We start from the raw sequence: 72,089 nt of genomic DNA, 5'->3' as shown, positions 1-72,089 counted from the left end.
ACACTTTCGCCGGGGCTTCTATGACGGAGCACTGGCGTCAAGAGACCTTGCGGTGCTCAGCGAAGGTTGTCTACGCCCACCGGCTGCCACCACTTGACACCTGTCAGGGGTATCCAAGGAGCTCATCCCCAGAGTACCCAATTACCCAGTCTGCAGCAGGCACCTCCATGTTTCCCTGGAACATTAGGCCCGAAAACAAATTGGTATCATCGCTAGCACTATGGGACGTGCATGTGCTTACTGCACCCTTTTATAGGGTTTGCAGCAGAGACATAGTAAGGTGCACAAAGATGACATCACACAAGGGGGAGGATTAATAATCAAGCACTGTATAAAAGGGACAAACAGGACTTTACTCTGTTGTATCTGTGATCCAGATCCCTACCTTCCTAATCAAGACTATTTCAGTGCCAAGTAATAGTGGACTTTAGGCTTGCTCTTTAACCTCATCACTGCTTAAAGTATTTTTGGTCTTAGTTTTTCCTCATTAACCCCTGCGTAGACTACTTTCCTGAACTCTTGTCTACTTGCTTTTGCCGATAAAGTAACTTATTCATATTGCTGGTGATTTCCTGCATCTTGATATCCTCACCTTTGATCCTAACACCAGGGAGTCTGGAGCATGGGGGACAAGTCTAGGGATACATTGGTAAGTCAGGGGGCATATGGATATCAGGGGGGCAGAGTGGCTATAGGGGGGTATAAGGCATATTAGGGGGGGCAGAGTGGCATATAGGGGTATAGGGCGTATCTGGGTGGCAGAGTAGTAAGTCGTGGGGCAGATGTGCATAACTGGGAGGGGGGAGGTTGGCAAATAAAAGAAAATAAAAACAAAAAATGCATTTTTCTCATTCATAGTTTTTATTAAATATGAAAAAATATATATTAAAATTTTAGGGGGGTCGTCTTATAAATCGAGCACATACAGTAAATTCAGGTTGTGTTTTTGTTTTGATGTACAAGTTTATTAACACAACATATTTGTTAAAAAACTTACCACACGTTGGGAAGCAAACTTTCACGCAGCACACCACACTCAGTAATGTAATTGTTGATAAACTGCAAATCCCAAACAACACCCCACAGAATGCATAAAATAAACAGACGTGCCATCCATATATCCACCTGCAATGTAGCACAATAATGTACAATGAGCATACATGTACGCTGTAGTATAAAGATATACTAACATAACGTTAGACAAATATCATGGGAGTGCTATAAGTAGCCCCATCGCTAGAAATACATACAATGTATGCGTCAGGAAGCTCTTCACACAAGTTACATAAGTTTTTACTTCACAATATTATATGAAACACATAAAAGGTGTTGCCCTTTAGTGCCTTCTCAGTAGACCTTGATTAACCAAATAGTCCTCCTGAAAAATTAAGACTTTGGTATTTTACAATTTGCTGCAAAGCATGTGGGGTGTAGAGGACTGCATTGGGAGGCGGGACCCGCCAAAAAACTTGCGCGGGCGGTCAGGCACTATACCTGCGGGTCCTGGTAATCCCACGCAGTCCCGCAAGGCTGCCTTCGCGCTGCTCCCTTACAGTGTCTCTTCTCTTGCTCCGGCCAGGAACAAAGCGTAGTCACGTGAAGAGACGCTGTGAGGGGGCAACTCGAGGGCAGCCTTGCATGACTGCGCGGGAAATCTGCAGTTCAGGTGGGGAGGTGGGCGAGACTGACCCCAAATGTGGCGGGAGCGGGCGCGAGTTGAACACCCACATTGCGGGAGCGGGCGGGATTGGCCAATGTAGTCACTCTAACATAAGAACAACACTAGAATAAATCTAAGGAATAAAGGTGTATTTACCTTGAGTGCTGCCCTTGGCCAAATCTGGGGCAGGACCCCAACCACCCCTCCCACAACCATTTTCTTGACTGTGGAGTGACTAACTGTCATACTAACCTGTGTGAAAAGCTGGATGTTATTGCAAGAGGATACAAGATCAAAGTCATTCCAAGATCACTAAAGGCCAGGTTAACTATGAAATATTCTGCTGGTTTCAATAGTTGCCTCTTCTTGTAGGATATGTATAATAAGATGCTATTCCCAAACAGAGAGCATGTGCCTGCACACAGAAAGAATATGTTTCACAATGTATTATTATAATTGTTGTATATACCGTATTGGCTCGAATATAGGCCGCACTTTTTCCCCCCACTTTAAGTCTTTAAAGTGGGGGTGCGGCCTATATTCAGGGTCTAGCGCCCGACAGGCAGCGGGGTTAGGATACAGATCCCCCGCAGCGGTGCAGGGGACCTGCATCCTACTCTCTGATACGCTCAGACAGCCTCCCCTGCCAGCACTTTCCACGGGGGGTTGCCGGCACGGGAGGTTGTCTAAGCACATCGTGCTGACGGTCACCGGCTGCGGAGGTTGTTTACCCGCATCGCCGCAGCCGGTGACCGTCCGCACGATGCGTTTTACCTCTGCCCCCAAGACTTACCAGAGCAGACTCCCGGGTGTCTTGCGGTGCCGGCGGGGGACATCTACGCAATACGCGTATACAACTTCCGGTGCCGGCACATCCGCTGAGTGCCAGCACCGGAAGTTGTATACGCGTATTGCGTAGATGTCCCCCGCCGGCCCCGCAAGACACCCGGGAGTCTGCTCTGGTATGTCGGGGGGGGGCAGAGTGGCAGCATATCTCGGGGGGGGGGGGAGGACAGTGGCAGCATATCTCGGGGGGGGGCGTCAGGAGGACAGTGGCAGCATATCTCGGGGGGGGAGGAGGAGGACAGTGGCAGCATATCTCGGGGGGGGACAGTGGCAGTATATCTCGGGGGGGAGGACAGTGGCAGCATGTTTTTTTGGTGCTTTTTTAAAGAAAAAAACTTTTTCTTTAAAAAAGCACCAAACTTTTAGGGTGCGGCCTATATACGGGGGCGGCCTATATCCGAGCCAATACGGTATATAATGGGTAAACAGGGCACGACAAGAAGTATATAACATAACAATTTGACTTACAGAAAATACAGGTTTGAAGGGCCCTGTTCATAAGAGCTTACAATCTAGAAGGTAAGGCCAACTGTTATGTCCATGTTTCATATAATATTCCAGGGATATGAAATGGGTCACCTTTACATTTAGTGTATAAACTTCACTTAGACTTAAAGACAAAGCCGGTGAGTAAAAGCATGGACACAGATACACACAGACTTTAGTTGAAGATGCATATAAACCACAGGTCACAATCTAAATAAATGGGGGTGTTTGCTCCCTGGCAATAGAGTGCCTCTAGTGAACTAACAATTCAGTACACAAAGTAATATATAATAGGCAATAAATAAATACTTATAACTAAGGGCTATCAGCTGAGTAAACTTGCCATTTAAGGAAACTGTGAGCTTGCTTGGAGTTAAGGATAAACATTTTCATTTTATTGAAGATGTTGTAGCCCCTTTATGAGACTTGTTTATATAAAACTCTACAGCTAGCTGATAGAGTGGTCCATGTGAGGTAAGATTTTTTTATATAATAATAAGCTTTTTCTGGGTTCTGCTTTAATACAATATCATTATCATTATTAGCAGACTTGTGCAAATGGACCAAAAATGTTTAGTTTTTGGTCCATTTGTTTTCGGACAACGAATTTTGTTTTCTGTCCTTTGGACAAAATTCTGAGAGCTTTTATTATTATTATTATTGTTTTTATCTGCTTTTACAAACTTTAATAAAATTCATGTGAATCTGTATACACAAGTCTAATGGTTATCATTAGTAGTAAAGAATTAAATTCTAATGCCCAAGAAATAAACATTATAAAAACACTAGTACTCACCAAATAGCACATAGATAACTCCAACAACATTATCAGCTGCCTTGGGTATGTTTGAAAGGGATGATTCATTTACCATAATTCCCATCTAGAAAATAGTAAATTAACAGCATCATCTCATCTTAACACATCTCCTGCATGGCATATAGCAGGGGGAGGGGAAAAGGTCAAATATATATGGAGGAGATTCTGCACAACCCTTCATGGATTTGCATAGGGGAGCGCATATACATTTAAAGTAACCTCTCAGCCATCATATGCATTAACTTGAATATGATGGCTGGAGTGTACCTTTAATTGTGTTTACATAAATCTCAAAAACATGCATTGATCAGCAAACCAAGCCATAGGTAGTTTAACCCCTTAAGGACAATGGGCGGTCCCTAAACCTATTGAAAACAATGCATTTTGAGCCCGTACATGTACTTTGTCATTAAGGCGTTAAACTAATGCAGCAGCAACAGTTGCCAAAATTGGGGTTATTCACTAAACACACATTTCAGGGAATAAACACAATGTTTGTTGTTGCCAGTGCACAAGAGATCAAGATTATATATATTTATTTTTTCTTCAAACAGCTCCCTTTGGTGGTAAAGACCATTCAATGAAAACTCTGTCAGTGGCTGAAAATCATAATTTCACATTCAAGTTCTGGTTTATATAGATTTTTATTTTTAAACACACTTGTTTGTCAACAATACATGATTTTCAGATGATCATAGATGGAACAGCTTTTAAAGCTAAATATATTAAAATATAAAGTAGGAATAATTTAATTCTGCAATTTCTGTTTTATGAATACATATACATCCTGTGTGAATTATAATACATCTTGAAAAACATTTTTTGACAGATGCAAAACACAATATAGGAAGGTTTTATCCCCGATACCCTCATCAAAGAAGAATGCACATGAAAGTACTTTAATAAAACATAAACTGATCTTAGGGAGAAGCTGCAGCACCATAGCTTCCCACCTTCTTTGTGACGATTCTCGCCACTGATCAGGAAAACAACAGGAGCATTTTCCGCGCATGTTTAACGGTCCTGGCTGGAACTGACGTATTTATTGGTAAGTATACAACGTGTCAGGAGATTCAAACAAATAGCTGGGGTGGGGAATGAGGGTGAAGACTAATACCTGCAGGTGGATGTATTAATAGACAACTATAAAAAGATTTACTTCCACTCTTCTGCCTCGTTAGGCATTGTTTGCAAGGCCCAAGGTCAGAAGCTGAAGGGTATTTTGTCTATTTTCTTCAGAATTTATGTTCAATATTAGTTATGAAACAACAACAAAAATACTTCCCAACGATCCTCTCCTACATGTTGTGGACATGTCAGTATTTCTAATTACTCATCCTTATTTGTAGTAAAATAGCACTCTTTTCAAATAGAAGTGACACAGTCCAGGTGAACATTTACGAAAAATAATTTATACATTGATGGGGATCTCCTCCTAAGATTCCCTTATATGTTTACCACCAGCTTTGGTATATGTAAGATATATATATATATATATATATATATTACAAACTAGCATGTAACTGTCTTACAAATATTTATTTATTTCTTTCTGGACTACTAACATTGGGAATCTTAAGTAAAAATGTAAAACAAGCAATACTAGACATGTATATAACAATGCAAGAATGTGAATTCCTCACGATCTCCCAAAACATTTTACTACATTTGTCTTCGTAAATATTGAGTGCGTTTTACATTTTAGATATTACATTAAATTGCCCCCCCCAAGGTATTTTGTGATAGCAGTCATTTCATTTGTTTGTTGCCAACTTGTGAAAAAATTGAGCCCATAATTATGTGTCCTTGTACCAATGGTAGTCCATGATGCAAGCACTTAACAGTTAAGTGTCCATGCTGTGATTTGCTAAAAGCTGGTAAACGTATTAGCGTAATAGTTATTACCGGCTTACAGAAATACAATGATCAGGTGTTTATTTGGTGTTCCCCGTCACTTTGAATAAATGTATAAAAGGTTAATGCATACCTATGCCAGCGTCCCCCTTGGTGTTTGCAGATCCCAGCTGTTTACCTGTAATTCAATTCCAGAATGAGTCTAATTGCCACCAGAGAGCTGCTAGCAGTAAATGCTCATAGAGCAGAGCTATCCACATCAGGCAGGATTAAGCGATGCTTTTCAATAATGGGAAGTTTCAGATATTACGTTTATAGAGTCACCTTGAGAATATGGACAGGTATCCAGAAGTCCAGCACCACAGGTTTTTTGCCGAGTTGAAAGAGGATGAATCCACAGACTTATATTGCTTGAAAGATGCAGCTCCTGTTCTCCTGCAAATGGACAATGACTGTTAACAGACAATGCAGGGAGTGATCATTGATATTCTACTTCAGTCGTTTGTATAAATGTAAAGAATTCACTTGCTAGCAGGAGGGTCTTCACTCTGTCCACTCCTTCCTCTCTATTTACTACCAGGCTCCTACTATATTCTATATGGTTCAAAATAAAGACACTCCACAGTCTTTAAAATGTTTTTTTGGTTCTTAACATTGCGTTCTTATATAAAATGGTCCATGATAGTGATTCATTTTACATCATCTGTATACAATGCTTCATCCAATAAGGTCTATTCACTAAAAGTCCAGAGATTGGAAATAAAGGGTTAACTTGACATTCAATTTGGAAAGTAACTAAAAAATTAATTGGTATTTGCCTTTTGTGCAAGGAGATGTGCGTTAAGAGTTAATATATAAAAAGTTTTTTTGAAAAAACAAATCAACACATTTTTACAAATTTGAGGGTCCTCTGTACCCTTTATTAATCAAGTTGGAGCTCACACACCTCTACGCTCACACACCCCTATGCTCACACCCCAATGAAATAGAAATAGATTGAAAAGCAGCTGCTGGTTACGCAGATATATACATATATATATATATATATATATACACATATATATATATATGTGTGTGTGTATATACAGTGGATATAAAAAGTCTACACACCTCTAAAATACCAGGTTCTTGTGATGTTAAAGAATGAGACAAAGATAAATCATGTCAGAACTTTTTCCACCTTTAATGTGACCTATAATGTGAACAATTCAATTGCAAAACAAAATGAAATCTTTAAGGGAGAAAAAAAACCTCACAATAACCTAGTTGCATAAGTGTGTACACCCTTTTATCACTGGGGCTGTGTTCAGAATGAACCAATCACATTGAAACTCACGTTAAATAGAAGTCAGTACACACCTGCCATCAGTTAAAGTGACTCTGATTAATCACAAATAAAGTTCAGCTCTTCTAGTAGGAGTTACCTGACACTGGCTTAGTTGCATCTCAGCACAGAAGCATCAGAGGGATCTCATTGTTGAAAGATCTCAGTCAGGAGAAGGGTACAAAAGAATTTCCAAAGCATTAGATATACCATGGAACACGGTGAAGACAGTCATCATCAAGCGGAGACAATATGACACAATAGAGACATTACCAAGAACTGGACGTCCCTCCAAAATTGATAAAAAGACGAGAAGAAAACTGGTCAGGGAGGCTTACAAGAGCGATTCCGACATATTTGGAGTGCTTTTGCAAAGAAGAGTGGGCATATATTGCCGCATATATTCACCAGGCCCGGACTGGCCATCGGTGGGCCGGGCCGGGCCGGGCCGGGGCAGGGCCGGATTGACTTAGGGGCTGATGGAGCTGCAGCTCCAGGCCCCTACCTTAAAATAGGCCCAGTCAGGACCGGACTGACTGGGCCTCTACGGCCGCATTAACGCAGGGCATAAGGGACACCTGCCCCTTAAGCCCGCCGGAACTGCGACCAGGTCCGCCACTCTAAGGAGCCAGGAAGCCCCCACCAGGGCCGGCCTTACGGGTGTGCGGCCGCACAGGATTTAAATTAAAACATCGGTGGGTTTTTTTGTTGTTTTTTGTTTTTTTTTACTTAACATCCTCCATGTTAAATAAAGTTTTTGTTAACTTCATTTAACATGGAGGATGTTAAATAAAGTAAAAAAAAAAAAAAAAAGCCCCGATGTGTTAATTTAAGCCCTGTGCGGCTGCAGACCCCTAAGGCCGGCCCTGGTGGGCGCTTCCCGGCCCCTTAGAGTGGCGGACCCGGTCTCAGTTGTGGCGGGCTTAAGGGGCCCTGCGTTAATGCGGCCGTAGAGGCCGCATAGGCCCAGTCAGTCCGGTCCTGACTGGGCCTTTTTTAAGGTAGGGGCCTGGAGCTGCAGCTCCCTCAGCCCTTAAGTCAATCCGGCCCTGCCGCGGGCCCGGTCTCAGTTGCTGCTCGCTCCGGCAACAAGGTAAGTAGGGTGAGGGAGGGGGGGTGCAGTGAGAAGGGGCAGAGGGGGGTTAGATATTGAGAAATGGGGAGAGGGGATAGATAGTGAGAGGGGGTATATAGTGAAAAGGAGGAACATAGTGATAAGGGGCAGATAAGATGGGGAGAACCTGGCATTAGAACAGGGGTGTCTAGACTTATTATGGTGTGTGTGTGTGTATATATATATATATATATATATATATATATATATATATATATATATATATATATATATATATATATATATATATATATAAATCCTGGATAACAAGCAACATTAAGGCGTTGATGTGAAAACATCCTTCACACTGTCACACTAGGAGAGGCTGGTATGTAGCATTTCCGAAAACAAACGCATCAAAAAGGGCAATCTGGTAATCAGTCTGTCAAAGGCCTATTTATTCAACCCAGAAAGATTATCAGAATTGGGGTTATTTAGTTTGGAAAAAAGACGGCTTAGGGGGGACTTAATAACTATGTATAAATATATAAGGGGACAGTACAGAGATCACTCCCAGGACCTATTTATACCCAGGACTGTATCTATAACAAGGGGACATCCTCTACGGCTGGAGGAAAGAAGGTTTCTACACCAGCACAGACGGGGGTTCTTTACAGTAAGAGCGGTGAGATTATGGAACTCTCTGCCAGAGGAAGTGGTGATGGTAAACTCAATAAAAGAGTTCAAAAGGAGCCTGGACGTGTTTCTTGAAAGCAATAATATTACAAGTTATGGATATTAGATTAATAGGGACAGAACGTTGATCCAGGGATTTATTCTGATTGCCATATTTGGAGTCGGGAAGGAATTTTCCCCCTGGTATGGGGCAATTGGCATCTGCTTCATAAGGGTTTTTTGCCTTCCTCTGGATCAACACAGTAGGGACACAATATGTATATAGGTTGAACTTGATGGACTTTGGTCTTTTTTCAACCTTATGAACTATGTTACTATGTTACTAAAGAAGCTGGATGACAGGGTCACAAAGCACACAGCTAAGCAGACAGATCTGTCCATAGATATTATGCGTGTTGGTGTGGTGATGGTTTATATTTGCGTGATCGCAGTTGCATGCTAGTTTAATCGGGTGCATATTGTCAGACACCAGTTCTGGATGCATGGTCACGTATTTAAGACTAACCCATAGAAAGCAACCCAAACAGCAGCTAAGTGGACTGTAATTGTAACACGTGTTCTGGATTTGTGGATGATATATGGACCATGAGTGTTGTGATATAACATGTTGCATCTGTTCTAATGCCAACTGTTGCTTGATATCTGTCCCTGCTCATGCTAATTGTGGATATCCAACAGGGTGGGTACCGACTGGCCTTCTGGCAAACTAGGTAAATGCTTGGTGGGCAGGTGGTATCACAGTTACCTTTACTGCCACTCGAGCGGCACTGTGTGGCTAATGCTTGATGGGAAAAAGCCTCATGTCATTTGCACAAATCAGTTAAACCCAATCCATCTTGGTTAAGACCTCTCAAGTGTGCTTTTAGCCAACTTTGATCTCTTTAAATCCTGAACATAAGAGCTAAGTATTTTGTCAGATCTTCTTGTGTCTTCACAGAAACACAAAGAAATGACCCAAAAGTGGCAGGTATCTTTACGGTTAAAGTTGCTGTAAGAAACCCCTAATAAGAGCATTCAACGTAATTCTATCTTCAAGGTTATATAGTGAACTGTAGTGCTCCCTGAAAGCTTTGTCAATTTGCGACGGCGACAGGAAAATGTTATTAACTAAAATCTTTTTAATTCTATTTATTTCAGTTCTGAGTATCAACAACCTGATTATTACTATAGTACCACTTTTGTTTGAGCAGAAAAATGCCTTAATTGTTTTATCATTAAGCTGTTTTTTCTGACTGGGTATTTTTTATATTTTTAGAGTGTTTTAATTTATTTAAGGATTCTCATTTTGCCAATGAAATATATAAATCATTTAGAGAGCTTCCTCACATTTAATTAATTAACACCTTACTTGCACCACAAGGTAGAGTCAAAGAGTCAAAGTATTATAATCACTTAGTTGTAGAAAAGTCTGGACTTAATTAATTCTGTCAGATGTCAATTAATTTTCAGTCAGCCTCATAGAATATTGAGAGGTATTCTTAAAGAAGATGCAGACAGGGACATGATCTGACCAGGGTGTTTGAGGATACACACAATTTTAGAAATATATCTTTCGTAAAAAAAAATATCAATCCAGGAATATGAATGGTACATATTAGAATAAAAAGAAAAGTCCTTTTCAGAGGGGTCCTTGGCCGAGTCCTTCAAATATCATATAGATTGGTTGTAAATATAAGCTTAGAAAGGTTTAAAGGTAATGATTTCAACTTGGGGTAAATCCTCCTTCCTTTTGAGAGGCTTGTACCCATCTCTACATCTGCTATGCAGTTCATATCTCCTCCGATAATGAGCATTAAGAACATAGAGGTTGACCAATGTATATGTAGTATACTCCTTTATTTTGTTCCGGTTAGACTTGAGCTATAAACAAGCGGATGGTTTCTATATTTCCAATACTGTGGTCCGCTACTGTGCCAACGGGTCTTCTGTACAAAGAACATTCTACTCCATCATGTATCAGTATATGATACATATAAGCTCTTTTCATTTCGGAATTTAGACCCTGAGATCTATTTCATTCTAATTTTATATTCATGGATATTTAAGATTATTCCCATACGGCCCGCATACTGCCTGATCCAAATAGGATACCAAAAGCTGGTGACCCATAACAGTACACAATACTGAAAACAAAAACATCCATAATCTATCTAACCGTGATTAATTCACATAGATGTGCTTTGAGTACAACCAGACCAGAGTTCAAACAATCGTCAGTGTTACTATGGGAGAGGCAATCTATATTATAATTTTAGTGTGCATTTACCAATCTATTAATGTAAAAGAGAGAAAACAAATAAGTGGTTCCCAAATTGTTGAGGGATACATATGCTAATACGAAAAAAACTCGTATTCAAATGAGTTTAACACCTACACACTACACCCAAGCACGCACTATATTTTTAGGCACCAGTAAATTATTCATTATCCCATGTGGCCACAACAGGCTTTCACACCAAGAAAAATATATTTGATTATTCACTTGTCAATGTTTCATTATTTGTGTTCCCAGAGTAACGTGTTTTGCTACCACCACAACCATGTTCTATTTTAAATTACAACAAAAAAAACCCCTTTGATATGCAAATAAAATGGCTTTGTATTGAGGAACATCAAAGGGTGACTTCATCCAAATGGTGGGTGGTGGGGGGGGATATATAGTGGGTAAGGGGGGAAGAGGGTATATAGTGGGTAAGGGGTGGAGGATATATAGTGGGTAGGGGTAGGGGGAGGGAGAGGGGGTAGATATAAGTAGAGTGTGCATTAATGTGTTTAATAGAGAGAGCATGAGTTAATATGTGAATGTATTGTCTGAATGAGGGAGAGCATGAGTTAATGTGTGGATGAGTTGTCTGAATGAGGGAGAGCATGAATTAATGTGTGGATGCATTGAGAGCATGAGTTAATGTGTGGATGAATTGTCTGAATGAGGGAGAGCATGAGTTAATGTGTGGATGAGTTGTCTGAATGAGGGAGAGCATGAATTAATGTGTGGATGCATTGAGAGCATGAGTTAATGTGTGGATGAATTGTCTGAATGAGGGAGAGCATGAGTTAATGTGTGGATGCATTGAGTGAATGAGGGAGAGCATGAGTTAATATATGGATGAGTTGTCTGAATGAGTTGTGTGAATTAGTGAGTGACTGTAAAAGTGTTTGTGTATCATAGATGTATAATTGTGGAAGGGCAAAGATGGCACTAGCAGGAGGTTTGAGCCTTGGGGACCAAGATGGCACAGGCAGGGTGTATATGGGACAAAGATGGCACTGGCCGGACTGTTTTGTGACAAAGTTGACTTGTGCTGGGCTATTTGGGGACAAAGATTGCAAATCTTATGTGTGTAATCTGGGTGCTGGTTTAGGGGGTTTTAAATATACCTTTAATGCCGTGTTTTTATGTGAATTCTAATTGATCTTTACCTGCAAAGCTGGGTTTTTGTGTTATTCTGTAGATCCATATCTGCTATGCTATGTTTCCATACATTATTTATGTGCACCTGCAAATACAGGGTTAAAATGTCTTATTCAGTTGATCTATACCTGCGATGCTACGTTTCTTATATTTATTGTATACCTGCAAATACAGGACTTGTATGTCTGATTCTGTTTATTTGATATATACCTTCAGTGCTGAGATCACAAGTGAATTTCAATTGATCTGGGTTTGTGTGTTGATCTATACCCGCTATCGGCAGCAGGGACTAATATTTATATATATATATATATATATATATATATATATATATATATATATATGGGCAGCAGGGGCTAGTAAATGGGTTTTAGATATTTGGACAGGGGCGCAATTTCAGTGCTTGCCATAGGCGCTATTTTCAGTAGATACGCCTCTGCTTGGGGACATTAAACTGTCCCTTTAAGGCAAATAAACCTCAATGACATATAAACTACACTATGGTATTGTAAAACTGTTACATCCATGCTTTATGTGCTGTTTAGGGTTTTCTCAAAAGCAAATTTAGTAACCACAATATTCATAAGAGTATAGTATGTTCAAGGTCAATAATAATTTGATTTATACAGCGTTTCGTAGGACGCTGCTCAAACTGGCTCACAATCTAGTTTTTCCTGACATTTTTTTTAACCCTTATTCCTTCTAACTCATATATAAAGTTGAAAACATGGTTTAATACCAGTACTATAGCTTTATGTCATTTCAACACTTCAGTCCAGATTTCCTTGCAAGTGGTTTATTGGTTACTGACACATCGCCCTAATGCTGTGTCTATGCCAAAGAGTACATATTGGAGTTGAAGGGTACCGAGTCCCACTGGGAGAAAGACACTATATAAATACTAGTTATTATTTACATTAAAAAAATTAATAGATGAAATTATCATATGGGATTTCTGTCATCCTTGATAGGTAGAACATTTACCAAAAAAAGAAGATTTGCCAAATGTAGACAATACAAAATAAGAGGAATTTAAGTATTTTTTTATTTTCAGATTTTTATTTTCCAGTTCTTATATACACCAAAGGAGTAGTCAGGCCATTCCATGCTAATTTCCCTGCCACAAGCTTTGAACATGTAACACATTTCCATGAAAATGTTCGCATGCTACATTTGAGCCTCTAATGGCGGAGATTGTTTAATACTTAGTGCCGGTATGCACATAATAGACCTTGCAGTCCTTCCTGAGGTAGTTTATCAGGAGAAGTTCCCAGCTTGATAATGTACATTATACACATTTATAGAAAACACCTAACAAAAAAAAAAAATCACACTACACTTTTAACCCTAAAAAAACAAGGGAACAAACAAGGCCCTTGGAACTATAACACTGTTGGTACTGGGATGTTACCATGGTAACCACAGTGCATAAATGTACATAGAAACAGAGCTACTACTGAAGGAAAAACAATATCAATAAATATATAGAGAACACAAAATAGTGAAGGTGACAGTACACAATATACTGCAGAGTAAGAGACAGGTAGGTATTAAATCCCTTTATCCTGCTAACAAAACAAAATATAGGTGGAAAATGCACATCTTCAGTTATGGCACCCCATCTTACAACCCTGGTGCACCCAGTTTTAGGGCTATATCTCTCATCATCCCTGTCATCATTGTGGCTGAAGGTGATGGGAGAAGTCCACAAAAGCAGCCCCATTTTCTTTTTAATTGAGGTTTTATTTCATCTCTACAGAACACACCAGTGGTGTCACATTTACGGATTCTTGCATGTTCTCACATTTTAGGGATGTGCCATGGTGGTAGGCGGCCATATTATGCTACTTGCTCCATGCACTGATCCCTGCACAAGGAGACAGATCCGCTGATCAGCCACATTCTGCTTCTTCAACCTAGCCTCAGTGTTTAAATGTAAACGAGAGGCATACCTGGGGAAGGTAAAAGAAGCAGCTACCTCTACACTACAGAAATATGTCTTAGGAGTTATCAATATCACATATCTCAAGACCGTCATTTAAATTGTGCTGCAATAGTAAATGCGTGATACGTTGTATTAATTAAGCTCAGGATGATGTAGAATGTGAGCATCCTTTAAATTTGCTGTACTCCCTTATTTATTTATTTTTTTTTTTTAAAGTTGCATCTTCTGTAGAAAGTCCTGTGTAATTCACCTTCTGTCCATGGTCTAGGCACCTGTAACCTTTGTGCCTAGACACATGAATTAGGATGTATGAGAAAGTAATCCCAATAAGTTCAACATAATGCTATGTTAGAGATTGAAAGGAATATAACAGAACCAAGCAAGCTTATATACCAAACCTGCTTTATAATTCCATATAAAAAAAATAAAAATACCTATTATCTCGTTTATCATATTAATGCGTCAATGTCAGCATCATGTCTGCTATACAAATAAAAGGTATTAATAAATGATGCGTTGATATGTAGCCCTTAGCTTGCTGTATTTTCTTTTTTGCATACAAGCAAATCTGCCTAGAAGAAACTTCACATATGGCACCATTAACATGGTAAGTTATTCCAACCTTAACACAAAGCATTGCTTTGCTACAAGGGAAATAACGTTTGGTATTACAGAAAGTAAGCCTCGAGGATAACATGATTTATATATGCGCTTCACTTACCTGATTTCCTCAGTACAAAAGGTACTCTCTCTAAAGTCTTGTTTCAGCAATGTGTTTCAAACTGCAAGTACATCCAGTTAGCAATCAATGGTCATCCGTTATTGCCGTACTCAAGGACACAGGAAAGTGAACGTTCATCACTTTTGCCAAATTTCTCAGAAGATTGGAGAGAATTTCAGTTGTACTGGTGTATGGGAGGCTATTAAAAAATAAGAAAGCTTAAATACATGGAGGAAAAAAAATCCATTATAGCTTTAGCTTTTATAGTCCCAAGTACCCTGAAAATAAAATACCATGATTAAAATGCATAAGAAATACCACCTATAAACATGTGCGTTAGTGACAATTCTTTATTAGGGGCAAAGGCATTGTATTTCTGTACATAGATATGCTTTATAATACAGAATTAATGGTAAGCACCTCTTTGTGGCCACGTTAGCCGGTTGAGTCAAACCTCTATTGTCTGTAATAGTTAGCTAAGCCAGAAGAGTTAGGCTTTAGGTAGGATCTATATCTTGGCACAAATTGTATTTTTTGGTGGCATCGTTTCCCACACTTTTGCTCTCCTGGCTTTTTAACCTGAAAATCCAAATTAACTTCAACAACAAACATCCTACACGCAGAAGAGAGGATAGTTACAACGCATTGTTTACTGCAAGATATTACAGGCAAGAACCCATAGGTATCGATGCAAATTAAAGTCATGGCATTTACCTAAAACGTATCGTGATGTAGACACACACATATACAAGGTGCAAATGAACATGTTGTTTTCAATGGAAAGTTACCAGATTTGGTAGACTTTTACATAAATCATTTTCTAGCCCGTTTAATTAAAACGCAGCGACAACAGCTGAAGAATGAAGAAACACTATAGTTCTACGCGTATTTAAATAAAATATTACATTCTGCGATGTTCATGCGAACGCCAGCACACACTAATTCACGGACTGCTGATAACTTTGCTTGAAGAAAACGTGTAGCTAACCCCTAATAACTAACTTTGACAGGGGGACTAGATCTATCTGAACTGTTGTCATCAATTAATTACATTGATTACCTTTTTACTCTATTCTTCTATTGTACCTATTTATCTACATATTAACAAAATGCATATTCAAAGCAGAGTTGGGCTTAATCTGTAAATTTGCAGGAGAGTTTAGAAAGAAAAAAACATTTCAACTAGCAAGAGAAAAAGAAAATACCTTTATTTCGTAACATCTTAACATCCCCCTACTAAACTGTGAACACTCAGTACCTGACCAGGCAATATATAAATTGAACTGCATACCAACATATCAAATCCAAATTAAACAATATGTACACCGATTCATTATTCTAGAATGAATAGTGACTGATTATAATTCAATATTCGGTTTAACATGCCACTGTCGACCGTGCCTATCAATCAGAACACAGCCACATACACCCCAGGTATTTGATCTTAGTTGCTCATTACTGTACCTTGACTAGGCAATGTAGGCTATCTGCCCCCCAGGCTGCCAGTAGCGGGTCTCTAATGTGTGGCGATGTCAGTGGCTTCAAAATTGCAGATAGTTTTTTCTTTGCCACTCATTGTTAGAGCTACTGTATACATATTATCCAATATAGCTCTATATATCTATAATATACATATTAATGTTACTGTTCTCTTTCGTCTCATGTCTTCTGTACCACAACTAATGGATTACAGAAGCCACGTTGCTGCTGCCGTTTTTTTTCTCTTCCTTTGTGAGATGGAATTCAAAGTGCCTGCTCATTCTAGGTTGAGTGTGAACTTACTTTGCAGTCTCTTGCGGTAAGAAGATTGGGATGCGTGGCCGCAGAACAGCCTGCACGTGGCAAAAAGAGGTTATCATGCCTGCTTCTCCACACAGGGCCAAACTTCATTCCCAGAAAAAGAAAAAATTCCTGGAGAATTTCCTACATAAAAGGGTTTCCTGGTGTATTTAACATTCCAACAAAGCCTCACAAAGGGCCAATCTCTGCATATGTATCCCGTGTGAAGCGATGAGTCGGCCCTGTTTAATTCCTACTTAAATTAAAAGATGGCATTCAACAAATTTCACAGATCTAGCATTTTTTACACAATCATTTTCAAACAGACTTGTATTCTGTGACCGAAATAAGTTAATGCAGACGTAAGAAATGAGGTACGCAATAATAGTAAAAAATATTACATTTGTTTACTCACAGACTTGTTAAAACTTTTAATGTCTTATGTACATTATATATTGTTAACATAATTATGCAACAAGTAGTATATATATTACGGCCATTGGATACAGCCCATTATATGCAAGAAAAGTCTTTGAACAGCAAATATGATGTATGTTTTATTCTATTTACAATGCATTTGTTATAAATATAGTACATCATTTATTGAAAAGCATACTTTATTATACCGAGGCGATCAACTCAATAGTTAAATGTAATAAAGTGAATAACGCTATTTAGATAACAATGTAATGGTTGTGAAATAGTGCATTCAGTACTGAGATGAATCAAAATGTTAAAGCAGGAAGCAAAACTATTGGATTTTAAGTTTCTATATGGACACAACTGTGTGTTTTAAATATTTCGACACCCTCAAACAAATGTGTAGCTAGGTCTGAAACAAATATGAAATCTAATTAGTGCAAATGACAGTAACACCTTTCAAAACGGGGAGTCCAGGATAACAAAATTCCTTTAAACACGTTCAATTGTTCAAACCACGTTCAATATACCTGAAAGGTAAGTGCCCAACAAGGACATTTAATATCTGCATTACATGTGCAGGAAATATAGATTTCCTTAGAGAGAGAAAAAAAAAACAGATTTGCTTGATGACGACGAATAAAGGTCAAACAATTGTAATGTTTACCACTGGTTGCTAAAGGATTTCTTGCACATAAGACACCAAGAAGAAACATGTATTTTTCTTCTCCATTATCTGAAAGTAACAATGTATTATTAAAACACACAACTCAGATCCATTCCTTTAAGTTGAACTTTAAGAGAAAAAGCATTCAAGCATTATTAATAACAATCAGTGCTGGCATGGAGCTCTGCTGATTGGTTTCAAACAGGGTGACTTGGTTCGCAAGCTTGGCAAACACCCTAGGAGTCCCGAGGTTGTAGATTCCTGTATGAATGAAACAAGCCTTAAGCTGCAGACTGAAGGCTTGATGGCTTTTCAGCTGACTTTTATACTGGGTTTGCCCAAGCCAAGTGAAGGAACCATGGATTTCTAGGGATTCAGGGCTGCAGGAGAAAAGGAAGCCAAGTTTATGATGAGGTCGGTGGCAAAAATGATGTCTCGCTGTCTACAACTAAGTAAATAAGATGCATAAAAATGGTTATTGTGGAAATGCTAGACATAATGATGCTATCTCTGGGAGCGGTTACGAGATCAGACAAACATTTAAGAATAAAGGGGGTTATGTATACAAAGTGCATCTGGTATAAAGCCTTAAAATGTGTTTTGCTATTGTATTGGTCCTCATGGTGATAGCGCCACCTTTCAAACTTTGCACATGAAACACTTTCTTATGCATAATTCCATTAAGTAAGAAGTTATGCCTTGCAGGGAAAATGATGTGAAGGACCCAATTTACACTTACCTTGTTGTCTTATGCCTGAGATCAACTATTACATCAACATCTGCCTGAGAACAATTGGAGAGCACAAGAGTAACTGGAACTATACAAAGGCTGTACATACAAAGAAAAAATAAAACACCATTACTTAAAAGGTCTACAGTAAAAGCACAGAGAAGGCGCAAATAAAACACTGGAAATACATTTAAGGTGTTGCAAATTATTTTTACCACCTGTTACTGTACAGCCTTAAGTCCTGGTTATTTCCACATACCTTTTCTGATGGAATGGATGACTAAAAGATTCTGGGTAGTGAAGGCTGGTTTTAATTAGATTTGAGAGCTGTTCTGTGGACGGCTTCGTGGTTACAGCAGTACTTTCTGGCCTGTTAAACTTCAACAGAACCATTTCTGGTTGCTCCTAAAATTGATAAAACAGAAAATAAATAAATAAATAAAAAAGATACTGTTTACTGATACAATTTCCAAGGCATACAATCAATGAATTACAAAGATTCAGGCACTAATACAAAACAATTCTGTATAAACTAAAAACTTTATTAGAAAATTATAGGGACACTTGTTTATTATTTAAGTGATGGTGAAGATCCGGACATTGCTGGAACTGTTTTACAGGAGGATCAGTATACTTACGCTTTGAACATAAATACTGACTGAGTTGGGTACCTAGACAATAAGACTGTAAAGGTAGAGCTGTCTTTTCCTTCTGTACCAGTGGGCCTTAACATGTTAATTTTATTGACAATATTCATTTTATTGTTGGATTTTTAGAGACTACTGGCATGCCATAAATAAAACTTAAAGGGGAAAGCAGTCCCAGGAAAACAATGGCCTTCTGACAAGGTCTTATTGTATTAGCAGTACAATAATAATTACAGCATTACCGTATTTGCTCGATTATAAGACGAGGTTTTTTTCAGAGCAAATGCTCTGAAAAATACCCCTCGTCTTCTAATCGGGGTCGTCTTCTAATCAGACCTCAAATAGAGTCTGATTAGGAGACTAAGATCCAGATCCCCCGCACCGCTGCAGGGGACCTGGATCCTCCTGTCTCACCCCCCCCCCCCCATCATACACACTTACCGGTGCTTCCTGCTGTATTGCCGGGGCAGCGGGTTGACGTCTACGCGATCCGCGTAGACAACGTCCGCTGCAGCCGGAAGGAGGTGTGGCTAGCAGCGGGGGTTGTCTGCGTCCGTCGCGTAGACCTTCCCCGACTGTCAGAGATCTCTGATCTCTGACAGCCGGGGAAAGTATACGCGACGGACGCATACAAACCCCCGCTGCCAACTCCACCTCCTTCCGGCTGCAGCAGAAGGCGACGTCAACCCGCTGCCCCGGCTGGAAGCACCGGTAAGAGAGGGCTGAGAGGGGAGAGAGGGGAGAGAGGAGAGAGGAGAGGAGAGGGGAGGGGAGGGGGGGGAGAGAGTGTATGTGTGTGTGTGTTAGTTAAATGGGGGCATAGGGCATTTCTGGAGTGGCGTTAAGGGGGCATTTAATAGAGCACTCTGCCTCCTGAAATGCCTTATACCTCCCTATATGCCACTCTGCCCCATAATATGCCTTTTAACCCCCTAAATGCCAGAGTGGCATATAGGGGTATAAGGCATTTCTGGAGGCAGAGTGCTCTATACAATGCCTTTTAACTCCCTTAATGCCACTCTGCCTCCTGAAATGCCTTATACCTCCCTATATGCCACTCTGCCCCATAATATGCATTTTAACCCCCTAAATGCCAGAATGGGATATAGGGGTATAAGGCATTTCTGGAGGCAGAGTGGCATATAGGGGGTCAAAAGGCATACCATGGGGCACAGTGGCATATAGAGGGTTAAAAGGCATATCATGGGCCACAGTGCCATATTGGTGTGGCAAGCCTGGGGGCAGATGTGCGTAACTGGGGGACAGGCTGGAAAATACAAGAAATAAAAACAAAAAAAATATTTTTCTCAATCATAGCTTTTATTAAAAAAAATAGTTTACATGAATTAACATTTACTGGTAAAACTTTTTTCCTTTAGGGTCGTCTTATATTCAGGCTTTTTCTTTTTTCCTAAGTTAATATTCAGATTTTGGGGGGTTGTCTTATAATCAGGGTCGTCTTATAATCGAGCAAATACGGTATTTTTTTGTTCCAAATACCTAACTAAAAGGAAAATCTGGAGATCAGAAATAAGTAACACTCGGTTGATCTGATAACATGTATTGCTAAGTAATTGTTACAGTTAACTGTTGTAAAGACAATGGGTGGCACACCTTATTAAATCAAACAATGAAATAGAGGGCTTTGGAAACAAAAAAAAGCATTTTTTTTTTTTATTTGACTTTGAGGTAAAAAAAAAAAAAAAAAAATTGAAAATTGTAAAACCCAAGAGAATTATTACCTGCTTTTGGGGAGAAGACAGAGCCTCCGTCCCAACTGTGTGAAGTGTCACATGATGCTGGCCTTCCAAAATCAGCTGCTTGTTATCTTCAACAACATATGCCTGGAAAATACACGATATAGAGGCCGAGGTGACGTTTTGCTCTTCCATACAAACACTTATTTTGACAAAAAAAAAAAAAAAAAAACGAGTCTGCAGAATAAGAATCTAGATTTGGCAACATTTACAAGATTGTTTTAATTTAAAGAGACACTCCAACCATTGCATGCACTTTAATGTATATAATAGCTGAGTAGATCATTTAAATTTTAGTGGAGTGCGGGTATATGCTACAGAATTCCCACATATGCATTTCCCCCTTAGCCTGCCCCCAGCTATTCTCCATGCAAGAGACATGTGCAGCTGAACACGTTTCCTCACACGTGATATACTGCCTGTCAGCTCCAGCGCTGGCTCTGCATGGTGGGGTTTTATTGAGAGCCCGGGTGCATACATGGAAAGTGCTCCTATGGAATTCACAACGGGAACACTTGTCTGCTATTGATCGGCTGCTTCCAGCAATAATCGTTGGCTCAGAGAGGACGACAATGACTGCGGCTCTGCAGTATTTTGATTTTTTGGTATTTATATAAGAATATATACTAATGTACTCAAAGTACTTAAGTACCCATACGTCTTTAGTGTCAAGTACAGTAAATTGTGCATTTAAGCAAGTACTTGAATGGAAAATATAAAAGGAAGCCAAAGGATTGAAGCAGAAGACATCTTTAACGGTAGCAATGCATCCTTGCTCTGTGAATTACACTAAAATGGTTTCCCTCACCTTGCATGCAAATTGTACTTAAATTAACATGAACACCATCACAATGACCTTCAGAGATTTAAGTCTTCCTTCTTTACCACAACATGCATGTGCAAAATGACAAGCAGCAGTGCTGTTATAGTTACACACCACTAAGATTTGGTTAAAATAATGATTTCTTTAATCTATTGTATTTTGTCTTCTCATTTAATCTACAGATTTTGGTTATTTATTTTTTTTGTTTTCTTACCTTCCACAAAACAATGATATTTAGGTTAACTTCACTGCACTTCTGTATTAACCGAACAGCCTCATCGTGTGTTGACTTCCCAGATGCAGCTGTGGCCGCCGACGGACTTTTCTTACATTGTGTGGATAGCGAGCTTCGAAAGAAAAAGTCCGCACATGGAGTGGTCGAGCTTATTATCTGCAATTTTACAAGAAAATACGTAAGACTCACAGAAGAAGGCATCAGGTCAATAAGTAAAATGAATCAACAGCCACAAAATATTAAAACTTGATGGTAACTATCACTTAAATTTTTTATGTCTTTAACGCTATCTCCACACGGGAACACCTTAGCGGTTGGAAACCAAGCAAACAAAATAAATAAAATAACTTCACAAGTGTTCCTGAAACAGTCTTGTGCAGAGAAAAATTAAGAGTATTACAGTTCAGACTTGCACATATCACAATTACAGCTGACCTTATTGATAGTTACATCAAAAAGACTATTTCTAAATAAAACTATGCATGACGGGGTAATTTATATAGGTAAATCAAAATGAAACAGTTGGTCAGTTACGTCAATAACTTGGACAAACATACATAGGTCAACATAGGGAGTGAATTTAAGATGGTAATTCGTTTATTGCATCATTACATTGCTTCCTTCTCACGGTTTCATTTGGTATAATACATGTGTATGTAATGTGCATGTCTATGATCTGCATACCTGTTCATTCCCCAAAATGATGTCACCAAATGTGTATCTTTCTGATGACGGTTCAGCATCTAAAAAGATGAAGCATGATATTCTTATAAATATACCTTGATTTCAATATATAACATTGGAGCCACATAACCACACGTTTAAGGCAGACACACAAACACATTTATAAAGCAGAACCTTACCTAGAGAAGATTTGCATCGCGCTGCTTTGAAACACATTTTGACCCCCTCTCTGCTGGTTAGTTTAGTATCTAATATGAAAAAATGTATATATTAAGAAGGAAGAAAAGGATCGACAACTACTAAAATTACTGAAAACACTGAAAATGTAAGAATTGCATTAAACATCTTACATTGAGTGTCTCCTGAAGGAAATAGTCATTTATGCCAAGAAGATATTAAATGTCATGGGTCTATACATATTTTCAGTGCATCTCTCATATGTTGTTAATATTTGTATACCTTTATTTTTAGTGGGATTCACAGACTTCTGCAGCTTCCAGTTCTTGCTGCTACTGGATACTTGAACAATATGAAATTCTTTCACACCTGCCTCGCTCTGAAATAAAAAGCAGAAACATGAACAGGTAGAACAACCAACAACTAAAAGGCGTTTTGGGTAATTTTCTATTACGGTAACAGAATTGTGTGCAGACGCGCCAACAAAACGGGGCAGAGACAGAGGAGGACATTCGAGTTAGGAGTGAAACCTGTTTGAATGTCGTATTCAAAGCATTTTGCAAATGTATAATGCACTTTTAACACGAGTAACTGAAATACTTACTGTGTTCATGTTTTCCACATCCACAAACACAAGCATATTTCCACCTTTGCTTTCTTCATCCTCCAGCGTATTACTTCTGGAGACAGAGGCCCGGACATTCAGCGACTTACTTGTACATATCACTGCGGTGTGTCTTAGGACCCTATGTCTAAAGAAACAGAACAATGATGAGGCAGATGTATAAATTAAGATGAAAAAATATTGTCTTAGAAATAGCTACTTTTTCATACCTACAAATTTTGGAAAGCTTGCGTATGTCTATTTGAAATTTACCCAAAACTACACATTAAACTTTTTTTAATGCAACTGTGCTACCTTGTTCCCAAGTATCAGTTTCTGCCGGTGTATTGTGACACGCATGCGACCACTCACGACATCACAACGCACTTTTACGTTACAAAGGCCTGCATTTCCTCCACCCCCTGGAGAAATATTTTTATATTTTGCAGAGCTTTAGGAGGCTAAACATCCTGGAACTGAAAGGAAGTCAAAGGGTTGAAAAGACGTCATGCAATATCAAATATGTTAGAAAACACTGACTTTTCAAGGTACGGCTTATTCATAAACTAAATGTGTGACCTTATCTGGCAATAAAACCATAAAAGAAAAACACATTACAGAAGGTTTGTGCTGGGTTTATTTAAGTGCTAAACACCTAACTTGTTTCATACCGACGCTAAATCCATTAACAAATTCAGTCAAGGTCAGAAAATTACTTTGAAATTTCAGTTAGAAAAATAAAAACAAACATTTGTAAACAGGCCATGTATAAATAATGTGTGAGCCTGTTTTTTTGGCGTTAAAATAAAAAAAATTAATAAATAAATAAAAATTTCCAAACATTATCAGAGATAACAGCAAACATGAGCTGAAAAAGGTGGAATAAACAACGTTAAGGTAAATGAACAAATATAAAAAAAAAAAAAAAAAAAAAAAAAAATCTCTTTATGAGTAATGATAGATCCTCAAACATTTGAGCTATTCCAATGTTATCATAAGGAACACGTGATTGTGGATAATAAAATAATAATACCGTATTGGCTCGGATATAGGCCGCCCCCTAAAAGTTTGGTGCTTTTTTAAAGAAAAAGTTTTTTTCTTTAAAAAAGCACCAAAAAAACATGCTGCCACTCTGTCTCCCCCCCCGAGATATGCTGCCACTGTCCTCCCCCCCCCCGAGATATGCTGCCACTGTCCTCCCCCCCCCCGAGATATGCTGCCACTGTCCCCCCCCCCCCGAGATATGCTGCCACTGTCCTCCCCCCGAGATATGCTGCCACTCTGTCTCTCCCCCCCCGAGATATGCTGCCACTGTCCTCCTCCCCCCAAGATATGCTGCCACTGTCCTCCCCCCCCGAGATATGCTGCCACTGTCGTCCTCCCCCCGAGATATGCTGCCACTGTCCTCCTCCCCCCCCCCCGAGATATGCTGCCACTGTCCTCCTCCCCCCCGAGATATGCTGCCACTGTCCCCCCCCCCCCGAGATATGCTGCCACTGTCCTCCTCCCCCCCCCCGAGATATGCTGCCACTGTCCTCCTCCCTCCCCGAGAAATGCTATCACTGTCCCCCGTCCCCCCCCCCCGAGATATGCTGCCACTGTCCTCCTCTGCCCCCCCCCCGACTTACCGGAGCAGACTCCCGGGTGTCTTGCGAGGCCGGCGGGGGACAGCTACGCAATACGCAGAGGTAAAACGCTTAGACAACCTCCCGTGCCGGCACCCACCCCCCCCCCGTGGAAAGTCCCGGGCGTCGGGCGCTAGACCCCGAATATAGGCCGCACCCCCACTTTAAAGAGGGGGGAAAAAGTGCAGCCTATATTCGAGCCAATACGGTAATAGTATTATCTCAGTGTTATCCCAGTATCTCTGTACAATGAGATAAAAAAAAACAAAAAAACGTTTAACACAAAAAGACAGAAGGATGATGTAAATAAAACTCAACTGAGGATGTATTCACACCAAAGCTGTTTATATAAACTCATAATATGTTTGTAAAGGAAAATTTAATTTAAGGGATTAAGGGATATTTTAATTTATCTGAAACCCAGGACAGCATCAAGAAGGACATAACATTTTACAGGAAGCATGAATGGTACTTGGTATGCTGTAAATCGCTGTAGTCTGCAAACAGCTGAAGCAATAAAAAAAGCTAGGTACATCCTTAATTATTTAAATATTAATAAACTTACTTTATAAAAGTAGAAATAAAAATGGATTCAACTATTCTATGCTTGGACATTCTAGTTCCTAGTTTAGGTTTGTTATTTTATATATATATATATATATATATATACACACACACACACACACACACACACACACACACAACTAAGAGTTAAAAGTGCAAACACACATTTCTACAATAAAGTAGGATAACGGGATTGTAATAATAATTCTTAATTACATTAAGCCAGTCTCGTAGACTTACTAATATGACGGTATTTAAATTCTTTCACATACTTTAGTAGACATTACACATTTATTTAAACCCCTACCGTACATACATGTGTAAACCTAGAGTAAATTAATGTTCTAGAAACAAATCAAATGTAAAATATAAGTTTTGCTTCCTCCACTCTACATATCAACAAAGGTAACTGCGCAAGAATATTGTCGTTTACTTAAACGTCCAAGAATCTAATGGATTAATGAGGTATTTGAATTTTTATGACAAACATCATGCAAGTAATATTAATGCAACAAAATGTAGTAGATCTAAATAAACTTACCGCATTCTCAACTGTTTTTCTAAGCTTTCGTAATAGAACACAAAATTGATCTCATGAACTCCCTCTTCATCCGGACCACGTAACCACAAAGGAAGTTGCACTGATGCACCAGGGGCAAGGACCGAATCCGTTAGAGGAATATCGATAACCTCCGGTTGGCTTTCACCACCAACACCAAAGTCTACTGGAGCAGCAGATGAGGTTAACATTGAGCAGCCAGAGGTAGAATCGGTAACAACAGTCTTATAAGCACTGCAGTTCATCGAAGCTGCTGGACTTAGTGGAGTCAACGCGGCCGTATTGCTGCCAAACGTAAAAAACTCAGGTCTTTTGGAAACAACCCTTAGTCCCGTTAGAGGACAATTGCTCACATTTACAAATTCAACGTGCGCTTTTCTGATTTCTCCACAAAGCAATCCAGTTGGAAAGTTAATAAAGTACACCTATTGAAGAAGAAAAAATAAGAATCTAAACTGCATCACCACTGTAATAAAGTCTTTGAGATCCTAAAAACAACATATATTTAATAGGCAACACATTACAGTCTTAAGTAGCCTTAAATGGCCTTAGTAATTAGTTTCCCCTACAAATGTGATCAAGGATAAATGGTCCTTAAAACAAAATCTTGAAAGCTAAACTAGAGCTATATGTGATGAAGCTAGGCAGAAGGTTAAGTTCCTAGATTTAAACTCAACAAATATTAGAAGTAAATGGATACAGAATATGAGTGTGAGATGTACCTCCAACAAAGGCATCTGTGGGACAATTATTGGATCCAGTCGACGATCAGGTCCATACTGAATAGATGTTTTTTCCTCTTTTGTACTATTCAGGCGAGGACCTTGTATTTCCAGATCCTGACGACCTCTAACTGAAACTCCATTTGATGTAAATTTACCTGCAGAAAAATTACAACTCCTAGGACTGTATATCTTAAATGTATGCATATATTTCATTGTAAACTGCCAGCTGAGTGCCACTATATATATATATAAATGGAACAAAGTCCATAAAGGTATTAGCAGTTACCAGTGTGGATACACTTTATCTTCTCTTAAATGGCCCAGTTTACAAACAAGCCGTCTTCTCCATTAAATGCCATATGTAATTATGAGCATACAGCATACAAAAGCACCTTGCAATATCTACTTCAAGCATGCATTATTAAAGTTCAATCCCAGTAAGCATCTAATGCAACAAAGGCTGAACTGGCCCTGTACAATGCATAGTTAAATAAACAAGTTTTTGTGTCTCCCCACATAACTTATTATGTAGGGTGACATCAGTCAAAAAATGTAAGCACTTTAACGCATCTAAAAGCCTGTGGTTTAATCAATAAACCCAAATGTATCTCATCAATACAGCTCACAAATATCCACATACCCCAATAACTTATAGGAAGAAAAAAAAAGGAATCAAGAATATTTAACCGCGAGGAGAAATCTCTCTCTAACAATATAATGTAGAAATCTTCTATAACCAGAGCTGCCATTAGCACGTGCTTACCCGCTGGTAAACTGCTGGCCGGTCCATCCACGGTGCCAATATACGGAGTAGTGCTAAGATTATAGACAATTCCCAGAATATGCAACTCCCCACTTTGGAAGGGAAATAATTTCAGTCTTGCCTATAAGAATGGGAGAGTGGCATCTTGTATATTAGTCAAACATTAATGAAACAGAAGGAAACAACCTAGAATATACCACAGAGTACTTGCATCTATGCATGCTTTACAGTACATATTACACTTAAAAAATTATATTAGGTGCATCAATTTTTGCTACAAAAAAAACATACTATGTATTTGCACAATACTCTTGGAGGCAAAGCTATTATTTTTCAAAGAAAAACATTTTGCCAATTACAAACATTTGGGTGTTGCGAATTGGAGTTCTGAGGATGACTGATCATGGCTCTATTAAGTATTTGTACATGTGTCTATGTAAATTTAGACTGCATCGAAAGGTCTACTTGCTATTTAGGCAGGTGGCCATATAGTGTGCTTTGCAAGCGACATGCCCTAACCAGATATTACGATGATTTGATGATATCAAATGCACCATATAGTAACATTATAACGGTTTGCCACGTTACTATGCAGAGTCTGAAAACACCCTGCCACCAAGTTCTCAGTAGCGAATGTTATTGTATCTGGGAAAAAATCTCTTCATTCGGAGATTGAACAAAAAAAGGCAAAGTGTACTTACAATTTTTGTTTCTTCACTGTTAATTAAAAATTCACTTATTTCTTCAGTTCCAATGACATCACTGACACATTTTCCCTGTACAAGTAAATATGGTTTTAATGGAACGTGGTAACAACATTAAAAACACACACTGCATATTGAAGACCTCAGCCTCTTAGGGCCCTTTAGTCTGCATCCCTCCAGTTTTTTTTATTGGAACAATGCTCCCATCCCTCAGCCTATTTAGCAAAATGTCACGCCAATGGCACAAACTGAACATTACTGGGTATACTGCTTAACCCAGCAATAAAATGAAAACGCACTGGGATGCATGTCCTACTGCCTGTATATGTGGGCACATGGGTTTGCACACATACAATCAGAACTCCAGCTATTGGGCATGTAAGACGTTGACAAAATTGCAGAAGGAGAGCTACCACAAAGCAAACCTGGTTTTCGTTATCTCCAACAATTTTTAATGAGATGTATTCAGAATCAGAAATGTAGTTGCCAAGGTCTACAAACTTAATCAGCATAGTCATCGGTAAAAGAAAGTCTACAAAATACTTAATCAAAGCAATAATATCAAGGATGAAGTAAAACCAGAGAAAGAATAAGGCTGACTACCTTTGTGCTCAAATCATTGGTGATGGGTTCTTTTGGTTCTCCAATAGAATTTTGGATAATCTCGCTTGGCTGGAATTTCCACAACAGAGATAAATCAGTTAACAAAAGTGGAACCTTAAGAGGATTCTTGAAGGACACCTCCACAGTTATTGGCTCTGTTGAAATAGGAGAAATAAAGATCAGTTTTATCTGGAAAATATTTTTACAATGCCTTCGACTGGTTATGTTTGAAAGCCTGACAGCAAGTTTGTAAATTACCATTTATTTCTTTAGAAGCTCTAGTCCCTTAAGATAATGGGTTGATACATTGAAGATCCTGTTAAGAGTATTTTTCATTTACAAGTGCGGCAAAAGGGGACATTAATTAGTTGCATAATCATGCAAATTATGGGCATCTTAGCACAATAAAATGATATGAGGACATTACGGGGAAGCTAATAGTTAGGAGGACACTTCTGGCACAATCTATCCAAGAAAACCATGAACAAAAATAAAAAGAATAAAGAGTGTAAAACATCATGATCCATTGTATATTGAAAGTAGCACTAGTGAGGTTCCTTTGTTGATAATCAATATAGAGTCTATTATGGCCGTAACAGTAGTAGTAGGTGTCAATGAAGAGAAGCTCTCCATGTCAGGAACCATTTATGAAATAAAGGTGTCCACATTTTTATTCTCAGTTTGTACCGACAAAAGTTCTTAGGTTAAATGTATTACCTTGTACAACAGCTAGAGGAAATTTGGAGTTGTCCGAGTTGCTACCTAAACAATACTGCGTTGTTTGAAAATTCGGAGGCAGGACTCCTCTATTAACTACAGATACGACAAGTTCCTCCAACTCCTTCCATTGTTGTGATGATTCCCCATCATATTCTTGGTCAAGGCTTACATGCGTGGCAGCTTGCTTCTCACCTGTAACGTTATAGAAGCACACATAACTAATGAATGTTTTTGTTATCAGGAATGTACTTAATATGTCTTTTTATATTTCTACAGCTTTGGCTTATAACATTTGAATGGGCCATATGGTTCTACATTGTATTGGTTGCTCCTGATGGTACATGAAACAAAGCAAATTATATATAAAATAAAATCAAATTATGACAAATACTCTTTATGTTAGGGTATTGTGTAAGATATTCTCACAACATACACGGATTGTTTATATATGACGTCTGCATGGTGCATTGAAATTCATACTGCTATATGCTTGATGAAAAGCATACTAAATGCTTTCACTATATTCCGGTCTTTAGGTAGAGCTTTGAGAATCAGGGCTGGTCTGGGACGGGTACCAGCAATTCACAGCAGCCGGGAATGAGGAACTACCAAAGCGGCATTGGGAAGGGGACTATATATTCAAGATAGAGCCGATGCATTAACACATTAGTGAAGATGTGCACGCTGACCAGGCACAGAGAGGACATCACTGCTGCGTTAGTGTGTGTGCGCATGAACAACAAAGAATGGGTAGCTGAGCATTTGCTGTCCTACGTTTCACATAACTCCCAGAAAAACACAATAAAGAAATACTTAGTTCACAAAAGTAGGTGCACCAAAGGTGTGTAAATGCTGGCATTCTTTTGGAAATGTGTATTCTTTCCTATATTGTGTTGCTATAGTGTATCTATTGCAATAAATCATATTTTATGCTGTATGTTGTGTAGTTCAAACACATAGGCTGAAGCTATGCTGATGCATGAAGTTTAGGGGGATAGTGTGAAACAAAACCCAGCTGTGTGACTTTATCCAACACTGTGTTTAAAACTCAAAGCAAAATATTTTTTATTATTTATATTATATATTACTTTAATGCAGCTTCTCCTTTAAAAGTATGGTAAACTCTCTGAACCTAAAAAAACAACTATATTAATAATTCTGTAGACAAAGGACAAAACTGAGGGAAAGCATTAGCCTATCCTTGAGATAAAAAATACCATAGTGTGGGAGAAGGACAGCTTGTACAGAAGTTCAGATCCTACCGATGTCACTTAATGGATAACTGAGTCATCGTACATCACGTACAGAATGCACCAAATTAGCAACAGGAGGTTTGTTACTTACACAACAAAAAAACTTCTACTTTATCTTACTAACCATCCTATTTTTTTGTAAATACCAGAGTAGGGGCCTTAGATTCAGAATAGGAGTAATCTCATAGAAAAAAAATTAAAGACTTGCCAGATCACTGTATTTGTACTTAATATCAATCAGTATTTTATTATATTGTTTGAATAATCACAAACGCAAATACAGTGTTCAGGACAAACAAATGGTAAAACCAAAAATTCATATTCTGAAAGTAGACCATCGATTGAGCTACCAAGTATCAGCATGAGAACCTTGCCAAGCCTATGGGGAGTTGCTAAGGGCAGCCACCATGTTCAATTATAAATTTTTGTAGCCCAGCAAGAAACCTAGATTCAAACCAACTTCTACTCAAGGAGTTATCTAAATTCGTTGTAAAGAATGGGCTCGTAAGAAAATCCCATGATCATATAATAAACAAACCTTCATGTTACCAACAGAAAATTCATACATAGATTTTTATATTTACAAGCAGAACAGAATTCAAACAGTACAAAATGATTATTTTGAATATGTTTAGCATGCTTATTTCCAATGCATTAATTTGAAATTGGCACCGACCTTCAGCTGGCCGCCTATCATGCCCAAAGAAGACTCGAGTAGCTGAGCTATTGATATATGGCAAAGGGAGCTGAGGTAAAGGGCTCTCAGGAGATTGTGGACATACATTCTGAGAAGAGAGAACAAATGCATGAAACATAGAAAGAATATAGTATTAATAAATATAAACACAATGCACATGGCATTACTTCTCAGTCTTCTTTTATGTAACATATTCTGCAATAGTAAATCTCAGCCAGAGTGCATGCACCACTTGTCTATTGAAGGAAAAGTTGTTAGATCACAGAAAAATCTTTTGTCACATCATCAATACAAATTTGTGATAGGGAAAATAATTACATTCCTACTTCTCATTATATGTGTGGTTTCCCCTACTTTGCTGAATTTAGCAATTTCGTTCCTAAATGCAGCACTAGAATCATTGAATGTCCTTCTCAAATAATCATTAATCATTCCATGTCCAAGTCATGTCCAACAATACAAAGCACGGATAATGTCTCTAATTACCTTATAGACATACAGGTACTCCCGAAGAAAGGCTCCTTGCTGTGATGCAGGTTGCTTGCTGTCGTTAATTAAAATATGCCTGAACGCAGAGGCCGCATTCTCAAGCTGATGGAGAGTATAGGACTGCCGGCCAATAGTAAAGTTAATGTGATCTTCTGCTAGGGACCAACCTTTCCCCTTGTAGACCTGCATGGACTGGCAGTAACAGCGTAAAGCATGTTTCTTCTAAAGCAAAACAAAAAGTGTGATTAGTAGTACAAAGGTTTTTGCCTTTTTTCAGAACAACAAACTAAGTCTACTAAATTATCAAGCTACATGGAAAGCTAATAAAACAACATTTCTGTAGTAATTACCGATTGCAGCATTGGCTGTGTATAAGAAACATTACCGACCTTCCCCACAAGAGACTCTGAAATGGATTGCTCTATACAATGTATTAGTCTCTACAGATAAAGCTGTAACCTCCATATTTTTATTAACAATCCTTAATGTAATGCCACTGCCATCATCACTAGCAAATCTGAAGAGTCCTTTGATATTGGAGCACTATTTATGTTTGTTTCGGCATGGTGCATTTAAATATTGCTCATATTATATTTTTTTCATAAGTACCAGACCTTCCTTTGTATAGGTTAATATTTCAGGCATGAGAATCAATGTTAATATGAGTCCTTCTTGCAGCTTTAAATAAAAGTTGGTTCATGAAGCTACCTTAAAACAGCACTTTTTTTTTTTTAGAGGCCTTTTGCAAAGATTGTGGTTTAACAACTTAAAAATAAATAAATAAAATAGTCTAAAATAAATATATATATATTCCACACATTTCTTAACATAAAAGGGCAGTAGAAACAGGGCTTTGTGTTTTCTATTTTCCCTACACACATAAACACAAAACCCCCAAGACAATAAGTACAATCTTCCCCTATACTACAACTAGAAAGTACTTGAACAAATAAGTGATCACTGTGTTGAGTGGTCCAAGTTATCTTGTATTTATAAGTAAAAGTCATCTCACCTGTCCCGCTTTGTTAAATCGATGGCCAGCAAGTATCATGTGGAAAGCAAATTTCCTCACCATGGGATTCTTCATGTTAATAAAGCAGTGAGCAGCTTGCTCTAAGAGAAGGGCGCTTCGAAGATCTGAGTCCTGAAGGTTACGGAAATACTATTTTAAAAAACGTACTCTAAAATGTTTTTTTTAAGGATTGCTTTACAATGTCCCTGCAAGACACACTATAAAAGATGGATTGCATAATAATGATAATTTTTCCCCCTTTCAGGAAAGGCTAAGCACATTAAAACATTTCTGAAACGTCTTAAGTTATTTTAAACCTCTATGGTCTATATCTAAGACTTTTCAATTGACTATCGATTAACATACAGATAGCATACATGGTTATCTTTGGTGGTATTAACTTTCATCAATATACTGGTACATTTCAGGTACTCACCTCGCTTGTTAGACGTATCAATAACGCAGCTGCGTCCGAGTATTTTCCCTGACTTTTTAAAATGTCAGAGCTGAGCAGGACACACCTTTCTGCTAGAACCATGTTCCTACGGTGAAGAAAATGCCATTTGATAATATTAATAATCAATGGACGTTTTTGCTAATTTAAAGCCCCTAAATACATGTACATATTAAGAAGGAAGCTACCCTATAAGAAAAGTTTTACTAGTAAATATTATTCACATGTAAACTATTTTTCATATTTAATAAAAACAATGATTGAGAAAAATGCACATCTGCCCCTAAATATGCCTTATACCACCCGATACGCCTTATACACCCCTATATACCACTCAGACTCCCTGATATGCCTTATACCCCCTATATGCGACTGACCCCACCCCCCAGACTTTCCAATGCATCCCCAGACTTCCCATGGGCTTCAGACTCCCTGCTCTCTAGTGGGGTCAACCGGTGGACGTCTGTGCGCTGCACGTAAAGGACAACCTCTGCTGCTACCCAACACTTCTGCTAGGGCTTCTATGACTGAGCACCGGAAAGTCATGTCAGGCCAGTGCTCCATCACAGAACCCCCGCATCGCACGGCTGCCAGAGAGGAAGATCCAGGTTCCTGCAGCGCTGCAGGGGATCTGAATCTTAGTCTTATAGTCCAACCTCTATTTGAGGTCTGATTATAAGACGACCTCGAATATAAGACAAGAAAAAACCTTGTCATATTTGAGAAAATACGGTAATACCGAATTTAGAGAGAAAATATGCTTGTGACTGATTTATTAAGTTAGTAAAAGTACATTTTTAAATATTTTGAAAGTATAATGCAAATATTTCTCCAAGGGTGATATACTAGTATTCTTACTTGCATATATCTCTGTATGTCTGGATAGCAGTGTCCATATAATGAGCAGGATAGGGTCTTGGTGCACCAGGCTGAAGAAATGCTGACACCGCAGCCATTTCCTAAAAAAAAAAAAAAAAAAAAGCACATCGAAATTAATACAATATTATGTTAATTTAATTCACCTAGTATAAAGTAAAAATCAAAATTCAAGGATTAAAACATTTGAAGGACAAAAAGTCAGGAGGTATTTTCTAATGTGTATAATTTGAAGTCGTGTATGTAACTGCAGATGCCTGGATAGAAAAAGAGTCAAGAAATATCCTACTTTAATATGCATTCTTTTTCAGGAAAGCACCTGCACTGAAAACAACGGGACTGCATACAAGTCGTCAGACCGCTGCGACGTTACTTAGACATCACTGGAGCTGACCGGCAGTAAGTGGATCACGTGCTAGGAGATGTGTTCTCCTGCACAGAAAAGGGCCAAAATATATATGGAGCTATTCTGTAAAATGGTCCCATGCATTTGAAAATGGGACACCAAATACATTTCAAGGAACCTCTCACCTATCATATGTATTAACGTGCATATGATAGCTGGAGTGTCTTCAATATTTATTCAGACCCCAAAGTACAGTATGTTCACAAAACCTTTGCCACACGAGAATGAAATTATCTAAAGTTTATAACATTTTAAAATATAAACCATAAAACCTTTCCAACCTGCTTGAACCTATTAAAAGTTTGTAAATTGTCGCACAAGAGCAATCTTAAAAAATTTGAAAGTGATTCTTACCAATGAGCCAGCTGCATAAAGCATTGCTTGGTCACTCAGGAAATCCTTCTTGGCCGTGTGATAGCAGCTATATGCCAGATCATAATGTTGGACTAAAAAACACAAATCTGCCATTTTTCTAATTTGAAGCTCTGGAGCCTCTGGTGGATATCTGATGAAATATAAAAAGAAAATATACTCTAGATGTGCATTACAGTCGTTGTGCTTTAATAACTTTAAATAGCTTGAATTGAATTCTTTGAAGCCACAAGCTTCGTAAAACTCAGGCCATGGTGAATAACTTCTACAGACATATCCCTAAATATTAACTGAACATGCATTACACAAAACGAGGGAATGAATCCTACAACATCAGTGATGTAACAGAACAGGTTTATAAAGCAGGTAGGGATAACCTTATTGCACTTTCGGGACCTAAAAACAGCTCAATACAACATATTTACCTTTGACTACATTTACAGACTTTCCAATACATTCTAATACCACAGTCAGCAGAAGACAAGGACATAACCTGATATACACTGTGAAACCAGGTCTTCTCTATAACAAAACCACTGAGTGAATGAATGATGCAATTCAAGCATTATAGGCTACAAAAAGAGTAACTAATTTGATCAAATAATAGACATAAAAGTATGTGTTGTTTACTTATGTTTTACAGCAGACACTAAAACAAATACATTCATTATACAGACGAGTCTCATAGTTCTGCAGCAGCTGGAGGGCCGCACGTTGGACGCCCCTGCTCTAGAAGTTAGCAAGAAACACATAAGAAACATAACCAAAGACATTACTAGAAAGTCATCATAAAAGAAAAAGGCTACTTACAACAATCCTGAGGTATTTTTAAGTTCAGCAATGCTTTTCTCTGGCACCTTACTGCCACTGAACCATTTTTTAGTGGCAGAAAATAAGGACCGACTCAGTCCTTTTCTGGATATTAACTGAAAGGAAAATTTCAACGCAACGATGAGCCCATCAAATAATTGTTTTAATAAACTATTTTGAAGTCGAAAATTACATTTTTTTTAAATCTTGTTTTAAATAAATATATGCAGGAGCGTTTCATTCAGAACACGTAAGTTTAATTTGATTCACTATTATGAAGCACTAAAAGGTGCTGAAAAGAACGTACTCAATGAATAAACCATAGCAAATATTACTCCTATTACTGCACCGAAAGTACTGCTAGCACTTCACTGACCAATGGGGAAAAGGGCAAAGCTGCACCTTAAGGTAAATTACTTGGGGAAGAAAATGAAATCTTTTAGAACAAACAGGGGAAAAAACATTGAAAGACAGAGAGAAGGTTTAACTGACCTGATCGTTTAGCTGGCGAATTGTTTTTTCTATGTGTGGTAAAAGTCCTCGGATTGTGAACTCCTGGATGAACTGCCTAATACGATCGTGGTCAGTCAGAGTTAAACATGTTCCATGTGGTGTGCCACAACCTGACTTCTTCGTCTCATTGACCAAGCCAACAGATTTAATATTATCAAGACCATCACAACCACTAAAGTCATTAAGCTGGTCAAGCTGAAGGGGGTGCGCTTTAAAATTATTTGATAAAGCTTCTGCTAAGAAAAATATGGGAATAATGTTTATTATACTTTGAGTAAAAATAAATAAATACATATGCACATTTAACAGTTGAGCTCAGATATTGGAATGGAGGCTTAAACTTCCTTCCTCCATACCACCTTTTATTGAAGGTGTGTTACTACACAGATGCACAATGTATATATTTATATGATGCAGGATTAGGCACATGCATGCATGCCCAGTTTGTTAATACTTATACAAAGCCAGAAATGCAAGAATTTCCACAGGAAGTTGTAGACTTTTGCGAAGGGACTAAAACATGGACAGCGTCTATGCTAGTAAAATCGGAAAGAATGAAACGATGTATGGTATTGCAAAAATTGCGTTTTAGGCTGCACATCTGGAATAATGTTTGGTATGTTGCTTATAATGAGGCCAATATAATTTTGTACATTAGTGGGAAAAGTTAGGAAGATTAAAAACTATGGTTAAAATGCAGACAATTAAGTCATTTTTGCAGTCCTTTCAGTTTAGGTCTAAAACAAAATGCTATACTAGAATTCTCAGACAGGACCTCCTTATTAATTTACCTTTCATAGAGTGCTCCAAGCCATCCACTGATATTACATGTTCCAAATTCTTGTTTGATACAACTGGATAAGTACCATCTTCACAGGACTCCTAAAGAGTAGAACACAATGATACTATTTAGTGTCCCTCAAGTTTTCCAAGGAGGGTTGGTGGCCTTGGGAATATGGAGTGCCTACTTAGGGGAAGCCGAGTGCAGCAGCCCAAGACACAATGGGAGACCTACTTCAAATGTCACTACCTTCTGGCTTATTTAATATACACACCTGATTCTGGATGCTATTTTTCTGGACATATTGACTCCAAGGGTCAGGAATCTGCTCATCGGCTACTTCACCGGATGTTCGAGAATTGATCTTTAATAAATAGCAGCCTTGAGTCCCATATCTTTGAATCATATCCTCGTAAATTGAATCAGCCCTTGATCGAAACAAAGATAAAACAAACAAGTTTAATAAGCATTGAAACTATAAATAAATCAGGTAGCCAATTGTGATCTTGAAAGGACAACTCTGTGATCACACAAATAAATGCTGAGTTTTTATAACAATCTATATGTTTTTGAAGATCAGAAGAGCGCTGCACACAACTCCATAAACATGTTCATATGCAGATATATAATATATAATCTTAAAATGCTTTTTTGATTAATGGAAAATTGTTTTGAGGGAGAGTGACTTTCAATTTAACATGCAATTGGTATTTAGTCTCTGTTGCGTTGCTGCTCAATGGATCTGATATAAGAAAGATCTCTGATCTCCTCAACCAGTCCGTTTCCACTATAACCTAGTTTCCATAGTACATTACACCTGGCACTGTATCTTATTGGGATATGATGTCCCTGCTGCAAGCAAAGAGGACAGCAGCGGCAGGGAAGTCGTGGGGCAGTTGGGGGCCCTGCATTAGGACTGAAACCTTAATACGTTGCTGGTTCTATCCCTTGGTTAGTTTACAGGCTATGTTACAGCCAGCGAGTGGCTGAGGAGTATACACAGCCATAAGAAATTGTATCATGACATGATGGCAGAGGCGTATCTAGTGAAAATAGTGCCTATGGCAAGCACTGAAATTGCACCCCTGTCCAAACTTCCACACATTAATTCACACTCTTTACTACCCCCTCTCCCTCCATTGTCACTTTCTAACCCCTTTCCCTCCCCTTTCCCTACTACCCTCTTCCTCTCCCCCTTTGTAGTTCTCTCACCTTGAGGTCCAGCGACGGGAGTCTTCCTGCACTGCTGCGGTGCCCGCTGCTTCACTGCTGAGCGCCGTAATATGACGTCATATTTCGGCGCTCAGCAGTGAAGCAGCGGGCACCAGCGAGCGGCTTTTAAACGCTGTCTTTTTTGTTTTTGATGCGGGGGAGAACGAGGGACACCGAGCCGTTGCTAGGCGCCCCTCTCTCCTCCGCATCAAAAAAAAAGACAGTGTTTAAAAGCCGCTCGCTGGTGCCCGCTGCTTCACTGCTGAGCGCCGAAATATAAGGTCATATTACGGCGCTCAGCATGAAATGCCGGCACCGGGACGGAGGTAGAGGGCTCGTGGAGGAGAATGAGGGGTGCCAAGCCGTTGCTAGGCGCCCCTCTCTCTTCTCCACGTCAAAAAAAAAAGACGACGTTTAAAAGCCGCTCACTTGCGCCCCCTTTCAAATGGCGCCTATGGCACAAGCCATAGCTGCCATTCCCTAGATACGCCTCTGCATGATGGGCTGCGTCTTGCACAGAAACAATGCTTAGAACCATGGCTTGGCTGTACTTTGATACGTATGAAACTGTATATTAAAAGAATTGTTGATGAAGGGCCACTTTTGACATGAAACTTGACCGGTGCTCTCTTGAGCTTCCAGTTTCATTTACCGTATTTGCTCGATTATAAGACGAGGTTTTTTTCAGAGCAAATGCTCTGAAAAATACCCCTCGTCTTCTAATCGGGGTCGTCTTATAATCAGACCTGAAATAGAGGTCTGACTATGAGACTAAGATCCAGATCTCCCGCACCGCTGCAGGGGACCTGGATCCTTCTGTCTCCCCCCCCATTTAACACCCCCCACACACTTACCGGTGCTTCCAATTTCCTGCTGTATTGCCGGGGCAGCGGGCTTACGCTGCAGCCGGAAGGAGGTGTGGCTAGCAGCGGGGGTTGCCTGCGTCCATCGCGCAGACCTTCCCCGACTGTCAGAGATCAGAGTTCCCCGCATCGGTGCCGCACTGGTGCGGGGAACTCTGATCTCTGACAGCCGGGGAAGGTCTGCGCGATGGACGCAGACAAACCCCCGCTGCCAACTCCACCTCCTTCCGGCTGCAGCGAATCGCGTAGACGTCAACCCGCTGCCCCGGCAATACAACAGGAAATTGGAAGCACCGGTAAAAGTGTGTGTGTGTGTGGGGTGGGTGTTAAATGGGGGCATATGGCATTTCTGGAGGCAGAGTGCTCTGTGAAATGCCTTTTAACCCCCTAAATGCCACTCTGCCACCAGAAATGCCTTTTAACCCTCTATACGCCACTCTGCCTCCTGAAATGCCTTATATCTCCCTATATGCCACTCTGCCCCATAATATGCCTTTTAACCCCCTAAATGCCAAAAAATATTTTTCTCAATCATAGCTTTTATTAAAAAAAAAAAAATAGTTTACATGAATTAACATTTACTGGTAAAACTTTTTTTCCTATAGGGTCGTCTTATATTCAGGCTTTTTCTTTTTTTCCTAAATTAATATTCAGATTTTGGGGGGTCGTCTTATAATCGAGCAAATACGGTATATTTTGGAGCGTGGTACATTTTCAGTTATTCAACTTACTTTAAAGGAATTCAAGACAAAGCACTTAATTTACCTCTGCTCATCTCCACCGCTGACATCATGCAACAGAACGTAGTACTTGAGCGTGTTCGGTGTAAACCACTTAGGGTAGGAATAATCATTGCTGTGCTGAATTCGGTGTTGCTCTTGTGATAACTTAAGAAACTGTTCCACGGGTTCCTGTTCATGTGAAGACACTACTAGCATACCTAATAAAGATTGTTAAGGAAACTAAAACTAAAAACGCTGGCGATGCGCATTTTATTGTTGCTGTACAATAAGAATTGTGTAGGATTTGTACATACATATTTTACTTGTATAAATACACACTACTGTTAAAATGTTTGGAGTCACTTAGAAATGTCCTTGTTTTTGAAAGAAAAGCATTTTTTTCCATGAAAATAGCATCAAATGGATGAGAAATATAGTGTAGATGTTGCTAATGCTGCCCTTTAACAGCAACCATCAACACCTGTGTACCAGTTGGACGTTGTGTTCCCTAATCCGAGTTTAAGTTTAAAAGGTAATTGGTCATTAGAAAACCCTTTTGCAATTATGTTGGGGAGAGGAAAAAAATAAGCTCTCATACAATATAAAGAAATAACACAGAGAAATACACCACTGAACACAGGTAACCATGTTACGGCCTAGACAAATGCATAATATTTGCAACGTAGGCTTAGTTGATCGGCGCGTCCTCATTAGCTAGCTTCACTTTTCATTTTAATAGCTACATTTATTACTCCGACTCATTTACCCAGAGCCCCGATGTCGTTAACCGAATGGTGACAATTAGTGACAAAACGCTGAGCTTTACTTTTGTTTCAACTGCATTTCCAAGCTTTCAGGAACATTGAATCCTTGTTGAAACTTTTTATACGAACACAGTGATTATTGATTTCTGTAGATCAGAACCTGCAATGCGTTAGTGTGCTTTTGTGCCACATTTTATAATCTATTTAAAATATTTGTCGTGAAAGCAATGCATAACAAAAACCCAGCCACATGATGTGAAGAGCAGGGAATGTGCGATAACATTTCTACAACTCATACAAAAAAAATCATCAAAATGTTCAAAAAGGCTTATTTCCTAAAATGTGCAAAGGACAAAAACAGCATAGATAACGGTGAAAAGGATACACGCCAAATAGTGGTTCAGGAATTCGTGATCTGATGCTGGCATGCACTGAAAAAAGGTCTCTCGATAAGACTCAAACCATGCCGTAGTTGCTACAAAATACACAAAAGTAAAACAGATTACATAAACACAGTGTTGTTATAGTAAAAGTGACTGGAGACCAAATTTGATCAACAAAAAGTATTGGCTTATTCACATGTTGACAATTTTCTATAACTGCATGGGGGTGACTGGCTTCCACCAAAGGCTGATGAAGAGCGATGGGCTTAATAGCTTCTGCCATCAACATAAAATTGTACGTACACAAGGACAAAAAAAACATGTATTTTAGTAGTTGTTGACTTTAGGTCCTCTTTGGCAAGCTTGAGAAACTAAAACAGAAAAAATAGGACAAGAGAGAAAAAACTCAATGTAACCACTATTTACTTAGTTTGTTTCTAATTAAGAAATCCAATTACATGTTTTGCTACATATTTGCTGTAGAGCAAATGATAAACATGGGTTACACAGACACAGAACAAATGATGAAGCAATTAGATATCATCATTTGGAGCCAACACTGGGTGAGTTTACATATTCAGTGCTTGTTACAGCAAGTATTCCTCTATTTGGCCAAAGCACTGAGCTGTAACCACTGCACGGCCACCCGTCCCAAGATCCAAAACTAATAGTTACTGAATCCAGGTATTTTGACCAAGAAGTAACTTCAGGTGAAGATCCTTATAGCGAATGTATGCTGCAGGTATGTATTATAACCCCTGCATTCTGTGTTTTTTATATGCATCACCAGTTAAAGGGATAGCTGGTCACCCTAGTTTGAATATGATAAGACTGTTTTCCTAGAACATAATAATAGGTAGACAAGAAGAAATGTAGAGTTATTCGTTTGGAGTCGAGAGATTTCATAGTGTGTAATGCATGAGAACTTCAACAACAAGCACTTACTTATCCCCAAAACAGATGACAATAGCATGACAATACAGCATAAACACAGCTACAAATGTCACCTCACACAGGTTTATCTAAATGTCGATGACTGATTAAGAAAACCTGACTATATGAATGATCACTAGAGGTTGCAGCAGGGTTGGTTATCGCACATCCCTGGTGTCAACGTACATTATTTAGGAGAACCCGCAGCAAGTTACAGAGCTGGCCGTGTATAATGCAGAGTTAAATCCATAATCTCCCCTGTTAAATACGCAGGACTAGAACAGGCCATCTTTAAGGAGAAGTTTGCTGGGGTTCTGCCGTCATAATGCCTGGTGAGAATAATACCAACAACTTCATGTTAGTCAAATCAAGCCTATATGTTACACTTGCATTTAACATGTACAAGTTATTGAGCAGCAGTTTTGAGATAGCATTCAAATGTGAATCAACGGGAAGAGAAACATTGATGGCAATTCATTTTAACCTGTCCATCTGCTAACAAAAAAAGTCAGTTACACACAACGTAGGATCAGAGACAAACATTGAAAAGTTCAATTTATTTTAAGATTCTACGAATTAACGTCCAGATGGTACACATTAGTAGATTTCTATACAGGGTCAGATCAAAGAGAGCCGTCACCAACATTTGCTAGTTGATACGAGGGGAAATATGCAACTAAATCAGGACAGCGCTAGATAGTCGTAGCACACTGGCGAGGAAAGGAAGATGGGAATAGATGGATAAGGTTAGACAGGGGGCAATTAGTCTGTTTGGCCCCAGTCACAATAATACCTGAATAAAACTTGGACTTGTTGAGTTCCGTGAATGTGTCTTTCCAATTATTGTACCAAGGGACACTAGCTTTAAGTGAACGATCTGACAGAGAAAAGATGCCGTTACTAAATGTCAAATAAAACAGAAAAAAAAAAAAGCTATACAGAAAAAAAAATATGCGGGACATAAAACGCTGTCTGTTGCTCTGCATGCGGGACTGTAACATACTTAGAGGCACTGCATATAACATGACGATGACATGTTCTACATAAGGTCTTAAGAGTTATCCCTACAATCAGCGCCATCAGCAATACAATCAAAGCTTTCATTGAGGGCGACTATGAAACCAACCCACGATGCCTTTAACGACAGAAATCCCATTACTAGTCACTACGAGGTCAAATGTATACATGCACAGTTCTGCACCCACCAGGAGATTACTATAACTACGATTCCCCAAAAACATTAAACAGCTACCAAATATCTCACTTCAAATGCTTGTAAAACCTACACTAACTTACCGTCTCCAAAGAAAGTATGCAAAAAAAAAAAAATGACAGAAGTATTAACTTTATTGTGCAAATGTCAGCCAAGAGGCCTATTTATTTAGCAGCAAGCAATTATACATGTCAAACAATCGGTATTTACTAGGAGATCTCATCTCATAACATTTCGATTCGCTATGCAATACGAAGGGAAACCAATTTGTCTTTGCAAGGTAAGTAAATCATCACACTGACTATTAAACATGGGAACTAGTAATTAAGTAGCTTCCCTTTACAGAAGCAATTTTAACAAAATGAGGGAGTTTTTTTATTTCTACTCATGGGAGTAACATTATTAAGTTTTTGGGGGTTTTTTTGTTTTTTTTTTTAACGGTGCGTACCAATTGTTAACCAATTTCATCAACGCAAAGAAGGGAGTTTGGGGTTTTTTTGCACGAGTGCCCCATGCATGATTTCCAGACTAATAACATTTTACTATTTTAGTTACATAGGTCTGTGGAACATATCTGAAAGAACTGTTTGCTGCACTCATTAACCTCAGAGCAAGTCTGTAACAAAACCTGATAAACGTTAACCTGTTTGCCTCTTGCCAATCGTTTTGAAAGTTCATGTTATAATGTTAAACATCAGCAGCTTGCCGTGTAGATCACCCTATAAACACTATACCCTATTCATCCACCATAAAAAAAAAAGTGCTTCGGAATGCGTAGGGCACAAAAGAAATAGCAGAACAGAATTATTGAGGTATTGGGTCAGACTGATTGAGCTTTATTCAATTTACTTCTCCTGGGTTATCATCATAGATCTCTCTGCAGCCTTTAACAATGTTGATGTCCCCTCATTCTTATAACAATCATGACACAGCGCTCTCCTGGTTGAAATCTTACCTCTCTGACTGTACCTTTATCTACACGCATTCTCTTTGTAACCAAGTATCACCTCTATGCTGACACCATGCTAACATACCTTTCCTCTCCTGACCTTTAGCCCTCACTTTTAACTTTGTCCCAGTAGCTGCCTTTCTGAAACAGCAGATAAATATAAGAAACAAGCAGATATAGGGAGCAACTTCAGGAACAGAAATCGTCAAAATTATCGAACTTTATTCATTCACAAGGACTTTTTTTTTGTTTCATCCACACTTTATAATGATTTCTGCTCCCGACTTTGCGCCCTGTATCCGCTCGCTTTTTTTATGCATCCGACAGACCAGGGGGAAACGCGTTTGGGGCTGCACCAGGACTTCCGAGCCTGCTAACTTACCGTTTGGTTGTCTATTTGTATTTCTGAAATAGCCACTGGATGTTCAACATCTCCAAGATGTCTCCCCCCTTTTCAACTTTCCACAATTCCTTATCTGTTCAGAATTCTTCAATCTACCAAACAGACCAAGTTCATCTGACTCTCTCCTTACCTTCATCCCTCATATCCATCCATTAAATTATGCTTCTTCCAACTGCAAAATATCTCCAAAATTCATCCTTTCATTACACAATAGACTACTAAAATACGGTTCATTTCATTGTGATATCACATCTTGATTAATGCTACTTCATACTAACTCACCTCTCCCTCTTTTCTCCAATCTGTCAACCTGAACAACTCAGCCAGACTAATTTTCACATCATCTGCTGTCTCACTGTGGTAGTCCCTCCATCGGCTCACCACTCTCTTCTAAATTTTAATTTAAAACCACTTATACTGGTTTTTGAAGCCCGTAAAAAACACTAAACCAACCTCTATCTCTAAATACTCTCTAAACAACGTTTTATGTTTTTCCCACAACTTGCATCTCTCTTCTACAGTTACCACCTCTTCCCAGTATCCCCTACTTACTCTAACGCTACAAACTCACCTATCGGGAGAGGCACTCTATTCTCTTAAAACCCCAACCTGAACCTTGAAGAAATCATCAGATCTACCCATCTTCAAGATCTCTACGACGCAAGTGACTTATCCATATCACCCTTTATACAATCAAACCCTCTTTACCCTCTCCTCACTTCTCACTGCCCTTCGGCCTCCTTATAGATTATAAGCTCACAACAGCAATGTCCTCTTCTTCTTAACATGTGTTCATTTTATTGTTTAAGTGTTTATTGTCAATTTTAATGTAATGTTCAGTACACAAGAACAAAATAATAATAGTTTGACACATAACCGGTTGAGCTATTTGTGTTTGCTTTTATGGTTGTGTGGGGACAGTATTAGCATTGGTGTACCTACCGCTGATATTAAGGTCATAATCACCAGCGGTGATCACATTCGGTACTAAACCCTCTGCAGGTTGGCTAGCGGAGACAACGTCATTAAGAAGCTTGCGGATCACTGCATGCTGGGGGACTTGGGTAACGATGTTGTTGACTGCAATCTTCAAGTTTTTTATGACATGAAGCTGGTTGCTTGGATCACGCATGTGAACTTAAGAAGAAAAGAAAAAAATATTTTGTCAGTAACGTATAAAGATAAATTTACTGAAGCTTTATAATATGAGAAATAATCGATTACAGTAAGAAAAAACAAGCTTTTAAAAAGAATGTAAACGACCCTGATTATAAGACGACCCCCCAGAATCGGAATATTAATTTAGGAAAAAAAGAAAAAGCCTGAATATAAGATGACCCTTACTAGTAAATATTCATTCATGTAAACTATTTTTTCATATTTAATAAAAACGGTGCCTGAAACGTAACCCTGTAAAGTAGGGCAAATAGTACTAAACGTGACAGATGCACACTGTTAACTATATTCTAAAGTAAGAGAAAGGGGGGCATTATCTTCTATACAGCATTCAGATTTGTCATCCACGAGGAGATGTACACGTGTTAGAAGACTTGACAATCACGTGATCTGGATTTGTCTCTAAGGTGTTGCATTTATATTATATATGCACTGAATTCACACAAAAAAACGAAAACGTACCAGAATAAAAAAATTGGTTTGTGAACCTGCCACAAAACAATATTTACCGAAATCAGACCAGCATACAAACCACTTGATATCCAATTTGAAATGGTGCAGATGTGATAGACATTTAAATTGTTTAATGACACGTTGCTACTTACTTGCTTTAAAACCAGTGTGGAAATCAAGTACAAGAAAGGGCAATACTCCATTGTGACTCTGGTACAAAGTTTCAGGGGGTCTTATCACCATAACAACCAATAGAATGGTCCAATTATCAGCAATGTATGGCTTGTTGCTATGGTGATAGGTCTAGAAAAAACCTTTGCACCACAATCCTTTTATACATGACCTCCAATGTGTTTTATGGCCTCCTATTTTAATATAGATAAATCTAATTAATAACAGGCCCACTTCAAGTCCAACCAGCTATGACATCATCATAAATACTCTCGTGGCACTCATTTGATGTAAGCAGAGTATTAAAGTTCCCTCCCCGGCTGTGTACTGATGGAGAGATATGAAGTTTGCACAGCACATGATAACTTAATACAATTCAATTGGGATAATTAATGTGCTCTGGAATCATATACACCGCGGCATTATCGGGACATAAGAAAAAAGATTCCCACAGCAGTGTATACAACTATTATAACAGCACCTTGAACATAATTAGCCTTAATCTTTATTATACAAACTCGCTGTGCTGGCCATCTATACATTATATATATATATATATATATATATATATATATATATATACACACACATATATATATATATATACACACACACACACACATATATATATATATATATATATATATATATATATATATATATATGCCATTATGTCCTCGCACTGTGTGTCTTGTGACATTAAAATAATATCTAAATGGGGAACACAAGGAATGTATAATGAAGCTGCACTGGCAGTGTACACAGACTCCTGTGATATTACACTGATGTATAATGAAGCCGTACTGGCAGTGTACACAGACTCCTGTGATATTACACTGATGTATAATGAAGCCGTACTGGCAGTGTACACAGACTCCTTTGACATTACACTGCCGTATAATGAAGCTGCACTGGCGTGCAGTGTACACAGATTCACCCAGTGTATACTCACACTCACACTCACCCTCTGTGCTGAGCCTGCAGAAAGGCCGGACGAGCTCGCAGAAGGACAGCTGATTTTTCCTGGACAGCTTATCCGCTTCCTCGCTGCACATAGCAGCCACCTGAGGGATGAAGGAGTCCTGGAGGAACTCATGCACGGAGAGCAGGCACTGCGCCATCCTGGGCCTTTAAGCCGGCTCCCGGCCTCCTGTACCACAGCGAGACTAATGACAGACAGAAGCTTCCGGATCACCGCCCCGGCACTGTACACACCAGCATTTCAATCCGTGTGCTATACGGTGTAAGCGTCTGTCAGGCCGTGTTTGTTTAATGGGGTTTCAGTTGGGCTCCGGGACAGCTCAGCTCCTTCACCGCCTCTTCCTCCTCCCTGACAGACTCCGCCCGCTCCCGTCAGCCGGTTCGGGGAGGTCACGTGACTTCCGCACTTGTCAGAAATAAGCTACTTCAATAGGCTGTGTGAGAAAGGCTCGGGCGCCGGTCACCTAACGCGGAGACGGCTTCGCAACCGAGTAACATCAGTCGGGTTAGAGGCCTGAAGAAAACTGCAACGTTACAGCATCACTGATGGGAGACGGCGTGGCGGGGTCACGTGATCAGCATGGCTACGAAATACTGTAATAAAATACGCTGTTTGCGGAGGAACTAATCGTGGGGGTTATTAACTCTTTTGGCACCAGGGGATTTTCACACCCTAATGACGGGAGTTTCTTGTCATTTTTATCATGTGTTTGTTAAACCATCGATTCCCAGTTCCAAATTTGATGAACCCACACAACGTATACATTATTTTGTTAAAATACTAGAAATACATGACAACTATTAGTCATAATATGTAAAAAAAAAAAAACACTTTCCTATTTTGCTTCTTGACCCAATTTATGTCCTTCTATTTTCTAGAAGGACATATACATTAACCCTTATATAGTACCCTACATCGCTTAAAGGATTTTGGGGGCAGTGAGGTTTCTTTTACTTGCGATGTAGGGCTTAGGGATATTGGGGCACTTTGATTAAAATGTATTTTTCTAATTACCTACCTCCTTTATTGCAATGTTCCCAGTGCAATATGCATAGCGATCACATTGGAGATCCCTCATATCTTATGTGTGCCCGTCATGTCACAGTAACATCACTGGGCACCTTATATCGTTTATATTTTTTTACCTTTTTATTTATTTTATCTCCCTCTGATCCTCCCTGCAACGATCACTCTGTGATCAGCTAGCATGGCTTGCCTTGCATTGCTGATCGTAATCATCCAGCAGGGGGAGCAACCAGAGCATCGACCAAAAAGAAAGTTGTGTTCGAGTGATCAGACATTCGTGTTGTAGCGGAGTAACAGTGCTCTCACCAAGTGCCTTTACACCTGATCTGTCAGTACTAAGCAAGAAATGCTGGCTTCTGCTGACAGGTGAGAGTCCAGGCTGTCATTAAACCTGTGAAGCAGCAAGGAGATGTTGCTGCTGCAACAATAAGTCATGAAATGCAGTTGCGTTCTAAGGGCCACCTTTTTATGGACATACCTGCACATATATAGAGGAGTTATGTGGTTAATTTGAGATTCGGGTTATATTGCGCTGTAAGAGAGACTTCAGAGACTATGGCAGGGGTTATATGTATTCTACATTTGTGGAGATGTCTGCAAATTGATGCTGACCTGCATGATAAGTATTGCTGGTTTATGGGGAAATCTGGTGTCCCTACTGTATTTGGATGGCAATCTTGTATACATTACAATGTAATTTATGTAATCCGGTCCATGGATTCCATACCATAGTTTACAAGTCTTTTTAGTGGGTGCACAGGTTTGTTTTGGGACATAGTATAAACAGGTATGGCTTATTCTCTGACCAGAGCCGCCGTTCTACTGGCCAACACAATACACGTTCTTTACGGTTTGCACATTCTGTTGAACAGAAGTTATAGTGTTATATCTGTAAAAGGATATCTGTAAGTAAAGGATATGATTTCTACTTCTTCCTGGTGAACAGGTGTTACGACTATGGTACAGACAGTGATGTATTCTGTCCAGGGTGGCAGGTCCACAGGGAAGGCAGACCTGCTGCATAACAAGCCATTTGTCCTTTTGTAAAATCAGGCTTTCTATAGCTCCTCCACTCATCAGGCACTCGAAAGGGAGATCATTGATCTCCATACCCAGCCCATTAACACTATACAGGGCCGTGCTGAGTAGACAGCATCCATAGCTAACTTCCCTCCGCTGCCGCACAGAATTAGAAAAAAAGAGTGTTGGGGTATGAGATCTTATTCGGCACTCAGCATTAAGGGTTTTAATGCATATGATAGCCACATGGTCCCCTTAAGTTTTCATGTTGTCCATTTTGCAGATGCATTTGTCTCCTTGCCCAATCCTGCAGGGGATATACTCCTCTCCAACTCAGCTCCAGCACTGGCTCAGGGAATGCTGTGGGCAAATGTTTGCGCATGTGTGGAAAGTGCTCGATTTTAATTTCCTGCCATTGATTGGCAGCTTCAAGCATCCAATCTCCAGCAAGAATAGTCAAACCATGAAGCAGGAGGGGTGCTGCTGCTGCAGGGCAGCTTCTTCCGTGTCATGTTCTTTTTTTTTAGTTTGGAACAATGTATATTGACATAATCACAGAGTACGTTAATATGCATTCTTCATTAGAGGGGTTTATCAGGGATGTTAGACTGTCCTTTTAAATACTCATACTAGCAGTATATTGTGAATGATCTCATATATAATTAGTAAACTCACACACAATGGGCATTCAGTGCTTTTGTTACTTGCTTTTGTATTGTACAATCTTTTCATGGTTTATGATTAGAGCCAAATGGTCATCAACAAAGCACTTGGCAATATCACATTCATCTATTAGAACTATTTTAATGTTGGTTGTGTGTTTTAAAATCACTGTTTTAGAAAACTTTTCTTTAGCGTAGGCGTTTTTGGTTTGTGGGAATCCGGTAGCTCATGGCACATAAACTCCCCTCATCTTTCAAAGGTTTCCAGGACTAATCAAATTAAAGAGGAAGAATAACCCAATTGGGGGAAACCCTCGTGCAAATCCTGACCATAGGAATTCAAGCTCACTGCAATGCAATAAGCGAGACAGATAGATAAGATTAGCATAGTTGATATGCTAAATATACAGATTCAAGGAGAAAGGTCCTCTTAACAGATCCCCCAGAGCCAAAGTTATCTAAGCAACCATATTGTTTTCCAGACTCTCTCCGATAACATCCTGTGTGGAAGTGCATTGGATGTGACGTCTGTTCCAGGATATGTTACTTGTGATTTATTAAATAAAGAGACCTGATATTGGAGGCATGATGTCACTTTCAGTGATAAAATACATGAGCACCATGTTTATTTTTCTTTGGTGTTTTTCTTTGGTGTTTATATGATATTTGTACAATCCCGAGCCTTGGATTTTTACAATTCGTGCACGCATTCTAAAATATCATAATTACTAATGGTACTTAACTTCATTTTCATAACCCTTAGAGCAAATATATCCAGAGCACACTCAGATCAAATACATATATATATATAGGAAACAAAGTTATAGTAGCCCAAATGTAGTTTTAATGCAACATAAGATGCCTAGTTTAGAAACATACTAAGAAATGTCAAGTAAATATTTTAACATATACAGTAATTAGAACATTACAATTCTTGTTTCAGTATGTATTTTCTAACATTGTTGTAAATTAACAAAGGATTTACACATTTTAAAGTCAGCTTGTTCAATTGTTCAAAGACCAAATGACAATCTGTGTTACTACAATAAACAAAGGCTTATGTAATAAGAATAGAGTTATTTATTTTAACTTCTCTGGTCTGATGCTGTAAGGTTCTAGACAGTTAAATCTCTTTATTCTGTAAACTCTGTAATCTGTTTGCTGTAATCGTCAGCAGAACAAAATAGAAAATGAAGGCCCTCGAGTGTCAGAACGGTGAGAGATATTTCTGTCAAATATGGCACGATCAGAATTCCCACTGAGTTGGGAGGAGAGAGAATTGACTTTGCATTATAAAGGGCCATCTCAGGCTGATTTCTCTGCATAATGTATAGTTCATTCGCCTTAAGAAATCTTTAAAAAAAAAAACTGCAACTCTCGTGCCAACCCACTTTATTTATGAATAACCTCCACTTTTGTATTTAGGCTATTTACTTTTCTATTATTAATATCACTGTGCTGGAAACTACAATGATGACTTCCTACAGAACAGGAGTCTGCGGTTCAAAACTATCCAGCTTTCTTCTTCCAGGAGGACTTATATTGTACACTGAAAATAAAAATGGCTGGCAGTATGGCAGTCTGGAGTGGTTGAGCTTCTTTTTCAATCCACAGCTTTAGTCTAGATATTGACTTCAGGCTGTCTCCTCTTCTAAACAAATATTCTAATGGCCTACTGATAATTGTGTTTGAGACCTATTTAGAAATATTAGCTATTAACATACACGCTATCTGGTAACCTTCTCCATCAGCACAGAGAATACACTGGAGGTGGATAATATTGCACTTAACAAGGTTTGTGTAACCTTACATTCTGAATAATGGCCAAACAGGTTTCTCTGGTTTTTCAGCCAGTTCAGGATATGGAGTACGCTGATTATACATTTGTGACCATAAAATACTCATCATCATCCAAAATAGATTTAATTATCTACCACCAATCACAATTATAATTAATTGGTTTATATGCAATAATTATAAAAATAGATCAAACTCTTCTATGTCAGTATCTTTCAGCTAGAGGTAAGAACTGCAATAATAATTTCCCTGATCGACCAATTCTTTACTACTAAACTGTAACGCAGAGATTTACAATCTTTCTGGTTATGAGACCTTGTAATTAATAAAGAATTTTATGAAAGACTAAGAAGATTCATTAAAAATTGAGATTAAGAATACATCTGGAGCAGCTTGTTTGCCAAATGTATGCTTTAATGATATTTTGTAATGTTACATTTTCCTCTTCCTACCTGTCTTCTTATACATACGAACATTTGGTAGAAACAGGCAGAGAGAGAGAGAGAAAATGTTATTACCTGTATTTAAGACCGCAGTGTTCATTTACCGATAATACTTACAAATGTTTTTGAGGGTAGTATGAATGAATGAAAGGCATCTTTAAGGTTGGAAATCCTTTTTTCCCAGGGGCAGTCAAAAACAAGGGAATGCCACATGTCTCCAAAGTAAACAGAGAAGTCATGTAAGGATGCAAACAGGTACCTGTTAAACAATGTTTATTCTTTCAGAAGAGATCATTAATTCATTGACTGAATGGGAAGAGAAAGGTAAGGAATGTAACACTTTTCCTAAAACTGCACTCTTTCTCAGTTTCACATCTTTCCCAAGGTCCCTTCTTAACTGGTTACATATGATGCATGACCTAGCGTAGTTTTATGAAGTTACAGTTTGGTGAAATTCAGTAGTCTCTGTTGAGGTTTTCATAGAATTTTCTTGCATTCCCAAAATGTTAACTTGGTGCTAAATGTTAAAGGATACTATTGTGCGTGGTGATCCAACTAGGGTTATCTCTCCGTTCTCCACCAGAGTTCAGCTACTTTGGGCACCTGTCAATTCATTCTGTTTAGATTAGTAGATATGAATTTTCTCTGTGTAATTGCTAGTTGGAAATCATGATTCACTCTAAAACCTTTAGATTACAGCTTGAAACCTGTTGGTAGTCTACATCAGTGCCCAGGGATGCAATGATGCCTGGAATTGCATGTATCCATGTATTTTAATGGTTTTTTTTAATTGAGATGGCTGTGCTCAAGCAGAGATATTTAGAAATGGTGCCTTGTTTGTAGCCCTCAAGGACTGGCATTGTGCACTGGTGGTCTGCGTTGATTTTAACCCATTTTGTGAGGGCCAGTGATTGACATATTGTTAAAGTTGCTACATAGTCTACATCAGTACGTTCTCTCCCACTTTTCATGCATTAGGGAACTTGGCTGCTGAGGTTTGGTTTTGGTTCCTGTTAGGTGTTCCCGTCCATTGCGTTGACTTTTCTTTTCATAGTGATTTCCGAAAATGACCTTAACGATGAGAAAAGTAATGATGCACACATGTTTTTGCCACTTCTGGCAGTGTGTCTGTAGAGCTGTTGAGGAAACTAGTTTTCTGGAGATTAGTTCTTATATTTTCTTATTAAGAAGAAAGTAATGAGCAGGGCCTAATTGGGGATTTAAATGAGCCCTGGCTCTTTAAGGCCTGTGGCTGAGAAGCAAGATATGTGTGACAACCTGCTGGATTCGCATGGCTGTACAAAATGCTCCTACACTCTCACAAAGTGTGGCACAATCTTAATAGTGGGTGGCTACACACTAAGAAACCAAATCTGCTGCACATGCAAAAAGGGTACATGTCTGGCACAATGAGTATATATTGAGGATGTCGTTACATTTACTCAAATACATTCAAGATGGCATATTCTGGCGAAAGAGGGCAAACTGGGGAAATTGGCTTGTGCTCCGCGCGCAGGAGGTTGCACCCAGGGCCAGGCTGGTGATGAAAGGCAATGCCACGGCTGAGAGTGCTGGGTAAGGCGGGTGTCAAGCAATTACATTGCATGTTACGTAGTGTGTGGCATAATTGCTTTATGGTTACAGGAGGCTTCCTGAGGACATCTTGAAGAGTGTTGGAGGTTCATGGGAAGGCGAATACTGTGTAAAACATTAAGGAACGTAAAATTAAAGAATGATGGGGGGTTCAAACCAATGTTTGTTTGTCCTTAATGAATAAAAGATAAATACTAAATAAAGGATAATAGTAATAATAATTAATAATAATAATAATGGTAGTAATACAGCCAAGGTACAGGGTGGTGGGAGGTCCCCTTTAACCTATGGAGCAGAAGGAAGTACTGTATCTGTGACAGGTCACTTTTACATCTGTAAACGCTATCCCATCTCCTCCATGCAGAATCTCTAATGGGATTTGTGCGATCGACTTATTTGCTTCTAGCTCACACAATAGATCACTTCTAAAGCGCTCTATTACTGGGAGGACTGTGACGATCAGCTCCGCCTGCTCTTTAGTATCAGTTAGCAACAAGCACATCTTTGGCCGCGTCCAGTAGGCTGTCTCTCCTGTGTCTCATGTTACCAGTCCTGCTGTTTACTTTAGCTGTAGTGCTGGCACTGAGCACATGCTGCCTCCCAACAATAGGACTCCTCAGCCATTGGCCAGAGCAGTACAAGCGCAGGGGGCTGTAACCAGAGCTGCTGCCAGCAACCCCTTCACAAGCAAACAGGGGGCAACTCTCACAAAGGATCTTCGGGCAGAGGCTGAGCACAGGCCAGCGGCTTCTTCCTGCTTCATCGTCCGGATCTCGGCACTCCAAGAGATGGGCTCAATACTGAGCAGTGAGAGTAGCCGAGAGGCGAACTCCCGGAGCATGGCAGCGGAAGAGCCCGATCCCAGCTTTGACTGTGCCGTCTGCCTAGAGGTGCTTAACCGGCCAATGAGGACGCGTTGTGGGCATGTGTAAGTGCAGTGGGCTCCCCGCACCGGCCTGAGTGGGGCACACGTGCTGCTGCCGCTTAGGACTTTCTCATTCGATCACCAAGTTCCCTTTAAGCCCCAGGTGGCCAGTGAGTCGCCCAGAATCTAGCTGTGATCCAGCAGCTGCACCGTCACAGGTGGCCGGACCGCTGGCGTTTAGTTGTTTTGCGGGCAGCCTAATTTCCCCGTTAAAGTGATAGGAGATCAGTGCTTTGTTTTCACTATGTTGGCAGGTTGGTGCCTTCTTTACCCCGGCTCCATGTGGCTAGCATCGATGGTTGTACAGTTGTCTGCATTCTCGTTGCCACAAAGGCCAGCTGCACTGCATACATTTCAGCTGCCACAGGAAAGCCCTCACAACTCCCAGCATATCTGCTTGAGGATAATGGGTGTTGTGCTGCAGCAAAAGCTGCTCAAACTAATTTATACTAAGCAGCTTGTTCTTTGTGTTGGATACAATGTAGTTTGCATACAATGGGGTCTTTTATTCTCTCTGCTACTTCTCTGGTACTATAGTCACCCATCTACATTAATGCCTATTGCCCCAAGTTAGTTAAACTCACGTGTAGATCTGGTGACAGAGAAACTTTGATTAGATTTATAATTATTATCAAGATTATTATTGTGATCTTTTATTTTTATGGTGCCAACAATTCACTCAGCACTCCTTCCAGTACACACATTTAAAGAGTGTGACAAAACTAGGACTGACAGCCTGAGACAAACCGATATATTGGGCACAGAGGGTCCTGATCGCAAGCCTACAATGTAGAGGGTCCGAGAGTTAGCGCCTGACGTCCTCGCCCGAGCACAGCCTCTCTTTGTGCCCGATCAGTGGCACTGTACTTTCCATTAAAGTGTGTGGTACAGCCGGCATCATTGTTCTTTCTTGTGTTATATGTGGCAACGTACACTTTCACTGGGCCAGCATTTGCAGTGTTGACCTACATAAGGCTCTTTGTTCTGTCGTCTGTTGTTAACACAGACACACTTGGCACTTACAAGGATCTTTTGACACGTGACCATGCTGTTTGAGAATGATTACTGTTTAGTTAGTGTTTGACACGATGAGGAGTTTCAGACTTTTGGAAAGGGCGTTTAATATTTATAGTTCTGCAATGTAACTGTTTGTACGCCTAACCCTTTGAACAGACACCCTGAAACTTTAATAAAGGTTCTTTCTAAAATCTAGATTTTGGGAGAATCCTTAGTAATCTTGTGTGATAAAGATCTTTAGGTTTTCTTGTCACTGGGGATGTGTATAGGTTTGATGTGTTAACAATTGTGTAATATAATTTATTCTTAATTGATTTTAAATGCTAGCAGCAAAAATGTGATCGTTAATGATAACAATATGTAACCTGCCCTTTATGACTCAAGTGATGATTGTTGCACAATGCAGATTGTTGTTGTAATCGCTGTGTTCTTCAATTTGTAGTGTAATTGTATCACCTCCTGATAATCCTTGCAATCAGGGCCTTCTGTACATAATGTATCGGTTTGTCTTAGTCTGATGGTTCTAGTTTTGTGAGACTCTTTGAATGTAATGCACCGTAAGAAGCGCTGTGTTAATTGTTGGCCTTATTTAAATAAAGATCATAATTATTATTAACTGAATTGAAAAGTAACATACCATGTGTTATATATATATATATATATATATACACTTAAGTATTAGGCATGTCGATATAGGTGGAACTATATTTTTCTTGTTGTGGACATGTGGAGGCCTTTTGTGTTCACCTTAAGTCAGGGCTCGAGAGGCGCCAGATCTCTGCAAAACCGAGTTATTGTTGACATGGCGGAGTCCCCAACCCTAGAACCACTGTTTCCCCCCCTGTCTGGGCATACCGTGCTCCCTTATTTCCCCCCGAGTATGAGCGCGGGGTAGGACTTCATTTGCTAGACCCAAATGCAAGCCTCGTGTGAGGACTACGAGGGAGCAAGAGGCAGAAGAGTAGTCCTGAGCCAACATAGGTACTGGTAAAGAAAGTATGTGTGTGTTACTGTGTGTGTGTGTGTTACTGTGTGTGTAAATATGTTACAAAATTTGTCTATTTTAATGTTACCGAGTTTATATGTGTAAATATGTTACTGTGTGTGTGTTAGTATATTAATATGTGTAAATATGTTACTGTGTGTGTGTGTGTTAGTATATTAATATGTGTAAGTATGTTACTGTGTGTGTGTGTGTGTGTGTGTGTGTTAGTATATTAATATGTGTAAGTATGTTACTGTGTGTCTGTTAGTATATTAATATGTGTAAGTATGTTACTGTGTGTATGTGTTAGTATATTAATATGTGTAAGTATGTTACTGTGTGTCTGTTAGTATATTAATATGTGTAAGTATGTTACTGTGTGTGTGTTAGTATATTGATATGTGTAAGTATGTTACTGTGTGTGTGTTAGTATATTGATATGTGTAAGTATGTTACTGTGTGTGTGTGTTAGTATATTAATATGTGTAAGTATGTTACTGTGTGTGTGTTAGTATATTAATATGTGTAAGTATGTTACTGTGTGTGTGTTAGTATATTAATATGTGTAAGTATGTTACTGTGTGTGTGTGTTAGTATATTAATATGTGTAAGTATGTTACTGTGTGTGTGTTAGTATATTAATATGTGTAAGTATGTTACTGTGTGTGTGTGTTAGTATATTAATATGTGTAAGTATGTTACTGTGTGTGTGTGTTAGTATATTAATATGTGTAAGTATGTTACTGTGTGTGTGTTAGTATATTAATATGTGTAAGTATGTTACTGTGTGTGTGTTTTAAAATCTAAAGTTGGAGAAACATATCCCAGCTACATGTTTAAAAATGCGTAATCTCTAAAACAAGGAAACCTCCTTAATATCATATTTTTGTATCAAATCTGCCACTTACATTGACTTAGTGGATCATGAGAATTCACGTAGCAGTAAGGTGAGAAGCTGACACCTGTTTTCACTTGTCTAGGCCCGTGCATGTTGTTGTGGGGTGAAGTATTGTATGTTGCAGGAAGCTGACATGTGCGGACAGCTGTTGCGTAGCCATGTGTTTTGGTTTTATTTTACGTCTTTCTGTATAGTTGCATTTCCACCCTATAGGGATTCTTGAATCTGTTCCAATTTTCCATTGAGAGCAGAGCTGAAAGTTTAATCACTTAAACCGTTTAAAGGCGAAATCCCCTTTCGGAACAGTTCCTGTTTTCATGGTATATGATATCTTAAGCTGGTGTATGGCAGTTATGTTAAACTGTTTTTACAATGTGACTGTATAATCTAAAGGTGCATGCAAATATGTAGTTTTGTAGAAAATCTGGGCTTTTGAATATCTTGGCTAAATTCAGTTTGTGACAATGCTGCACGACACAGTATGCAAATAAACTATTATATTTGACAATGGCGGATTTGCATAGGAACTGCCCTTGATGGCAAGTGTATGGAAATGAACCGGGGGTAGTTAGGGCACGATCCACCTGGGCATTAAGCATGTGGTGGTCTGGTTGTGTAGTCAGTAGGGTACCTAGTGTTGTGTGCGTATCTAGTTACTGTTGAGTGAACCAGTGTGTTGGAAAACTTACTTTCCCTCTGTGTGTATCTGTTCAAGCTTCACGGCGCTCCATCATCTCCTCTCCCAGCTGGGCCACGGATGTTTGATGATGTCAGGTGTCCCTTGTGCAAAGACACATATTGCTGAAAGTAACGCCACAATCTATGACTTTTTCATGCCATTTGTGTCTTTTCTTGGCAATGAGCAACCTCCATATTTACACTATGATGGCGCACACTATGTTGTGTGCAATGTCATCTCTGCAGTGTTCCATGAGGCTTCTAGGTCACAAGGGAAGATGATGTAAAGTGCCAGGGGATCCTTTGGTAGGTAAGTATTCTTGTTAAAGCTTCAAGTAAATATACATTTAAAAGAACTTACAATAAAATAAAGTATGTATATAAATAATATTATAATTAAATATTGTATACTTCATTAAAAGAATACTTTGCTAATTTTATCAAAAGTTTGTATCACGAAAAACAATATATACCTGTGTCTTAAAGTGTCAATAAGGCTAAGACTATTGGTGAAAGAATTTAAGCAATTAATAAAAGAAAATAAATCATTGTCCTCTATGTTCTTCTTGAAACTTTCACAAGCTGATTTATTTAACACATACCAATGCGTTTTCAAGTAGGATAACTGCCAGATTTTAAGTCACATGTGTATATTTCCGTTGGATGTAGCTTAAACTGGTGGAGCTGTGGAGAAAGGAAATGATGTCATATGAACAATAGAACAGTTCATTTCCTGAAATAAAACAATGACAGTGGGAGAACAGTATGACTAAGAATGATGCCAGGAAAAAAAAATATTAAGTCTCCCTTGGGAAATAATGTGAATATTTCTCACTGAGGATTAGAGAGTGTATATGGTGTTTTGTGGACTATAAAATGAACAATTAAGTTTTAATTAAAAAACATTAGGGTTAATATTCTGTGCTCATTAAAGAGATCTACCCATAAACATCTAGCCAGGGAAAAGATATCCACTCGTAACAGAGTAAATGCTGTAGGCAATTTTAATAAATTAATTTAGATGTGCTACAAGATATGAAAGTAACAGTACCTCTTTAATTCAAAGCTGTTTCAGAAATCAAGAATTTGACGGCAGAGAAGACCAATTTGGTCCATCTAGTGTGCCAAGTTTTCCTGCTAGAGTCCTTAATCACTCCTTGTTCTCGTCTAACTTTAGGACTCAGGGCGGCTATATGCCGATACCATGAATGTAAAGTAAAACTTCCTTAAGTTTAGCATACATGGATACGTATGTCGTTCTACATTAGATTTCCTGAAAATGTAAAGAACTGTAGAAACTTAAAGATAAACCCACCTAGCATCATATTTGTTGGTAAAATGTGAAATTTTGAGATATTTTTGTGGACACTTGTATTTGTCTAAGAAAAAAATTTATTTTTAGTCTTGTGAGAAAGTTCAAAGTGTAGCAAAGAAAACATCCACTGAATTTCTTCTGTTTTTGTCTATTGCACAACCCATAGCAATCCTGCATTTGGTTGAGCATCACACATTTGTGACCTGTTACAATCCTCAATATATATACAGTGCTGTAAAAAAAGTATTTACCCCTTCCTGATTTATTCTATTTTTGCTAATTTCTAACAGTTAAATGTTTTAGATCATCCAACTGATTTCAATATACTTGTCGTGAGTAAACACAAAATGCAGCTTTTAAATGATAATTTCTTTTATTGAGGATAATGAGTTAATCAAAACCTATGGGGCACATTACACCCCTAAACCTAATAACTGCTTGTGCCTCCCTTGGGTGCAACTGGCAATGCGTTGTTTACATTGTTGTGGAGGAATCTTTGCCGACTCCTCTTGGCAGAATTGTTTTAATTCAGCCACATTGGAGTGTTTTGGGGCATGAACTGCCTTTTTAAGGTAATGTCACAGCATCTAAGGATCAAGTCAGGATTTTGACTAGGCCACAGAATTCACGGTTCCATCAATTATAGTCGCCCAGGTCCTGAAGCAGCAAAGAAGCCCCAGACCATCACACCACCATCAACGTGTTTTACTGTTGGTATGATATTCTTATTGTGGAATGTTGTGTTACTTTACACCAAATGTAACAGGACCTATTTCTTCCAAAAAGTTCCACCTTTGAGTCATCAATCCAAAGAATATTATCCCAAAAGTCTTGGGGCCATCAAGATGTTTTTTGCCAAATATGGGATGAGCCTTTGTGTTCTTTTTGGTCAGCAGTGGTTTTTGCCCTGTGACTCTTAAGTTTTTTACATGTTAGTCTAGGTTCTTTTGTGGCCTCTTGGAGTCATTTTGGTATGCTGGCCACTCCTGGGAAGGGTCACCAATGCTCCAAGTTTTCTCCATTTGTAGATAATGGTTCTCACCATGGTTCGCTAGAGTCTTAGAGCCGTAGAAATGGCTATGTAACCCTTTCCAGACTGATAAATGTCAATAACTTTGTTTCTAATGTGGTTTTGAATTTCTTTAGATCTCACATGCATTTTAAGACCGTTTAGCCTACTTCATTTTGCAAGACAGGTTTTATTTAATTGATGTTTAGATTCAGCAGGCTGAACGTAATCATGCCTGGGTGTAGCTAGAAAAATGGAATACAATTATCATTTGGTTAATTTAGTAACTAAGGGGGCAATTACTTTTACAAAGGGCCAGGTAGGGTTGTATTTCCTTCTGTACATGAAATCATAATTTAAAAACTGCATTTTGTGTTTACTCAGATTATTTTTGTCTATTATTTAAATTAGTTTGAAGATCTAAAATATATATCTTTTTGCAGCACTATATATATATAAATTAGTGTGCACACACTAATGTTTACAAGCCGTGGTAGCACAGATTAATGACTGGATCATCTGTAATGATATGATTAGAGCCCTTGTGATCATATGTGTTTTGTATATGTAAAGCTACATGAGCAAAATCCAAATATTTTTCTTTTAGGAAGACAAAACACATTTTATGTACTATGGACTTTGGAACCTTAAAATTTCACTGCCAGGTCAGTTGATTATTCTCAAAGAAAATAGGTCAAACAACTGAATTATATACTCCTTTTTAATATCTTTTTTTTTATTTTTATTTTTTTTTAGTAAATAATTGACCACAATGTAGTACAAACAGTCACAATGTTTTTCTGTAGGCTTAACCATTAACTCCAGATACACCTGACCGCATGAAATAGGCTATAGAAACATAAACATAGATTTGGGAGCACATACGGTTTTTCCTGATGTAAAGATTCAGAGGTTATTCAGCCCTTGGTCTTAGATTCAGGATAGCATGGTGCCCCCTACAGGCCATATGGGATGTACAGAATGTGTGGGCTAATGGAAACAGTATGCAGAACGAGTGTACATACAGTGGATCCTGCTGTGCTCTCAGCTTACAGGAAACACTAATCCTACACAGAAAATTTCTATTGGAATCATAGACAAGCCTACTTACTGTCGTAAGGAATCTCAAAGAAGAACACAGGTAAAACGCAAATCCCAAAGTCTGTCTGTTGTCCTCTGTAACGCCAGTGCAAAGATAAGCAAACAAGTTGTCCTTTATTGTTGCAATGTCTTGCAGGAGTTACCTTGTTTCTCCTCAAACCAGATCAGATAAAAGGCAAAGTAACATCCAAATCGCTATCTGGCGTAACTTTTATTTACAGATTAACTCAGACACGTATGTGTTTATTTTATTTTTTTTATAGATTTTGCCACACATGCATTAAAGCCAGTTTGCGGACCAATACATATGCTTGTCCATATTGCCGGACCCACCTCTCATCTGAAGGAACACCAGCTGTGGACATAATGAAGAAGATGAAAACTGTATTCCAAAACTGTGAGGAGTGTGAACAAAAGGTAGTCAACGATCTATCAAAAATGATAGTACAAAGAGTAGTATTGTTGCCACTTTGGTTAAAATTTTCATATTACTTTTCTGAAGTATAATTTTCAGTCTGATGAACGTGACCCGGTCTGCAAGTCGTGCTAAGGGTGAACCTCCCATGGACCTTGATGGAAATTCCTCCCTACAGCTAGTCTTAGGCTAGGTTTCCACTTGGTTTTTTTTTGCTAAAAATGCCCATAAAAACGCCAATAGCGCCACCTGGCATTTTTTTAGTGAAAAAATGCTGCAGCCAGATGTTAGCTGTTCTTCAATAGGAAATCGCAGAATGCCATATCCACTTGGCGTTTTTCTGTTTGGCGTTTTTTCAGTCCTCTTTGGCGTTTTTCTGCTTTTTTGGGCTCTGTGGCAGTTTTTCAAAATCGCAGCATGTTGACACTCTGGCGTTTTTTGCAAGGAAATCTTGGCGTTTTTCTCCAATAGAAGTCTATGGGAGAGAAAAAACGCCATGAAAAAGCCATGTGGGTTTATTGCCTTGGCGTTTTTTATGGCGTTTTTTCATCAGTTACAATGCAGAGGATGGACCCAGTATCTGTGTGTCCTACGAGAAATAGGCTGGAAACAAACAGTTTCACACAAAACAAAGTTCATATTGAATTCTACACCATTTGGAACAAACATGCCATTACAAACAAACATACCTAACTGGATCCTGCGTGCCAAAAGCAACAGCAAACAATTTGCACCATCATTTGGGGCCAATCTTCCTAGAGGAGCAGACATTCGGAATAAAGCATGCCTTACAAACCACAGAAAAGTGACAAAAGGGTCCGCCGGGGCGTTTAAGTAGAACTCTACCAAGTAAATGACATCAGGGGGCAGATACTTGCCATTTATCCTAATCCCTTTTTTAGCTGGGTGAAACTTCTAACTTGTAAAGGCTGGAAAAACTGCCTAAGGTCAAAAAAAGCAATTTCCACAGAAAGGCTAAAACGCCAGAAAAAACTCCAGAAAAAAACGCCAAAACGCAGGAAAATGCAGTGGCAGTTTTCTTGGCGTTTTTCATCAAGAAAAAAACGCAGGACAAAAACCCAAGTGGAAACCTAGCCTTATAGCAGCTTTGCAGTAAATTACATAGTTGTGGTTCCTCCCCACAGATGTTGTTATGAACACCGAAAGAACCCAAATACATAGGATCCCACTTATTTCAAGCAACATTTAATAAAAACGTATGTTGGGCAGTGAATTATTAGCAGAGATACAAATTAAGTGAACAAACTTAGGAGAAGGTGTTGGCGACCATTGTGCTTGTTAAGGAGATTTAAATAGCATGCCATTGTTAAAAACTGTTGCTTTTATCAAACTGAGTTATTAATAGAGTGACCTTTGTTCGCCGAGTGTCACATGAGGCTTTGAAATCTCTACCCTTGCTCATCATCATGTGAATCTGCAATGCTATATCTCACAGCATGTTTGATTTGTAGATCACTAATTCAAGTTCAATCAAAGGAAAAAACTGTTTATTCTTTGTACAGTTGTGCAACAGTTTATTTAGTATTGCTTCATTAGGGGGCAGGCATGCCATTTTAGGGAACAGGGATGCTTCTTTACTTTCCGGTGGCTGTCTCTTGATGTGGGCACCAAGCGCTCTCTTTAAATGCTTTTGTATGGATTCCCGAGGGTGCATCTGCACGACCCTTCTTAGTGGTCCATTATAAGCCAGCTATGTTTTATGTGCCTCCTTTGGCGCTCAATCCCAATAGTGTCACCAAGGTGTGATATCACAGCCCAGCACTCTTGTTAAGTGATTCATCAATCTCCTTGCTGTGTTCTTGTGTTTATGGAGTATGGAATCTGGGGCCTTTGAGTGCAGTTGATGAGTGAAAGCCCAAAAGTGTTCTGCCCTGGGTCCCTCCTCTGCTTAGCAATGCCTCCCCTGGACTCACAGGGGGGCTATAGCTCAACTGCTTGAGGTACAATTTCTGAAATATCTCACTAAAGTATGCCTTTAAACAACAGCTTAAAAAAACCGAAATGTTGGTGAGAATTCTTAATAGCTGTGAGATGACATAAAGGAAAAACCAGTCAATGGAAAATTCAGGCCACAGGAACTCCCTATCCTAAATCCTATCTCCAAATCCGCTCCAAAGGGCGTAAGGTTATAACTTGAATGTTTTATTTATACCATCCTGGTGCTTGAATCGTTTTATCTCCTTTGCGGCACCAATAAAGATCATTCAAATGTTATGTGACTGTATTGGTGGAAACAATAGAAAGCAGTTGGAGGTCTACAAGAGCAGAGCATGGACCCAGGGCAGAACATTTTGGTCTACTGTGTACCCGAGTCACCTCCCATCTCATTTACCTCCTTCTAAGACCTCTGATGGATGAAGTCAAGCTGGACATGGAGTGGAAGTGGACATGTTCTTACAGCAGAGGATTGTAAGGCTGGCAAAAGTAGTAGCATTTAAATCTTTCGCAGATAAAGCATTTTGTTACTAAATAAGTTGACGCATTTGAAGCTGTTTTCTAAAAACAATAAGAAACACTTTTTTTTTTTAAAGGTTTGCCTGAGTGACATGAGAGCCCATTTAAATATGTGTGAGCAATATATAACAAAGTATGGGCCCCTAGAGGAGCTTGGGAGAACGCCATGCAGGTATGAGCACATACTTTGCTTGTTCACATACTAAATTGTAGAATTTCTAGTGTTTTTGAATATACCAATAAATATTATGTTCTCCCTATTGGGTTTAGATTTAATCCTTTGCCTTAGATGGCCTTTTGTCTTGTGCTTCTAACTTTAAAGCAAGGAATAATAGTTTCTGTTGGCATCACAAAAAGCCACACAACTTTGCTTTTCTGGTTCCAGAGATGACCTGTTCGCATGCCCATTTTGCCACATGGAGCTTGATGAAGATGGCCTTGTACAGCATTGCTTTACGTACCACAGCACAGAAAGACGACTAGTGGCAAGTACCTTACTCTACATTTCCGCTGATAAATCCATCCAGTGATTGACAGAATATCAGTGACATCTTATGCATGTACCGTATTTTCATGACTATTCAGAGAACTTGAAGTTCTTCCCGAGGACACTGTGCATCACTTTTCTGTGGCCTGAGTTCATATTCAGACATTTTAATTCCAGATCCTTTGAGCTCACATGATTGTTATTTCAATAAACAATCCTGGTTCTTTCCTATAATAAAAGAACTGAAGGGAGGACATTTTTATTTATTGTTGTGTGGTCAAAATGCATATTATTGTCTCTTTCATTGATGCAATGAACTGACACACTGTGGCTTTGTTTGTCGGATACAAGGTTTAGCAGAATCCTGAGAAATCCTGAGTGGGCTCGCTATAAATAGTCTGTACATAATGTGCTGTATAAGCAATTTGTGATTTCATCCATTGTAACATAATGAATCCCCCTTATTGCTCATGATAGTGATACAGTTTGTTCATGGGATAGAATTACCCATGATCGCCCTTTGTTTTATTTCTAGCTTCTTTTTTTTATGCAGTTGTAAATATTGCAGTTAAGCATTTTGTATTGTATAGACTACTTTAACCCCTTCAGTCCCTTATGGACGTACCGGTACATCCAAAAAAACGCATCCCAAGAATCCCCTATCCCCAGGGATGTGTCCCTGCCGCTGCACGGGAGATCAGGCTTGACAGCCTGGACTCCCCCCTGACAGCAGAAGCCAGCATCGCCGGTTTTCTGCTGTCTGATCTGATGTAACAGCTTCCGACACGAAAGCCGGAAAACTGTTACATTTTTAAACGCCGATCTTGCAATGGGGCATTTTAAAACGATCAGGCATTCCCTTCCGGGTCGCGTCACTGCTGACGTCACCTGGAAGGTCATCGGAGGACAGGATATATCCTGTCCTCCGATGAGGCACAGACGCTGTGATCTCTATGCAAGTGTGATTGGTGCAGGGGGGCGCAAGGAGGAGAGTGAGAAACATGTTTCTCACCCTCCTCACATGCTGAAATAGAAAACAAAGGGGGAAAAAAAGGTTAGTGATTTAAAAAAAAAAACCATAGATAAATCACCAAAATATTACAATAAATAATAATTAAAAGAAACAATAAAGTGAGCTAAGTGATGTCATTGTGACATCACTAGCATTAATAACATGTTCAAGAGGTCCCTAAGAGGACCCCTAACCATTTAAAAAAAAAAATATATATATATATATATATAAATACCAAAAAATAAAATATATATATAAAAAAAAATAATAATAATTTTTTTTTAAAAAACCCTTACATCCCATTGCCCTAACATAACATCTACCCGGTATACCCCTCCTGCCCCCGTTCACAACCCCCAAACCCGTTAAGCCATAATCATAAAAATTCTACGAATAATGTACACCTTATAGTATGTTCCCTATAAGTGCTGGGAAAGTATGGAAAATCTATATGAATTGGGTATTTCTGAAATCAGGACATCTGTATTGATAAACTTGGAGGGGATTTTCCATCACTTGACCTAATTTTGTGAGGATTCAGAGGGAAAATTTTAAAAAAATGAGATGTTTTTTTTTCAAATTTTCGCTAGATTTTACTAAATTTCTCATCAAAAGAAAGCTCTATGTCTTCTTGAAAAAAACCCAATATATAGTTTACATGGGTACACTATTCACAGGAAAAGAGAATAATCGCTGAACTGACATAGCGCACAAATGGGAAAATTGCTCCGAGACTTGATGTACCAAAAACCCCTAGGATTGAAGGGGTTAACTTACTGTATATTATTTGGAAATTGGTAGACTACATAATGCCCCATTGTCAGTTATTTTGTTTATCATATTTGTATCATGCGCATGGACATGAAACAAATGCATTGCTGCCTCTCTAATTTATCCAGATATCACAGACCTTTTCCTGGTGGATTGGAAATCTAAACGCTGTGATGTATATTTTGCAATGCTCTTATACATGTTTGATTAATTATATTGTTGTTTGTAACATTTTAGATGTGTCCAATTTGTCACCTGATGCCAGGCGGAGATTCGAGCTACACAAGGAGCTTTCTGAAGCATCTTCATACCAGACACTCCATATACTATGAGAACTATATAGTGAGTACTCGGCACTGTGCTATGTTTGTGTATCTTAGTATAGGTTTAATTAATGTTTTGTATGTTTCACTAGTTTGTTGGTAGTTTGAGCAGGACATTGTTTTGATATATGGGATCCAGCTATTCAAAGTTATTAAATGTAAAGACAAATAAACAGAAATTCAGGCCTTACAGCTTAAAAGTCAATATAATAGTAATCAGTTTATTCACTAACAAAGGAGTTTGCTGGTGAGTCTGCAGGAGAGTTGCAGTTTCAACTCCCAACTTCGCAAATTGTGGGCTGACTTTCAGGAAATCTTATTGGTATAACTGTGCACTATGCAAGACCAACCAAGTGCGTCTCACATAAATTGTATAATTCATAGTGAGTTGGTGAGAAATAGTTGCCACTCTTATGCAAACTTGCCTTCAAACTCCAGCTTTAGTAACTCACTGGTGAGACCTGACATCTAGATCCATGCCCTGCCTGTCAATTTAAATGGAATGGTGAGGTTCTTACATAGTGTAGGAAGACTGAGCTATACAGTACAATTCAGTATTGGTACTTCAGGGTGAACTCAAGGTGATTATCTGTCACTTCATACCCCAGGGACAGATTAAAAGCAATGTCTGCATACCTATATAAAAATATTTCTGGTGAAAATCTACATGAACAGCTTCTCTTGCATTAAATATATAACCGTTTTTTCATTTTGTGTTTTTTAGGATATAAATATTGTCGAGGAAGCACTTATCGAAAGGGTTCTAGATCTTTCTTTGATACACTACATGAGGCACTCAAACAGGTCCTAATCACAGTGGATTTTCCAGATCATTTTTCTTTAGATGGACATTCTGTTTAGAAGAGTTGGAGCTCGTAGCTTTGGTCTACGGATGAAGAAAATACATGTACTATGTATCTTCAGCTTCATTTAATTTTGTTAAGGGGATCCCGTGCATCAACAATTCCTTTACCGTGAAACTGTTAGGAGAAATTATTGCCGCTTAACAGTGTATTTATTCCACTTAAAGCCAATGAATATCCATGACACGAAACAAGCTGGTATTGTAAAAAAAAATTAATACTTTCTCCAAACCCATGTTCTGAATTTACAATTGGTAAACGCATTACCTTTGGTTTTATTCACTTGTGCAGTAAATTAAGTACTGCTTGGGCACTTTTTGATTCAGGACTACGCAACAGATAACTGTGATGGCTTTCCAAGCACCCATCACCATACCCCGGCCATACTCTGGGTGAATGACGTTGAATGATGCTCCATAAGGGTTGTTCTGTAGAACAATAGCTGGTTGCATGTTTTTGCAGAGGAAGAAAAATGGCACAGCAACAAGAATGAAAAAGCAACGTGGTAAAGAGAAATCAGGAAGTGATGGAATGAGAGAAGGTTTGTTGTTATGGACTAGAGAACCAGAACACGTGTATTTATTTTTGAAGTGATGCCTGAAAGAGCAGAGTGCACTCTTAAGAGCCTTAGCTCAAAACTGTATATTTCAACTGGCCAGAAGAATCTGCATTGTTGAAGTGGCACAGCTTGGTTGGTTAATACACAGATCAGTGGATATAGAAGTGGTATTCTTAGGCTGTGAAAAGTGCTACCTGCCATTAATACTGTAGGAACCAACTGAGCCCCACCATTGTTTTTTTTTCTAAAAGGTCAGGTGGCCATTCAGTAAGTTTTTAGGCTTTTGATGCTTAGTTATGCATATTTTACTTTTTTATTGTAATAATTTGGCAATTTATTAATGCTTGACTAATAATTATAATAATTATTAATTGTTAAAGATAAACCAATTTTATTTTTCCCTTTTCCTTTTTTTATGTAATAGTTTGCAGAGGACTGGAGGACTGCCGCAGTCTACCTGTCCATTCTTAAGTCAATATGCGTTAGTATGTCGCAGGGTAGTTGAAAAGAGCAAAGCACTATATATTTGTCTGTGTTGAAGGTTAATCTACAATCCACACTGTATTTAATGTTTTGTGACAAAATAATTTTACCGTGAGTGATGATATGGTAATGGTAGATTCCCACTCAGCAAATAAATAAAAGCAGTGTCAAAGTTATGATAGCATGTAATAAGATGATGATTTGCCTTTAAAAGGTGGTATTTAAATTTTAAAGTTTAGATATTATGCAGAATATAAACTATTTCAGTACTTCAGTAATGTAGTGCGCAGACTGCTGGTGTTAGAAATATAAGTTTGTTTGGTCTAAAATTAGACAAAAAAAGTAATATTCGACATTTTATTTTTGGTTTGAAATTGCAAATACACAAGCTTGGCAATTTACTAGTTATTAGTTATATTGGCTTCCTCATTGTCTTATAGTTTATTAAACTATTTTTATATTTAATACTATATTAACACAGACACATATAATTGTATACTTTTGTGTACTCTGACATTGGAGTCTAATTAAAGGAACATCACACATGTATTGAAGTACATTATACTTAAACGTGTACAAGCCCTATTCAATGTTGGGTATTTGATTCTACCAAACAAATAATATTATAAAATCTTAATTACCAGTATTTCCCAGATTGTTTCTGGTATATAGGCATAGATGAGAATGTGGTGCCTATTAAATAGATCATATTACTGCAAATATTACTAATTTAAATCCTGCTTATTAATTATTCTAGTTTCTTAAGATATGCAATGCAGATATGATAGAGAAGTTGTAGTATTATATGGCAGTTAAGATACTGGTAGCAAAAGCCATATAACTATTGCCATTGAAACCTTTGTGCGGTCAGGTCGGTCAGGACTATTTGTCATGAATCATTGTAAATGAGCAGACCCCATTGTGCGATGCAGACCCCATTGTGCGATGCAGCTAAGGCTTTAATATAACATGTAAAATGCACCAGAGGTTCGAACAGCACATTGTGGAAGGTATGCATCACAAATGTCTACAATACTTGAAGATTTCAAATCGTTGCACAGATCTTTGTCCAGTAACTGTAAAAATGTCCTCACAGTTGTTTCAGGTGTGTTTACATCAAATAGGTTTGGCATGCAGCTTCCATCAATGTATAATGGCTGGAGAGCGGGGTGTCTATTGTCAGCCACACGCTGCCCAGTTCTGATCTACATGCTGGGTCCGATAACCAGTAAGGCCTTTATCACCATTTACCTAAGTAGTCAATGTTGCAACTACTGTAAAATGGTCCAATGTGAAAGATCGTAATACCGACCATTTAAATCTGTTGCTTTTAAGCTAATTGCTTTTGTAGTACTGCTTTTCCAGGTATCTATACGTAACCAGAAAGTCTGCTGTATGTATTACATAACATTTTATTTAAATGGCGCCAGCAGATTGCATAGCAGATTGCATAGCAGTGTTATAGTAGGGATAATACAATATTTAACTAAGTCAATTTAAAATTACAATAACATTAACATATATTAAAACATATTGGGCCCTGAGCTTACAATCTATTGGGTGGTATATGTATGTATGATTCTGGTTTAATAAGTAAGCTTCAAATACATTGCTATCAGTCTGGTACATTCAAAGGGTTAAACAATACAAAAAAAAGTTTTCTGTGAAATGATTTAATTTAGTGCACTGTAAATATGTACATTAGATGTTTGTGTGTATACATTGTCACAGATCTTTCAAAATCCAATTGCCGAAGTTTTTCTATTCATATGTTGTTACCATGTTTTTTTTTTGTTACCATTTTGGTATCTTTTTGCAATTACAAATTCTTAAGATGTTTGGAAAGCAAAATAAAATACATGATTTTTGTATACTTGAACATTTTGTTTTATGGGATTTATTTTATCGTTGCCCGTGCAAATTTGAATATGTTGCATACAAGAAAGAAATTAAATGTGACATCATTTAAAGATTATTCCAGATTTAAGAAATGGAACTCAAGTGTGTTAAATTATATGTAGCTGCAGTTCATATGAGATTATGCTGAAAAGAATGTGAGCTGGACTCAGTGCCTTTAAGACCGTAAGATATGACTGTAACGTAACTTAAGTTGTCAGTTTTTGGGGCATAGCGCTATATTTCTTACATTGCCCTTAAAACTCAAGATGCCAACATGTCATTAGTTCTATACAGGTTACAGCTGCCTGTTATCTTCTGAGCCTTAATAAAAAGCACATTTTAAATCATTTAAAGTGGTCTTTATTAAACTTCATTATGTGGCTAGTGTCTTGGTGCCTCTAGTAGTCTATGTAAATACCTCTATCATTTTGAAATTAACACATTTTGGAAATCCAATACCAAGGTGCATGGTATTTACAATTTTTACTTTTTCATAGAAACCAATTAGAGATATAATTATGTTTTAATGAGCAACTCGTGTATTAATTACTTGTAGGAAAGTATTGCCTGAAAAGCATAAATACCAATACTCAGGGTTTACAGGGACATTAAAAGTGACTGGACAGAAGTATTCTATACAGCTATGGCTGTTATTTATCCAGAAGTCTATTTTTTCTGCCCAGTTTGTCAAAAAGTGCTCCAGACCTCTATAAGAACCCTAGCATGTAAACACATGTAAGTAGAAAACAAAATTACTCAGGTCTATTGTTAGAAATCATTGTTATACTTTTATTCTGTTCAACACACTTTAGGCTTGAATTCAACTTGAGTGCTAGGAACATATG

At 38.7% G+C, this 72,089-nt stretch overlaps 3 protein-coding genes across 3 annotated transcripts in view; 1 reads left to right on the top strand and 2 right to left on the bottom strand.

Annotated features, from left to right (window-relative positions):
- The window catches only part of LOC149287794 (opsin-5-like), a 9,311-nt gene extending 5,447 nt beyond the window's left edge, over positions 1-3,864 (bottom strand). Inside the window, exons 1-3 of the mRNA XM_089492411.1 lie at positions 3,789-3,864; positions 1,913-2,075; positions 998-1,125 (exon numbers count right to left, since the gene is read on the bottom strand). Coding sequence (XP_089348537.1) covers positions 998-1,125; positions 1,913-2,075; positions 3,789-3,864 — 367 coding nt within the window. The remainder of the gene's footprint in view (positions 1-997; positions 1,126-1,912; positions 2,076-3,788) is intronic.
- A 13,962-nt stretch (positions 3,865-17,826) lies between these two features.
- LOC149287793 (trafficking protein particle complex subunit 8-like) lies at positions 17,827-47,627 on the bottom strand. The gene is made up of 30 exons (XM_089492410.1): positions 47,471-47,627; positions 45,649-45,843; positions 42,935-43,018; positions 41,211-41,300; positions 40,105-40,279; positions 37,539-37,692; positions 37,275-37,365; positions 36,463-36,716; positions 35,971-36,086; positions 35,143-35,293; positions 34,365-34,465; positions 33,489-33,594; positions 33,053-33,184; positions 32,038-32,262; positions 31,531-31,639; positions 29,599-29,793; positions 28,882-29,036; positions 28,276-28,350; positions 27,575-27,695; positions 26,809-26,966; positions 26,069-26,511; positions 23,339-23,486; positions 23,017-23,113; positions 22,737-22,805; positions 22,558-22,616; positions 21,853-22,029; positions 20,801-20,902; positions 18,671-18,816; positions 18,421-18,510; positions 17,827-18,061 (listed from the first exon to the last, which is right to left on the bottom strand). The coding sequence occupies exons 1-30, from the start codon at positions 47,625-47,627 to the stop codon at positions 17,827-17,829; spliced, it is 4,410 nt and encodes a 1,469-aa protein (XP_089348536.1).
- Positions 47,628-54,619: 6,992 nt separating this feature from the next.
- On the top strand, positions 54,620-68,251 carry LOC149287792 (E3 ubiquitin-protein ligase RNF125-like). Its single transcript, XM_089492409.1, has 5 exons — positions 54,620-54,957; positions 62,221-62,374; positions 64,925-65,010; positions 65,233-65,332; positions 68,165-68,251. The coding sequence occupies exons 1-5, from the start codon at positions 54,620-54,622 to the stop codon at positions 68,249-68,251; spliced, it is 765 nt and encodes a 254-aa protein (XP_089348535.1).
- The last annotated feature ends 3,838 nt before the right edge of the window (positions 68,252-72,089 follow it).

This window comes from Sceloporus occidentalis, unplaced genomic scaffold, assembly GCF_023333645.1.
Source record: "Sceloporus occidentalis isolate IW3139 unplaced genomic scaffold, rSceOcc1.0.p SCAF_56, whole genome shotgun sequence".
In the NCBI taxonomy this organism is placed as follows: domain Eukaryota; kingdom Metazoa; phylum Chordata; class Lepidosauria; order Squamata; family Phrynosomatidae; genus Sceloporus; species Sceloporus occidentalis.
Note: the sequence above shows the minus strand (reverse complement) of the source record. Positions and strands in the feature narration are given on the sequence as shown.

What these genes read in the sequence shown, in the direction of transcription:
- LOC149287793 (XM_089492410.1), bottom strand. Translation starts at nt 47,627, where the DNA reads ATGGCGCAGTGCCTGCTCTCCGTGCATGAGTTCCTCCAGGACTCCTTC. An exon ending in TTATGACCTTAATATCAGCG is followed by an intron (nt 43,019 to 45,648) that starts GTAGGTACACCA and finishes TTTCTCTGTCAG; the next exon opens with ATCGTTCACTTAAAGCTAGT. An exon ending in CTCAGGCATAAGACAACAAG is followed by an intron (nt 18,062 to 18,420) that starts GTAAGTGTAAAT and finishes TTTCTCCTGCAG; the next exon opens with CCCTGAATCCCTAGAAATCC.
- LOC149287792 (XM_089492409.1), top strand. Translation starts at nt 54,620, where the DNA reads ATGCTGCCTCCCAACAATAGGACTCCTCAGCCATTGGCCAGAGCAGTA. An exon ending in CTAGAGGAGCTTGGGAGAAC is followed by an intron (nt 65,011 to 65,232) that starts GCCATGCAGGTA and finishes TTCTGGTTCCAG; the next exon opens with AGATGACCTGTTCGCATGCC. An exon ending in GCACAGAAAGACGACTAGTG is followed by an intron (nt 65,333 to 68,164) that starts GCAAGTACCTTA and finishes TGTGTTTTTTAG; the next exon opens with GATATAAATATTGTCGAGGA.